At 30.5% G+C, this 72,089-nt stretch overlaps 8 protein-coding genes and 1 long non-coding RNA gene across 10 annotated transcripts in view; 5 read left to right on the top strand and 4 right to left on the bottom strand.

The window, feature by feature from the left end:
* The window catches only part of CRR6 (chlororespiratory reduction 6), a 1,595-nt gene extending 516 nt beyond the window's left edge, over positions 1 to 1,079 (bottom strand). Inside the window, exons 1-3 of the mRNA XM_047325659.2 lie at positions 788 to 1,079; positions 253 to 384; positions 1 to 130 (exon numbers count right to left, since the gene is read on the bottom strand). The exon at positions 1 to 130 is cut by the window's left edge and continues 79 nt beyond it. Of these exons, the coding sequence (XP_047181615.2) occupies positions 1 to 130; positions 253 to 384; positions 788 to 989 (464 nt within the window). The 5' untranslated portion in view covers positions 990 to 1,079. The remainder of the gene's footprint in view (positions 131 to 252; positions 385 to 787) is intronic.
* Positions 1,080 to 11,606: 10,527 nt separating this feature from the next.
* LOC124827514 (protein RGF1 INDUCIBLE TRANSCRIPTION FACTOR 1-like) lies at positions 11,607 to 13,285 on the top strand. The gene is made up of 4 exons (XM_047300586.2): positions 11,607 to 11,880; positions 12,018 to 12,263; positions 12,411 to 12,551; positions 12,658 to 13,285. Exons 1-4 carry the CDS (start codon positions 11,872 to 11,874, stop codon positions 13,003 to 13,005), a joined length of 744 nt encoding a protein of 247 aa, XP_047156542.1. The 5' UTR covers positions 11,607 to 11,871; the 3' UTR covers positions 13,006 to 13,285.
* A 10,900-nt stretch (positions 13,286 to 24,185) lies between these two features.
* On the top strand, positions 24,186 to 27,581 carry LOC124827516 (uncharacterized). Its single transcript, XM_088115565.1, has 9 exons — positions 24,186 to 24,464; positions 24,545 to 24,747; positions 25,541 to 25,725; positions 25,890 to 26,177; positions 26,261 to 26,319; positions 26,411 to 26,447; positions 26,548 to 26,619; positions 26,798 to 27,092; positions 27,181 to 27,581. The coding sequence occupies exons 1-9, from the start codon at positions 24,296 to 24,298 to the stop codon at positions 27,517 to 27,519; spliced, it is 1,647 nt and encodes a 548-aa protein (XP_087971691.1). The 5' UTR covers positions 24,186 to 24,295; the 3' UTR covers positions 27,520 to 27,581.
* Positions 27,582 to 34,753: 7,172 nt separating this feature from the next.
* LOC124827513 (uncharacterized) lies at positions 34,754 to 35,468 on the top strand. Its single transcript, XM_047300585.2, has one exon. It carries the CDS (start codon positions 34,909 to 34,911, stop codon positions 35,251 to 35,253), a length of 345 nt encoding a protein of 114 aa, XP_047156541.1. The 5' UTR covers positions 34,754 to 34,908; the 3' UTR covers positions 35,254 to 35,468.
* Positions 35,469 to 35,797: 329 nt separating this feature from the next.
* LOC148206990 (uncharacterized) lies at positions 35,798 to 38,759 on the bottom strand. Its single transcript, XR_015783852.1, has 3 exons — positions 38,095 to 38,759; positions 37,911 to 37,996; positions 35,798 to 36,081 (listed from the first exon to the last, which is right to left on the bottom strand). It is a non-coding gene; the product is annotated as an uncharacterized LOC148206990 (long non-coding RNA).
* A 10-nt stretch (positions 38,760 to 38,769) lies between these two features.
* On the bottom strand, positions 38,770 to 44,160 carry LOC148206989 (uncharacterized). Its single transcript, XM_088109317.1, has 3 exons — positions 43,671 to 44,160; positions 43,487 to 43,572; positions 38,770 to 41,657 (listed from the first exon to the last, which is right to left on the bottom strand). The coding sequence occupies exon 3, from the start codon at positions 41,062 to 41,064 to the stop codon at positions 38,770 to 38,772; it is 2,295 nt and encodes a 764-aa protein (XP_087965443.1). The 5' UTR covers positions 41,065 to 41,657; positions 43,487 to 43,572; positions 43,671 to 44,160.
* A 6,757-nt stretch (positions 44,161 to 50,917) lies between these two features.
* Positions 50,918 to 52,733, top strand: LOC124827515 (uncharacterized). The gene has a single exon (XM_047300587.2). The coding sequence runs from the start codon at positions 51,024 to 51,026 to the stop codon at positions 51,636 to 51,638; it is 615 nt and encodes a 204-aa protein (XP_047156543.1). The 5' UTR covers positions 50,918 to 51,023; the 3' UTR covers positions 51,639 to 52,733.
* Positions 52,734 to 67,099: 14,366 nt separating this feature from the next.
* LOC124841843 (protein NUCLEAR FUSION DEFECTIVE 4-like) lies at positions 67,100 to 70,387 on the top strand. Its single transcript, XM_047318204.2, has 3 exons — positions 67,100 to 67,815; positions 68,219 to 69,123; positions 69,552 to 70,387. The coding sequence occupies exons 1-3, from the start codon at positions 67,492 to 67,494 to the stop codon at positions 70,036 to 70,038; spliced, it is 1,716 nt and encodes a 571-aa protein (XP_047174160.1). The 5' UTR covers positions 67,100 to 67,491; the 3' UTR covers positions 70,039 to 70,387.
* Positions 70,065 to 71,871, bottom strand: LOC124841845 (uncharacterized). Of its 2 annotated transcripts, none has more exons than XM_047318206.2 (2): positions 70,797 to 71,871; positions 70,065 to 70,241 (listed from the first exon to the last, which is right to left on the bottom strand). In XM_047318206.2, exon 1 carries the CDS (start codon positions 71,727 to 71,729, stop codon positions 70,818 to 70,820), a length of 912 nt encoding a protein of 303 aa, XP_047174162.2. In that variant the 5' UTR covers positions 71,730 to 71,871; the 3' UTR covers positions 70,065 to 70,241; positions 70,797 to 70,817. The 2 variants fall into 2 exon arrangements, with proteins under 2 accessions (XP_047174162.2, XP_087961351.1); XM_088105225.1 differs by having other exon boundaries at positions 70,065 to 70,195.
* Between the last annotated feature and the right edge of the window lie 218 nt (positions 71,872 to 72,089).

Genomic DNA, 72,089 nt, shown 5'->3' with positions numbered 1-72,089 from the left:
GTAGCATCAAGTCTCACAAACCATACCCTAATATCAGGATACTCTGACAATTCTCTAGGATCATGAGGATCTTCTCTTTTATAGTTGATGGTGAAGCCAATTGAGCGCTCAAGAAACTCTTTTGGTTCAACTGCAACATTAACATCACCATGTACAGCATCCAAGTTAACAATGAAGTTATGAAGCTGTATCATGAATGTATATCCAAAAAGTAGCTAAAGAACCTTGAAGGTTACATATCAGAATGCCTACCAGATAAAGGAGACTTCATGCCTGTTGCAGCTTGAAAAGGGGACAAGTCAAGACGAGTAATAATATCATTGTCAATAACAACTTCAAATCGGCCTTCAGTTGGGGGCAGAGAAGGTGCAACTTTTTGTTCATCTGTCAACCAAAGTCTGTTCAAATGTAGTATAATACATTCCATCAAACGCATGGAGCACAGTTCATTGCAACGAAATTACGTGGATTAAGAAAGAAAGTAACATTTTATGAATCTTTGATTTGAAACGGATTTAGGAGGCCCTTTAATTGAAATCAACAGTGTACATATCTTCAATTTTCATTCTGCACAATTTTACATTTTAGTTCAGCTTCTATCCACTGTGAGTTCAAAATAGTTTACAATTCTCAATCAATCAGGAACCAATATTAACATGAACTTCAAATATGTACTGTAAAAGTAAACAAATCTATATGAATTTATATTAATATATCTAAGATTGATAACCTATAATAAGCATTAAAAAGTGACAGAAAAAGTATAGAATGATTGTGATTGTGTTACCATCATCATCAAACAAGGAGAGGTCGAAGTTTCCTTGGGGATTGTAGGCAACGGAGACAGCAACATGTCCTCTCTGATAGAGAGGAGGAGGAATTGGAGAGGTAAGGGAAATTGGTTTGCAAGAAAAACATGAAATGGATGGTTTTGGCAAAGGAGAAAGTGGAAGCAATGGTTTGCATTTCACTGAGGAAATAGCCATCATGAGTTTGCAATGTGTGAGAGTTGCAGGCAGAGAACTGCATAAGCAGTTAATACCGTTTCTATCCACAAAATTCTCTGTCCTTACATTTTTCTCATACTTCTATCCACTTCTTTAAACCCACTTTTTGGGCCTTTCATCAAATATATAATTAATTTAAAAAATATAGATGATAGAAAATTATATAGAGATATATGTTAGAAATTCCAAAAAGTTATTTTAATTGCTTTCAATTTTATCACTAAATTTTTTTCGAAAGAAAATGTTTTGGGTCCTTTTCACTTATAAATATATTTATTTTTATTTAATCCTTAAATTTGTTAAAATTAAAAATTAATTTCTATATAAATAAGACTATTTATCTGTGTTAGTCCTTTGTACACATACACTGACATTTCACCTGATAATATATAGCTACTTTTAGTATTAAACGCAGTTGTAGTAGTGATTACAATATTATATTTAAAAATGTTTCTAAATGTTATAATATAATACATTTTTTTGGGCTTTTATTTATTACATTGGTATGGATATGTCAATAAAATGAGTATTTTTTTTCTTTAACTTTTTTAGAGAAATATCAAATAAACAAATTGTAAAACTAGCCCAAAAAGTCCGAAACTAGCATGTAACCGACCTGACCTCTAAAATAGACAAAAGTCGACATATAAATTTTGTACATTATACTTTAATTTATTATAATTTGGTACCCTTAAACCAGGTCATGATAGGTAAATAAATTTTAAAATGAATAAATTTTTTGGTACAAAATTGAAGTCATGGAATTATTTTCTATAAAATAATCCCTTAATTCTTTATTAATTGATGTAGAACATGCTATTGCTTTGGATCTTTAATAAATTTGATTTGAGTTTGGAAATTTCATCGCTATGGTATTTTTAGTATATTTTTAAAACGAGAAATGTTGTAACACATTGTTTTTTAAAAACACAACAGAAAACTAGTAAAAAGGTTACAACAGAAAGTCTTAATTTGACTCATACGATGTGAAGTTCAATTTCCGATTACACATAAAATTTATTAGTAAATATGTGAAGTTCAATTTCCAATTACACATAAAACAATATTTAGTAGTAAATTGTAGAATTAACGTTCGAAGAATTAGTCCGATATAATGATATATTTAATTAATTAATTCGAAACAATTATGAATATCCGAATTTTTTACTGTGTTATCTTATTTTAATGAGTTAAAATTTAAAATATATATTTATATTAATTTTATTTATCTATTTTATATGTATTATTATTTTATATATTTGATTTGTAGTTTATAATTTGAATTAAAAAATATTTAAAAAACAATATAAATTACATATTTATATAAACATAATCTGTATTATGATGCAGTAGTTCAATTTATTTTAAGAAATGGGATATTTTTAGTATATTGTATCTCTGTTATTAATATGCTATAATTAATAAATTTAATAGCCCAATTCATATAGGTTAAGTTTATGATCTAAGTTTAAATTTATATATTTTCATTAGGAATGAAAATAAACATGTTTATTTGGGTAGTGTCCAAATTCGATTTGTTTTGATAAAAAATTCTCGTTTGATTAGCTACAAGTATAAATATGAATAATATATGATGTTTTAAATTATATATATATATATATATATATAATATATATATATATATATATATTATTATAATCTTTAGTTTCATAATTTCTTGTTTTGATACACAAATTTTTTTGTTGTTTCTAATTTTTGACTTATTTATATCCACAAAATTCACTAACTCAAAGTCTATTTTCTCTCTCCTTTTAAGTTTTGTGCAGTTATATTCAAATAGTGTATTATGAGTTATTAGAAATCAAATAACTTTTTAGGTGTCATATTTAATTATTTTCTACTCATTTTTAATATTTTTATTTATTAATTTTTTTCACATAAAAATGTTACACTCTCTTTTTTAAGTGTTTAATAGCATAAATCCATCCTTTAACAGGTAATATAAAAAAAAAAACTTATCTTATCCTTAATTCTTGTTCATTCGAAAAACTTTTGTTTTTTCAAAATAATATTATTTTTCAAGATTTAATAATTGAATATCTTAAAAGTTTTAATATATTTTCTAAAACACACATTTTATTTTTTTTACTTCTTTTTAATATTGTTATTTATTATTTTTTTTATGAAGTAGAATATTATTTTGATTATTTTTTATATAATAATTTTTATTTTCTAATTCACAATTGTATAAAGAATTTTCATTTACTATAATATAATAATTTAATATTATTGTCAAGAATCTTGTTTATTATCATCCAACCTATATTGAAATTCAAAAGATTAAAGGTTCATTTTAAATTTTAAATAAAGTTCATGTTAAGTATCGGTTGACATCTTAAAGTTTATCAATCATTTGTTATCACATATGAAAATTTATTAAAAAATATACAAAGCATGAAGAACCATACAAACTCCTTATATAAATTACATTTCATGAAACATGGACAAAGTGTGACTGTTATGAGAAAAATTTTAATAAATACACGAGATAAAATGTTAAACCACTTGTATTGTTCTCTATAAATAAAAGTTAAAATTAGTTAACTTGTTTACATAATAATTTTTCTTATAAACACATGAAAAACTTTAGACTCTATATGTTTTTTAAAAATACAAGCACCAATCTCATCTCCTTTAAAGACTCCAATAAATTACTCATTATTGATCTAATAAATCTAAACAAATTAAAATAGAATCACTCTTCAACCAAAATCTTTAAAATTCCTCCTTCCAACATGTTTTAATAATAAACTCGACATAATTTTTAAGTATTATTTGTTTAATATTTATTCTTTATGTGATTTCATTCAAATAATATATTATAATCTTTATTAACATAAAAAAGATATTTCATTAGCATTTCCAGAAATTAAGTAAAAAGATGTTTGAAATGTTTTTAAATTTTAATATTTGTTTTCATATTATAATTTTTAACATTATTACTTAGACGAACAAGTGAAAACCTAATTTATATAAGAGATTTACATTAATTTTTAACCAAAAATTAGATTTATGTTTTTTTTTCCTTATATAATGTTTAATTTTGTCATTTTTACTCAATATAAAACTTACACTTGCTTAAATTATTTATAACAAATATAATGTTTTCTTTCTCATGATTTCTATTTTTTTTTAAAAGAATAATTAATTAACCTTGAAATATATTAATGAACATGGTATTAATATATCCTTGATCAGATGTGACTAAACAAACATTAAATATGACTATAAAGATGAGATGAATTTTTTCTTTGAAAATGAATATGAACTAATGTCAGAGATGTCCACCCAGTCCTATTCTCATCCCTAATTTTACCTTATAACCCATTATCTTATTTTAACAAGTATTATTGATATTGTCTTATATAATTATGAGTTCATTTATCATGACATTTTTTTTGTTGCAGTATATTCTTTACACATTTTTGGTTTCTACATGGTTGTATTTAAATATTATACAATTTAAAAATAAATAAAATTAACGTAGTTTGATTCAATTGATATACTCCCTGGATCATTTGATTATGTAATGATTTATTTATAATCTTGTTTTAGTTTCATGTAATAATGTTTCAACTAAAACTTGATCCTTTCTTTGCACACAAAGCTAAGAGTATGATGAGATAATTTATGTCTCTTTTCACTAATATACAATGTTTAGATTATGTTGATAAAAAAATTACCAAATTTGTCTTTATATAATCTCCCTGCAAGATTTTGTAACAATTAATGTAAAAAAACATTAGCTTTTGGAATATATTTTTAAAGATTGCCAAGTCTTTATATGTTGGAGATGATTAGAATAAAACGAATTTATAGTAATTATAAATTTTATTTTATAAGTTGAAGTTTTAAGATTGAGTTGATTAAAGTTAATTTCTTAAGATTGTATTAGAGTAATTTAAAGTTTATTATAGTGAGATTTATTGTTTATTGAGACTATTATATCTAGAGCTGTCAAAACGGGTAACCCGGCCCGACTTGACTCGACTCACCACGAGTTGGTGGGTTAAACGGGTTGACTCATTGACTCACTTAATTAACTTTTTTTTTCACCCTCTTTTTAGATTCTTATAACATGTTACTTTGATCGATCAAATTGAAAAAATAATAATTGAACCAGTTGAAATAAAAGAAATTAAAATAAAAGAAATATAGAAAAAATAATAATTGGACCAATTAATATAAAAGAAAATAAAACAAAAGAAATATATTGTTATATATATATGTGTATATATATATATATATATATATATATATATATATATATATATATATATATATATATATATATATATATATATATATTCTAAGCTATTAAGCATTTTGCCAATTTAGTTTAATGAGACATACATAACCGTTTGACCAAGAAACTACATATAGCCGTTAACAAAAATATATAGTACAAGATAAAACTGTCATGCTTGTATATAGGTTTAAAAACAATATAAAAGAAATGATATATTCCTGAATTATCCATCTATTAAATTGGAGTTCTGAATGGATAAATCCATTATGCTCTCTTGAAGCATCTTTTTCTTTATCTTCATTTATAATATTATCCAATATATAATCTTAGGGTTTTATTTCGAGAGGAGAACTTTTGAAAAGACAACAGCGTGAAAGACTCTGTTGCTAAGTAAAGATTGTGCATTTTCAATAATTAATTTAATTAATTTGATTTTAAAAAAATAGGATTTGAATAATTAATTTAATTTAATTAAAAGAAATAGGTAGGTTGGTGAGCCAACCCGACCCACCACGGATTCAACCCGTGTGAGCCGGGTTCTTAGTAAACCGAGTCAAAATTGACTCGTATAAAAAATTTTGTATTTTTTTTCAACCCAACCCGACTCACGTGGTGAGCCATATATATAGGTTGAAGATTTTATATTAACTAGAAATAAAATAAATTTATACTATAAATAGATGAAAATCTTAATTTAAAAATCGGTTGAGTTATTTATAAGTCTCTCAGACTTTATACTAATAAGGATCACTTGTTTAGATTGGAAAATAAAACTAAAATTTAAGAAACTTAAAAGATAAATTCCACGGAATAGTGTAGAAGCATGCTGGGTAATGTCATTGTTGATTTATCTATAGCTAAATTTCAGCTGGAAATATGTGGAAAGTGGCAGAACTTGTATTTCCAATTGAACCAGTGAGATAATTTTTATATAGCAGCCTCACAAAATTAAAACAAAGACTTCTGGATTATAGAATCAAAAAGTTATTTTTTATTTCTGAAAATAACTTTCAAAAGCAAAATTTTATTTTATTTTTATGAGGGTGCAGGAAGAAACTACCAAGAAGTTAATGAGGATCGATTCAATTGATATATTCTATGGATCATTTAAAGACGTGCTGATTTATTTATAATCTTGTAGTTTTATGTGGCAATGTTTTGACTAAAACTTGATCCTGTATTTGCACACAAAGCTAAAAGTATGTTGAGATTTATGCCTCTTTTCACTAAGGTTAAGCGTTTAGTTGGTCACAGTTTGTTGATAAGAAGATTACCAAAATTTGGCTTCACATAATCTCGATGCAAGATTGTAACAATTAATATAAAAAGACACTAGCTTTTCGAATACTTATAGTCGAAGTTTATAAGTATTCCAAATGTTAGTGTTGTAGCTCTCACCATCATCATTTGAGTTGAATGTTCTTCCACATGTCTATGTAGCTGTGTTGCACCGCTTGATCTGTGTCAAGTCTAACAATGACACTCCCTATCTGTGTCATGTCTGTGTTAGTCATCAGAGAGACTAATTGATTATTTCCCAAGACTATGGTTACAGTGTTTGTTGGTTTGCATGGACCTATGAGAGGAAGAGATTATATACATATATATATATATATATATATATATATATATAGACCTTTGTAAAACTGCTGAATGGGCCACATGTAAAGGTTGTGTTGTGTGTGTAAAGTGCATCATAGATGTATGTCTAAGCATACATCACAGTGCTGACAATTCTTGTGAAGAACATGATCCACATTGTGTAAATGCCAAATTAGATATTTGGATAGTGTGGGTCATGTTAGTAATATATATGTTGATAGCTCAGTAGCAATGTGAGGATCCTTTATGAGGCTTTAGTAGTTTCGTGAAATCGTAAAGGTGATCTCGCAACTCAACCGACATGATTCTAACGTTGTTTCTTTTAGTGGTGCTGTCCCACATGACATGCTTTCATCAACAAACCAATCTCAACCATCGCATCTTATGTTACTACATTGACCTTTATAAAAGTAAGGAGCAATGCCATTGACACAATTATTGCAATCACAAATTCACACCATTTTATACCTGACCTGACTTTCCCGTTTTTAGTTTTCTGTGGTCCTACTCTAATATTTTTCAATAAAGTCACGTGCACAACATGTATGTGTACTCTTGCACACTCCACCAAAATAAAAATGTGCACATCAGTAGTGTGCATAGATTTATGCAGTGACTCATACCATTATGTTGCATTGCAGTTCCTTTCATCAGTTGCAGCAGGACTTCGTAAGTTAGTGCTGCTAATCATGAAGATAGCGAGATTTATGACTTATCATTTAACTATATAAAGGAAAGGGATGTGTTGATTCAAACAAACACAATTCAAACAGGTGAGTTGTGTTTGTGAACATACTAAAAATGTAAGTGTTTCGGGTATAAGGTTGAAGTCCATTGTCCAAAGCACTTCAAGTTGCCTCAAAAATCGGAATGACTCCTTAGTGGTCCTTCGTTTTCGAAGTTATGTTGTTTGTTTTCCCTCTTTCTTGTCAAAGCCGTGTGGGAGGATAACTTTTAAAAACACTCTGACGCTAAAGTTAATAATGTAACTGCCGATTAGTTGGACAAGTGATACATATAATATACATGACGAAAAGTCATATTTAGGACTTTTATTTATATAATTGTAATGAATTTTTACCTTTTCATTGATGTAATGAAGACTCAATCATATTATAATGTGCATTAGGGTTTAATAAGTTATTATCATTTATAATCTAACCATCTGGTCGATCATCCGGTGATTTGTCAATTTGGTGGTTCTCTTGGTGACAGTAAAATACAACAAGATAAAACATGAACTGTTTATTCATGATTCACTATATAAATTTCATTTTATAAGTCATTTTTGTTAGATTGAATTGAAGTTAAGAATTCATGGCATATACTATCAAAATGGAAGATGGTTATTGAAGAGTAAGGTGAATATGGTGGATAGATCCTCTTGTGGTCATTGAAAACGGCTCTGCACGTGACATAGGGTTTAAAAAAAGAAGGGATGGGAAATAAAATAGATGTGGAAGGAAGTGTCACATTAAAGAAGGAGGGGAAAGTGAGAGTGAGGTAGAATTCCAGTGGCTTCTGCAGATAGATCCCCTCGTGCGGCTCACCCGCTGACCCACACTTTCTCATTCTAATCTAACCTCATCATCTCTGCCAAAGTCTGGATCTTTTGACCTTTGACTGCCACACCATACACACAAACTTTATAACTTGTATTCTATCATGGAAAAGGATCCTCTACACTCTTCAGTTTTGGTCCTTGGATCCCTTGCACGTGACCTCCTTTGCTCATATGATACCATTCTGCTTTTCATGGCACGTGGGGTGGGGGTCACAATTCTTTTCTTCTCTTATAATAACGTCTCTCTCTACTCTACATTTGTTGAAGCTGTAATGTACTAAAATTTCACTCCCTTTGCTAGCTTCTTCAATTTATGTTCATTGTTATGCAATTTATGCATCATGAAAATAGTTATGTTAAACGTGGCTATGAGTTGCCAAATTGCCTTAGAATAATGGCTAAAAGAGCTTAGGAGCTATATAGAGCTGAAATTTCAAGATAAGTTAAACAAGGAATCAACTTGTTTTACTAGTCTTGTTGGTGAAATTGTTTTTCCAAAAGTGACACCACGGACTGTCAGGTATCACGCCAAGGCTAAGGATCACGTGAAACGGGAATTAGGAAAACCACATAGCAAGGGTAAAGGGTAAAGAAGGGAAAGAGAAAAACAATACTAATCTCTTATTCGTTCAAACCCCAAGAATAACTCTTGGTTATGGCCTAAAGGCACAACAAGCAATGTCCTCAAAATTAGCACTAAATTAAGCCCATAAAATAATTTGTCGTTAATTTTGCTGGTTAGTGCTTAATGAGTTGTGCCTGTCTGTCAAACGTTTGTCACAAATTCTGATAATTATTATAGTACACAGAGATTGGTTTAGTGGAGTGGTTGATTGGTTAATGTTGCCCATATTTGATTCCCCAAAAAACATGGGATTTCATCGTACATGTCTTGTTTCAGATTTTAGCTGGCTCAGTTTAGGCGATGCTGCCATCTCTGTGAGCCCATATGCACAGCACATAGCACTAGGAACCAATTTTTGCACTCAGTGGCTGAATAATTTGGTTTCGAAAGCATATATATATATATCTTCATTGTCATTGTTTTAGTTAGTCAGAAAATGGAGGATGGGAAAGTTTGCACCACAACTATATCATATTCTTTTGGCTTTGCTTTTGTCTTATTACAACACAGAACTAGCCATGATTTTTATAGTTCCTACACTCTCTATGTCACCTCCAGTAGATTAGAATTTTGGTCTGCAACAAAAGAGAAAACTGCCAGGCTGAGACAAAGTGCTAATTCCCACTACCCCACTTCCACTATTCCATAGAATTTCATGGTGTCAAAAATGAAACAATCAAATTGGTCCCATAGATTAACAAAACCTTCTAATTCTTCGTCATTAGCAGCAGTAACATTCCCAGCTGGATTCGAGTGTTCATAAAACATGACTTTTTAACTACCTGTCATAATCATGGCTAGTTACCTACCTACAAGCCTCCTCAGAATTCTTGCCAAATTAACTCTCCAATTTATGCTCAGAATTCAACTCACTGTTCTCAATACTTTAGCCTCTTCAAGCTGCTAGACTGTTTATGCATGTGTGTTTATATTCCTTCTATCAAGAAATTGAAGCACTTGATAGGATGAACTATTGTTTTCAGAAGCTTAATGACAAACAATAAATTAAGACACAGGGGAGTGATCACAAATGTTATATTGTATAAATGATTTTCAATGTAAATTGAAAAGATTTTTGTCCAAATTCAAAAGTTGATATATATGCAAAGCAAGGTTATTTTTCTGTCCATAGAATGAGACATAAATTGTTGGTTCAAGTGATTCGATCATGGTTGAACAACTTAATTGTTACATCATTAGGTATCATAATTCTGATCAACATTCCCAAAGGACCTCGACATAAAATCATACTTTATTACTTGAATATCAAATTATTTAATAGCATGAATACTATGTATAAATAAAACTTCACAGTAAACAATTTGTTTTTTATAGTAGTGTGTCTATGTGTAGATAGAATCAAATTTGTTGTTCTGTTTGTATCAGATAAATGTGAGGTCAATCTCTATTATAAATTTCCACCTCTGAAACAAGTATGCTCTTGATTTCTGGTACTATGTTTCATGCTATGTCTTGCTAAGTAGGTTGATGATTGGTGTCTCTATGCTCTCATTGCTTAGCTTTGAAGTCACATAGTAATATGCATTATTAATTATGCAAAATGAGGAGAACAGAGATGTGCAGAAGTCCAACATATATGGCACAGAGGAAATTAAAGAAACCTTAAAAATAGTTTTTGGAGAAAAGGTGGCTCCAAGTTCTGTTCTGCTTTCTCAACCAAACGCTCTGACCCTTTTCTTTCCTTTTTTATTCTGCTTTCATTTTTAAACTTCTGCTGAGCAACTGACCGACTTCACAAATAATGATAAAAAATCAGTAAGACTAATTCCTTTTGTATTATTACCAAAATTAATTTTACTCTGATCTTATTCAAGCATTTCAAAACTTATTTGTTACTTACTTGTCAGCATTCATATACATATTCATGTAAAGGAATCACATATCAAGTAAAAGATTTTTAAATTTCAAGCAATTAAGAAATTAAAATACTCATATGACATTTATTCTAATAAAACCGAGCTTAAAAAAAGGTCTCGGATTTGTGTCTGTCATGTAAAGAGAGAAGTTTTATTAAAAAAATGAATGAGATGTTCTGATAAATATTAACCACTTTCCATGAATATTTTTGCAGCAGTAAGGCTACAACATGGTGAAAAAAGTTAAGAAATTGAGATTTCCACCGAAAGAAGGTTGAAGAAAGTAGCCAAAAGTGTTATAAAATGAAATCAGACTGTAGAAGTTGAATTGGCAATGACATTTGCACAAAAATAATGAAATATGACAGTCGATTTCAAAGTCCAACATCAAGTGGCTATCAGCAACTGGTTGTTTCCAAGATATAGTGAATCCGAGAGAGGTGGAGATTAATATGATATGAAAGAAATAGTAATAATAATAACAAAAATTGCAGCTAGTTCAAGGAGAGAGTGGCTTTGTTTAGCAATAGAGCTCTTAAGCCAAGAAGATGAGCAGAGAATAGTTTAGTTTAGGTGCCTAAGAAGAGAATGGGAGACACAGAAACAGCGCCCACGTTCCCCTCATAGCTTAACTTGTTTCTTTATGGCTTTCGGTTTCTCTCTCTTTTATTTCTCTGTCTCTCATATCACAACCCTTCCTCTATTATACACATTGTTTTCTACCTATTATTATTATTATTATTCATGGAATAAATATATATGTTCTCTCCTCACTCCTCTTGTGAACCTCAATAAATACTCTTATCTCCCCCTCCTTTTCTCTCTCTCTCTCTCCGTCCTTCTCCCATTAGTTTACTTACTCACTATACCTTGATCACACAGCTCAAGGAGAATTTCAAGAGGTTCTCTTGCAAGTCTTAATTTCCATGATCATGGTCAGTCGAATTCCCTTGATTTTGCTCTTTTTTCTGGTTACGCTCTTGATGATGATGATGATGATGATTATGCATGACCCTTTTGCTTGTAGTGATGATTTATCAGCTTTGTTATGGTGATGATTGATTTATTGTAGGGATACCAAAAGCCTGCATGGTTGGAAGCTCTTTACACACAAAAGTTCTTTGTGGGGTGCTCTTACCATGAGAACGCTAAAAAGAATGAGAAGAACGTCTGCTGCTTAGATTGTTGCACCAGTATTTGCCCTCACTGCTTACCATCTCATCGCTTCCACAGACTGCTTCAGGTTCGCCGCTACGTTTACCATGATGTTGTTAGGCTTGAAGATCTTCAGAAACTCATAGATTGCTCCAACGTTCAGGTACAAACACACACACATACATACATAAAGCTAAATAAAGTAATAGTAATAATACATTGGAGTCCAATTCAGCTTTTGTACCACAAGTGAAATTCAATTTGATATGGTCGATTTGCCGATTCAAAAAGGTTTGAATTGTGTTGTTAGGCTTATACCATCAATAGTGCCAAGGTGGTGTTCATCAAGAAGAGACCTCAAAACCGGCAATTCAAAGGATCAGGAAACTACTGCACCTCCTGTGATAGAAGTCTTCAAGAGCCTTTCATTCATTGCTCTCTTGGATGCAAGGTACATACATATACTTACAATTCACTGTTATAGGTTGTACAGAAACTGATAGTAACTAAAACAAACAGGATCAATGAGATTTTCACTAATGTTTGTGTGTGTGTAGGTTGATTTTGTGCTGAAACACTACAAGGATCTGTCTCCATACTTGAGGACATGCAACTCCCTACAACTAAGTCCTGATTTTCTGATCCCACAAGAGACGGTGGATGAAGAGGTGACTCGTTCAACGGTTGTGGATTGTGATGAGCCAATGAGTTCGTGTTCAGGGTCATCAGGGTCAGAGAACAATATGAGCATGTCTTGCACAGAGATTGTAAGGAAGAGGAGGAGTGGATGGAGCACTGTGTGTGCAAAATTCATGGCCAACAGCAATAACAAAGTTTCTGATGAAGACATGGCCACCAGCATGAGTAGAAGAAAAGGGATCCCTCATAGATCCCCACTGTGTTAGCTGCACTGATGAACCCAGAAAAAAAGAAGAACAAAATAATGAATTTATGAGTTTAGTACTTGTTAAATTTTTAATTTTTTTAATCACTGTGATGTGATATTTTGACTGAGGTGAAATGTTCAAAGTTCTCTGTCTCTGTCTCTCGAAATTGAAGATTTTGTTTAATTAATGACTTGGTCGGGGGTTTTGTCTTAATGGCATCACGTGGTTCCCAATTCCAAGTTATGTCTGTACATTGATAAAAGATATTATTATTATGATCATAATAATTGTGGTTAAATCATAGTCTAAGAATCGTGCTTTTGACTAGACAAAATGAATCTAGAAAAGGAACAAAATTGTAAAGGTGTGTCCGTTCATTCACTGGGATGTGCTACATTCTATGTCAATTTCTAAACCAACGGTCACTCTACAGTTAAAACATCAAATAATTCTGCTTCCTCAACCTCTACCTAATTTTAACTTTTACTCTCTATTTTCATCCAATTGCATTATCATTAAATTTTATATTAAAGTTTTTATAATATATGAATTATGTTTTATTAGGTTTTCATACAAGGTAAACAATTTCGGGAAATAAATTAATTTTAATTTAGTAATAAAGATGAAGAAGGGTAAAATGAAAGAGACAGTTAAGAAGGCGATATGTATGTTTATTTTAATTGAAACCATTTAGTCAAGGAAGTGAATGGTGCAACAGAAAACTCTTTTCAATTTTTAATTAGGTTTGAATTTTAATGGAAATTTCATCGATCATAAGAGTGAATAAGTGCTACAACTATAAAAGAAAAATTAATTCTTCGCAGTATCATAACACAAATTGTAGATTTTACTTTCTACAATAAGATGGAAAATTAATTTTTCTGTCAATACTTCATCACACTTAAATTTACAAAATTAACAACTTTGTGAATCACTTATCACCCTAACCATAAGAGTTTTAATGATGTAAAAAAATTGCTTTATTTTAATTGATTGAAAACGTAACAAAAAACACATATTTTTAATTAAATTTGATTTTTTTTAATTAAAATCCTATTTACCAATTTTTATTCATTCAAGAAAGTAAATGTTGGGTGGTGTTGCGTTTTACAATACCAACAAGGTAAATTTTTAATTATATTAAATTTTAATTAGGTTAAATACAAAAAAATATATATATGAATTTTATTTGTATTTAAATTTAATTGGATGTTACTGTGACTGATAATACACGTAATAATGAACTCTTAATTGCATTAACTTTTAATTAGGTTTAGGTTTTGATTGAACTAAATACATTCACCTAACAAGGTGAACAGGTTGTTTAGTTGGAGAAAAAAAAGTGACGATTTACATTATTTTATTTAAGGATCACACTCATCTTACTATATTACGCTTATGTATAGGATTTAGCTCGTAAGATCTTATAACTTTACGATTTATGTGGTGACAAATAATTAATGACGTCATAGTTAAGATATCAAAATTATAACTTAACATATTTACCAATAAAACCTATTATCCAATTATATATTTATAATACCTATTATCCAATAAAACTTTAGTGTAAATAATAAAAATCACTCATTATTATTTATTAACTTCAATATCATTATTTAATATTAATTTAATAATTTCTTATTTTTTAACACAGAAATAATTAAATGATACGACTATAACATTTATGTCACTAAGTTAATAAAGAATTAAATAGCAAATATTTAATTCAAAAATAAAAAAATTAATTATTCAATAGAGTACAAACATTTAACAAAAACTCAAAATACAGATAAATTTATAATAAATTTATTTATACTATTTGAAGAATTAAAAAAGTTATTCTTTAAAGATCTTCGGTAGTAATGATGTCCATACTAAAATTTTATCATATTTTACAATATCTAAATAGAATTATCATGTTTTCGAATTGGCAATCTAAGCACTTTACCTTTATTTCTTTTTTAGCTGGAATCAACCATTTTCATTCCTAAAAGGATACTAATAATTGTGTGTAGAATGATATTGGTAGCCTAATAAGTTTTAATTAAGCTTTAATCATAATATTATAATTTGATGGAAGAATCGCTATTATTTATTCTCATACTTTCAAATCATATGTTATAATAGATTGATGTAATTAAGGAAATGAGCACAAATAATTAATGTTAATGTATTAAATCGAAGCTTGAAAATTTCTGTTGGAGTTTGATATTTAGTGGAAATAATTTTTTAATAACTTTTAGTTATCTCTTTATCAAGCCATATTATAGTTGAAGTCAACACCCTAAAAACACTGGTGGATTATGTCCACATAAAAGAAATAAGAGTGATCCAAGTGATGTAAGAATCATCAAAATATTTACCTTAATAACAATTTTTTCTTATTATTATTATTAGTTTTAATAATTTTTTTAATGGATAAAACATGATTAATGAACTTATATAAAAGAAAAATGGTAAGTTAAATAAAGAATTATAGTAGCTTAGATGATAACTGATATTCAACCTTTGGTGGATGCAAATTATAAAATTCAGTCAAGAGACTTTCGATACTTGACAAATCAAGCATGTACAGACAAACAACTTTAGGTGAAAAAGTATTAATAAAAATAAATAAAAATTAAATATAAAAAATTTTTTAAAAAAAGGAAAAATGGGACTATAAATACATATAAAGAAAAAGGAATCTCCACACATCATTTGAAAAAGAAAAGGGCTGAAATAAAATTCTAGTGTTTATTTTAGTTTTACTGCAAGAAATCAAGCATGTGCAAACAAACAATTATAAGTGGAAAAATAAAAAAAAATAAAATAAAAAAATAAAAAAATAAAAATAGGCCTATAAATACATGCAAAGAAGAAGGACTCTCCACGTATCATTTGAAAAATAAAAGGACTGAAATAAAATTATAGTGTTTATTTTAGTTTTATTGTAAGAAGAGAAAAGCTACAAGGAATCATTTTCAACTGAGGGAAAAATGATAAAAAAGAGGTAGGGGAGCTACTTTTTTATTTGTATATAACAAACATATATTTTAGGTTCATGATTATAATTATATGAGATACGAACATGTTGAATTTTAGTGAGGCTAGTTATCTATTCACTTATGAGAGTTTTGATTTTTTTTGACTATGTTTTTATGATTTTCTATTTACCAAGTTACTTTGGTAAAATCTCAATCTCCACTTTGTTTATAGATAGATTAAATTGAAATTTTGATATATGATTCTTAAAATATATTAATTCACTTTGACCATGAGATTTTTAATTTATGATATGTACTTAGAAAAATTAATTTAACAATTCGGAGTAAACTAATCACCACTTTATTTTTGTCTCAAAGTTATCTTAGTAAAATCTCAACATCCATTTCGCTTATCGTTAGATTAAAGTGAAATTTTGATACACGATTTCTAAGACATATTACTTCATTTTTACCTCTATAATAATTAATTTGAAGTGTAGAGAAATAAATTTTGCATTTTGGATGGAGCTGAAAACTACTTTATTTTTGTCTTTAAACTACTTCGGTAAAATTTTAATTCCCACTTAGTTTACTGTTAGATTGACCTCATATTTGGATATATGATTTATAAGACATATGAATTCATCTTGACCACTTAGATTAATATTTGGAAGACTTTGCTTAGAAAAAATTAATTTTGTATTTTGAATGGATATGAAAACCACTTGATTTATGTCCTTAAGTTGTCTCGGTAAAACCTTAATTCTTACCTAGCTAACTGTTAGATTAAACTGAAATTTGGATAAATAGTTTATAAGACATATTGATTCACTTTAACCCCAAAGAATTTTAATTGGATGTCTCAATTTAGATGAATTAGATTTCTATTTTTTAGAGAACTCAATACCACCTTAATTCTATTTTTGGGTCATTTAAGTAAAATTTTTAAAATTCACAATTTATTAACTGTATGATTCAATTGAAAATTTTACTCTAGATTTTACATGTAATGTTATTTACTTTTATTGGTCAAATCTTTAATTAATGATATATATATAATAATGTTTTCACGTTAATTATATAATTATTCTTTTAAATCTGTTAGATATTGGAGAAATTTTATTTTTTAAAATGAAATTTAATACTTTTTATTAAATTGAAAAAAATTATTAAGAAGACAAGGATACGTAAATGGTTAATGCTCATAACACCTAAGATCATTTTGTGAGATAATTATATACACATTTGTTACATCGTATCAATTTAATAATAAAGATTTGTTATATTTTCTTTTTAAATATTGAAACCTTTGAGAATTTAAAACGTATTTAAAAAATTCAAATGTTCACGCAGTTTATTTGTAAGTCATGTAAAACGTTTGAACTTAATTATCATATAAATATCATAAATAACCTATTAACTCGATTTTGCAAAAGCATTAATAATTGTGTCCAAAAACAAAACCCACTTTTAATTAATAACAAAAAATGTATATTGGATAAACATGAGGAGAAACTCAATTACCATTTTTTTTCTTTTGTTAAAATTCATTTAATAAATCATTTAAAAAATGTATAATAAAGTATATTGCAATTAAATTAATTAATAAATCATTTAATTTTTTAAATGAGAAATTAAGTTACCTTTTATTGAATAATAATATAATAGTATTAAGTAACATTATAAAATAATGGGTTAAATATGTTTTTAGTCCCTAAACTATGGGCCATTTCTGGTTTTCGTCCCTCTTCCAAAGTAAGGTACACTTTAGTCCTCATCCTTTTCGAAACTTTGGTTTCAGTCCTCCAAAACTAACACCGTGAAAAATATGCTGATGTGTCTAACGTCTCTTTCCACGTGTTCAACGTCTCTTTCGACGTGTTCAACGTCTCTTTCCATGTGTTTAAACAACTAAAATGCAAAGTTAATCCAACGTTGTTGAAGTGTTGGTTTATTAGTTCCATTGCAAAGTGTTGTGTGAAGGATTCGACCAAAGACAAAGTGGAAAGAAGGTTGAAGCTTGGATATCACCTTCTTGGGCGTTGGTGGAGTTGGGCACGTAAGTTCACATTTGTCTTTGTTTTGGTTTAAAATGATGGATGGATTTGGGGATGTAGGGTTTTGTTGAAGGGTACTGGTTTCGAACTTGAGTTTCTTTGTTAATCACTTTTGAAGGGAAATGAAAGGTGATAGAGGAGGTTGCACACCAAGGAGCATAGGTTCTGGAATGTCCCAAAGTTGTGGATCATCTCACTTAGCTTCAAAAAACTGTGGTTGTGGGGAAAGATTGTTGTTGTTGAAGGCAACTACAGTGAAGAACAAAGGGAGACAATTTTATAGATGTAGAAATTGGACAGTAAGTGAGAATAAAAGCTTTATTTATTGTGTTGAATATTGCATTGCTGATTTATAATTTTCATTTGCAGAGTAATTCAAGCTGTAACTTCTTTGAATGGGTTGATGAAGGAGATTTCGAAATGGAAGGAAGCTTACAAAGGAAGAGTGAAGAAGTTGAAGTGTGTATTGAAAATGTTGTGTTGGAGCTAAGGAAGAAGAAGGACAAGTTGAAGAAGAAATTAGAGGAAGAGAGAAAAAATTTCAAAATGATGTTGGTGTTTTTTGTATTGTCATGGGCATTAACTGCCATGTTTTGTATTCTGTTTGTGTTGAAGGTTAATTGTAATTAGATAGGTTGTGATGTGGATGTACAAGGAAGTTTTAAATTCAATAAACTGTGGAAGTTCAGTTCAATTCTGCCTTGATGGTTGTGTTATGTGCATTTGTGTTATATACTTTGGAAATATTAACAGGTGTGTTTAAAATCACCAAATTTTTCTGTTTAATATCAGAAAAAGTGTTTAAAATTTAGGGGTTTAAATGTCAATTTTGCAGAAACGAGTTTGGAATGTTAATGTGATGATTTGAGCAACTTTGTTTGACCAAATTTGACATGTACTAACTGCCAGCAGAGGCTAAAAGCTTCGAGATGAAAATATCAGTGTATGAGTTGGTCTTTAGCACCAAAAGTGGTGGATTAGAATGGGAAATTTGTAGAGGGACTAAAAGCAGAAACTAGCAGGAAATTGTTGGTTGTTCCAGCAGCCAACAGAGGGACTCAAAGCATAAACTTGTACCAAAGTGTATAAAATACCAGAAACTGCAAATATTTAAACCAGTTTAGCAGGAACATAATGAAGCACACTTTAGCAGACAGCAGATTAAAGAATTACAACATAAGTAAAAGCAAAGCAATGTGGTCCATATTGATTAATAAAGAAGATGTTCAAATAGTGGTCCCAGCATAGTTTAAAGGGTTACAGACAGTACAAGACAAAAAAGTGGTCCACTACAGCCACTACTTTAATTACAACTTCCTTGACAGCCTACAGCCACTACAATTTGTCTGAAATTACATCTTTCAATTACAACTTCCTTGAGACCCTACAATTTGTGCAGCCAATCTTGTGGATGTTCTTCTTGCCCCTTCACGCATAGTTGCAGATCCTCGACCTTGTGATGCTGATGCAGCCCCAACCCCTGCAACTGTGGCTGATCTCCTTCCAGCTTGTGGTGCAGATGCAGATGCCCCCCTTCCAGCAATTGATGCAGCCCTTCCAGCTTGTGATGCAGCCCTTCCAGCTTGTGATGCAGCCCTTCCAGATGCAGATCCAGCCCTTGTTGATGCAGATCCAGGTGTTGATGTAGAAGCCCCCCTTTTGTCCTACGAAAGGAGTAAGATAGTTAAATAACAAAAAGTTGTAAATAAATGAACTTGTAAATAACATTACCAAGAAGATTTACCTTCCTTTTCTGGCTCTTTTTACATGTCCTTACATTGTGTCCATATGCATTGCAAGTGCTACATCTTATAGCAGTATTGGTCTTTGACAATTTTCCATGGCTCACATATTCATCAACTTCTCTTCTTCTTAATTTTTTTGGCCTCCCAGGAGGTCTTTTGTAAATGGGAGGTAGTAGTTGTGGAGAGTCAGATGTAGGCCAAAGTTGTTGTCCATTGATAGGACTTATAATTGGTGCATAACAAGTTCTATAGGCATCTTTCTTATAGTAAGGATGAACATAATGTTCTGGGTTTTCTGATTTGTAATGAATGGCAGCAATTGCATGTCTACATGGTATTCCTACCAAATCCCACAAGTAACAAGTACATGTGTGATTACTTAAATCAACAACAAATTTGTCCATGGTAAATCTGGAAACCAAAACCTGTGCAATCCATTCTACATTTGCACTTTTGCCACCAAAACCCCTTCCACACTTGTGCTGAACTAGAGTTTTGAGTCTAAAGGTTTCCCTGCTTCCTACCTTGCTAGCCATAATAACAAAACCACACCCCTTCTTACAAACTGCCCTTACCCTCTTCGAATCATTCTTCACAAACCTTACTTCTTTTCCATTCAAAACGCTATGCTCTTGTAAAGCACTCTTCAAATCCTTCAAACACTTAAACTCCATACCCAATCTAAATTTGAATCCCTTATTCATATCTTCTGCTTTATACGTTGGAAAGTGGCTTCTATTGTCCCTCACATCCTCATCACTATCTACATTTGAGGACAACTCTTCTGTATCATAATCTTCATTTATGTCATGTTGTCCAACATCTTCGTTAATGACAAATGGCCCCTCACTCTCTCCAAATCTGCTCCTAACACTTTTATTTTTGTTTTTCATTCTCTTCCACCTATCCAAAACTGGATTAATATTTCTTCTCTCTTCTTCAACATACACATTGTCCATCCCAAACCAATCATCACCATTTGCCATTCTCTCCTCTTCACTTTCATCAACATTTTCCATCCCTTCGTCTTCACTCCTCAACAACATTCTCTCCTCTTCACTGTCATCAACATTCCCCTCTTCCTCTTGCTCTTCCACTTGCTCTTCCACCATTTCTCCCTCAACATTCCCCTCTTCCTCTTCGTCATCTACTACCAGGTCTTCTACTTCAACATTTCCCTCCACCCCACCAATATCTTCTTCATCCATAACAACCTCTTCCTCCATCTGCTGTACTCTTACTTCCTCTGCCTCCTCACCAAATGTAACAAAACTAATTTCCTCTGCCTGACTGGGTTGGCCATGTTGAACATAGATTTCAACTTCCTCCTTATTTGCCTCTGCATAGTTAGCCAACAAAATGGCTTCTCTGTCATCTGTCAGTGGTCTGAGGTTGTTCATTTCCTTTTGTTTGGAACCCTTCCACCAAAGTTTGAACTCTCCAGAGTACTTGAATTCTCTAACAAATCCCACTGCTTCAAAGTATGACCACATGTCGGGATCGATTCCCCTAATAACATGTATCTCTCCTCCCACGTATTGTAGACCCTTGTTCTTCATGAACTTCCCCATATGATACAAACACACATCAAAAACCATTTTTCCTACAAGGTCAAATGAAAACTTCCCACATTAGACTCACAATGCACAGCGGAATGCCCATTACACACACAATTGCTTTTTTTGTTCAACGAATCACAGAAAAAACAAGTTCAACTTAAACTAAAAAATTACCTTGCTGAACGAACCACCTCAACGAACGACAAAGAAATCCCTTTCTTTCACCAAGCAAACTCAATGAACCACGAAGATGCACGCGCAGATGAACCACGAACCAAACCCAAACAAAGAACAGCAACACCAACACCAATTGCAACTGATTTTGAGTACCAATTTCGTTCCAAATTAAAGAGGAATCACTTAACACGTCAGCAAAAAACCAATTACACGTGCAAAGAGACGTTAGACACATCAGCATATTTTTCACGGTGTTAGTTTTGGAGGACTGAAACCAAAGTTTCGAAAAGGATGAGGACTAAAGTGTACCTTACTTTGGAAGAGGGACGAAAACCAGAAATGGCCCATAGTTTAGGGACTAAAAACATATTTAACCCTAAAATAATCTAATAACTTACATGGTGTGAATTCATGATTAATGTTATTTTTTATCAATAAATTTTTATTCGAAAGATCGATAAGTTGAAAAGATATTTTATATTACTTTATAAATTGTAAAAGTATAATAATTTATAATTTAATTTATAAACGAAACATAATCTTTTATAATAATTTGAAAATAAAAAATATATTTAACTCATAAAACATTAATTAAAAAAATAAGTTTTATAAGACTATTTCACTGTAGTAAAAGTGATAAAAAAAATTAAAAGTTCATATTATAAAAACGTTGAATTACAAGAATAAAAAACAATACCTTTCAAAGAGTATATATTTTTTTCAACAACAAAATAAAACATTAATTAGAACAAAAAAATAGTCTAATGAAACTCCTACATTACACAAAAAGTAGTAAAAACTACATTAAAACTGATCAGTGTAGATTTTATTATTTCATATCACTTTTAAAATTATTGGTTAACAACTTTTACTAATGTAAGGATTCTTACAAGGCTCATACACACTCTATTGGTTTTATTTGGTTTAATGAAAAAAACTTATGTTTTCAAGATAGACCTTTTTATTTTATTTTATTGAGTACATATTACTATTATATTAGATGTATATCTATATTTTTCTAATCATTAATTATAATATTAAATATGTTTTTTTATCAAACTATTTTTAAGGATGTTTTTCACCTTAAAATAAATTTATGATTTTTTTTTCTTTATGAAAGTAAGGCAAAATATTAGAACTTTACATTGTAGTGTAATGTAACTTAAACATCTATTTTGTTAAAAATAACGTTTACATAACTTTCCTTGAATACAGATCTGATACAACATATAAATATAGTTTAAAAACATAATACAATTTTTAAAAATAGTTTAGAAATAAAAAAATCTAATTAACCGTTAATTATATACTATGCACAAATTTAAAATCATGACCTCCTCTTAAATTTTTGAAGATTTTTTTTGCAAAGTTCAAAATCATATTTATTGTTTTTATTAATCTTATTTTTGTGTATATTTAAAGTTTTAACAATTTATACATTAGAGAAGGTGAGAGTTATATAAATACAAAAATTAAGAATGAGACTCAAAATATTTTAATTTGTTCAACTATTAACTCAAAAAATATATCTTATTTTAATCTATCTCAGCGTTAAATCATAAAAAACATGAGATTAGGTTGAATCATTATGATTTGGAGCCTTAACCCATCTTCTTAGAAGCCAACCTGTCTTTTTTTTTAATTTGTTTATATTTTTATTTTTAACTTTTGAAATATATATATATATATTAAAAGTATTTATTATTTAAATACTGTTTAAGTTTTTAACTTATTAATTAATAGTTGTAGTTGAATGAAGAGAATAATTGTTTTTTTACGTTAAATTATTTAATTATAATTGATAGTTATAACTTAATTGATAAACATAAATGCTTTAATTATGACATCAATGCATATTTATATCTTTTTAATATTGTATAAAAAATAATTTTTTTAATTGTTTTTTATTTAAAAAGTGAGTTAACATGTGAACCTAGTGGACCTCTTACTCAACGGATTCCTATACTAATTGAAATATACTGAAAATGTCAACTCTTCATCACATTACTGTTGTTGAGTTTGCTATACATCAAACTTGAAAATTGCAATTATTTTATTTAAACTAATAAAATTATATAAATTATTTATATTTTATTTTATAATTATAATAATAACAATAACAATTATATTATTTTTTACTATGATAAAAAAATGATCACGTTTTTTCACTAGTTATTATAAATAAAATTAATCAAATCTTAATTTCTTATGAAATTTAAACATGTTTATTGAAATTTTTAATAAAATATTATAATTTAGTATTAAAAAGTTTATACATTTTAAAATATAAGATTATAAACTAACTTGTAGTTACAACTAAATAGACAACTGAATGAAATAACCATAGTCTCACTCACACAAAAATTAAAGTACAAAACTCAATTAAAAAACCACAAAATTAATAAAAATTAAACAAACATACCCAAATTTATTAACAACTTAAGACTTAATTAATTATTGTAAATATATATCTTTTATATAATTTTACTACAATAACCTCTTATATTTTTAATAAATATACAACATTTATTTTCACACATTCATTAATTATTGTGAGAGCAAATTAAAACACTAAATTTGCTTGCATTTTTTTTTAAACTTTTTTAAGTCAAACATAATATTAATTACTATTTGGTAATTTGTATTCTATTCTTTTACATTTTTGTTTCCTTGCTTATTTAGCTTAAAGGAAATTCTTTCCTATTTCCAAAAAAAAAAATGGTGAAAAGAAATGATAAATAGATTGTATAAATAAAAGAGAAAAAAATGTAGTGGGGTTTTGGTTTTGATAACAGCTTCAAGGAATGCCTTTGAGTAGAAGAAGCCACACACATGCACGCCATCGCCATAGCCATAACATTAATCTCTTTACAGTCATGCTCGGCTTCACATCAAACTCTAATCACTCTTTCTTCTTTCTCTTCTTCTGCCTCTTTCTCTTTCTCTTTTCGGCTTCTGCAGCAACACCTTCAGGTTCTTTTTCTTCTTTCTTTAAAATCTTATTCTGCTATTATTTTCATTATATGTCAATTCAAGATTCTTACTCTTTTCAGATTGCCTTGAAGATGTTAACCAGCGGTATGAGGAGGTGTTGGTGGTGCCGCCATGGACGGCCAGGAGATCAACGGCCGAAGGTGCAAGTCCGAGGAATGGGACTCTGGTGCTTGCTAAGGAGAGAACTCGCCGGCAAGATTGGTTTAACGGTTTTACCCTTTACAAAGGTGGCTGGAATATCAGCAACGCGTATTATATAAAGGTTATCTCTTCTTCTTGCACTGCAATTACTACATTCCACCATTGATAACTCTAACCATGCTCTCCAATTAGTTTCATCTTGACTGGTGTTTGCGTCACGCGCTTTCGCCACGTGTTGTTCATGCTTCACTACTCAATGACGCGTTCAAGCTCCTATTGGTCATTTCAAGTTTTTCAATTTATAGAAAGAGTGTATAACACTTAATTAGTGCTATGTTGTGATTATTTTGGATTACCTTGAGATAATTTCCACTTAATCAAAAGGTTTGAAAATTTTGAGTTGCGGATTATGGATTTTTTCTTGGAACTTGTAGAATTAAAATGTAACCCTATTTTTTTGTACAATTTTCTTATTCAAATTGGAATTTCCAATGAGAACTTGATTTTAAAGTTGAGCTTTATTTCACTTAGTTATATAAGTGATCCTTCATTTTGATTGAGAAGTACATCTAAGATTTGTCTTTTCTTGTTTTTCTTGAAATACAAATACTAAGTTTCAAAATATATGCCATTTTAATCATTAAAAAGTTTCAAATTGATTGAAGCTTCAAATTTTTTGATGCAGTGTTAGGTTTAATTTGTCCTTAAATAAGTACATACATGATATTTTGTATTTACAGCATATAAAAAATGTATTCAATGAGGCTGGGATAATTTTACTAAAATTGATTCACATATTTGTTATTGTTGCGTAAAAAAAATGTTTCACATTTTTTATTCTCTCGTTTTCTTAATTGACAGAAATTGATGCATAATTTAATTTGCTAACGTGGAATTGTTCTTGGGAGGTGCAGTCAGTTATGTCTACTGCGTTTCCTTTTTTCGTTGTGGCTGCAGCCTGGTTCGTGATTTTTGGAGTTGTTTTACTTATCGGCTGTGCTTGTTGCTGCTGTTGCAACGGAGGAGAGCCAAGCGACTATTCCAAAATTGTCCATTATTTTTCGTTGTTCTTGCTTATACTCAGCACCATTATCACAATGTACATAGCTCCCTTTTCTTTCGATCACTCTTTTGTTTTTTCTAATTTTTTAGTTCTCTATGGATTTCAATTAATACTGAAAATTGCTGTTATATATCTCTCTTAGAACAAATATATAAGTCTTGATGTGTCTCTGATTAAGCACATTAATTGTTTACGCTTAGAGGTGGATGTGCTCAGTTGTACTCTGGTCAGGGGAATATTGATGGAAGCACTTCCGAGACACTTGATTACGTTTTAAATCAGGCACAATTCGTGGCTGAAAACCTCAACACCATATCAAATTATTTCGATTCGGCTAAGCGCGTTGTGAGGGAGCCTCCTCTGCCACTAGACATAGATCTTGGACCGGACCTTGATGACATCAAATTAAAAATAGACCGTGCTGCTGATACTCTCTCCAACAAAGTTAGCGCTAACTCAAAGACCATACGCAAAGCCATAGATGTAGTGTAAGTACATAAACTAAGATTTCATTTGGTTTTTTGAAATATTTCTTTTGCTAATCATCGATATTTGTTGTGATCATCTGCAGAAGACTGGCTCTCGTTATCGTTGCTGTTGTTTTGTTCTTTGTTGCATTTCTCCGGCTCTGTATGTTTGAATTTGCCTTATTCTTTTCTGGACCATATGCTAAGTGTTTATCAGATTATATAGGATCTCATTTGGGTTCGTGTGTATGCAGTCTTTTGTTTACTTGCGTGGAAGTGTCCAGTGTACTCGTAAGTTGAATCAATTTATTTTTCTTCTGGATGCTTAAATCACCGGTGGATTTGTCTTTGAAGTTTCTGTTCAATAAACAATGTTTTCTTGTGGCTGCAGCTTGGTAGTTATTGGATGGATTCTTGTCACTTGTACCTTGGTACTTTGTGCTGCATTTATTTTTGTTCATAAGTAAGTTTCTCCTCAACGAACTTGTGAGACTGATAAATCAAATTTTATGACTTTTAATATAGTTCAACCAACAAAAATACATTAGTTAAAGGATTATACTCCTTTAATATTTCTCATGCATGTATTTGATAGAAAAAAGAAACCGCCAAGAATGCATATATGTTTTTTTTTCTAACAGTGTGACTGGAGATACATGTGTTGCGATGGATGAATGGGTTGTGAACCCCACCGCCCACACTGCACTGGATGACATTTTTCCATGCGTGGAGGAAAAAGCTGTTCTGGAAACATATTTAAAAAGCAAGATCCTCACATATAAAATCGTTGAAGCATTTGACAAAGTCATTTCCAACTTCACCAACTCAAATACTCAATCAGGCCCCCTCGTCCCTCTTCTCTGCAATCCATTTAATTCAGACCTAACAAGTCGCAACTGCTCTTCAGGGGAAGTCACATTCCAAAACGCCATCCAGGTGTGGACCATTCCAAAACATTCATTCATATATTTTACAGCATCTTGGAATTGAAGGCATATATTTTACAGCATGTTGGAATTTTCAGGTTTGGAAAAACTTTACGTGCCAGGTTTCGTCGAGTGAAAAATGTACGAGTGCAGGTCGTTTGACACACAGCATTTACACGAAACTGGGAGATGCAGTGAATGTGACGTACGGTTTATTTGAGTATGGGCCATTTATTGCTGACTTAGTTGACTGCAATTTTGTTCGGAGAACGTTCAAGGACATTAGCACCCATTATTGTCCACCTCTGCGAAGATATTGTGAACAGGTTTATTTGGGATCAGTTCTGGTTTCTGCAGCAGTAATGCTCTCTTTGATATCTTCGCTCTTCTTTGTCAGAGAGCAGTGGATGTTTCTTCACAACAATGGTGTTCTTTAGTCAGACACAGCAGTTGCTATTTCAGAAAAAAAAAAAAATTCGTGTGGAACAGAAATTTTGCAGACTCGTGTACAAAAAAAATTATATATGATAGATTAAAACAAATAAATTAATTTTAATTAACTTATTTTATTTAATTGAGACCTTTTCTTAAAGATGATTTTTATTTTTTTTGTGATTTAAGTTATAATGAACGAAAGTTTAACAAACAATAATTGAAATCAATACGGCATGTCAAAACAAATTTATAAAAACAAAATATATTTAACTTTTTCAAGTAGTTCCCCAGTAGTTAAAGATAAAAAAAAATTATATAAGAAAAAAATTATAAATCAACTCGTAGTGAACTCATTTTCACCCATTAAAATGTTAATTTTTTTCTCTTGTGGACAGCTTTAAAAATATTTTATATAATTTCTCCAAAGTTTTATTTTAGATAGTAGTTGAAAAATATTAAATGTCATCATTACATTTCGATTATGCATGATAAAAATAAGCATCGTAAAAACATAAAGGTTACAGTTTTATAAATATGGGAAACTATATAATGATGACTGCTATAGAAACATAGTTGTATATATGTTAAAAACTACAATAAATGGTTGCAAAGATATGCTGTTATGTCGCATACAGATTCCTTTTCCATTTTCTTCTTTTTTATATCGTAAGAATCTCTCTTTTTCTCTTTTTGTTAAGTTATCTTTATATATCAATAGATGAAACTAATGTGTATTAGTTTTACATTAATTATTTTCAACCTACAAAATGTGAATTTGAATATTTTTTTTATGCTAATTAGTTATTTAAGAATTAGTGCATAAAGAAAGATACTTACATACTTAATTTGCATCAAGTATTCTACGTCAACAAAGATACATACCACATCAATCAATTATTATTTAGCATAATAATTGGTCTGCGGATAAACTAATATAAACAAAATATTAAAAAAAAGTTATATAAATGTTTAAACAACAATTTTATTTTAACACTTCTTACTTTATTATATAATGTTATCAATGATATTAAAATTAGAATAAACTAAATAAACACAAAATTAAAATTCATGATATAAATGATTTATAAATATGAAAGCTAAATTTTTCTATGAATAAAGAAACATAAAAATAAATTATTGTTTACGCTATAAAAAAAGTTATAGTAATTAATCAATGTTAAATACATGCCAATATATATATATATATATATATATATATATATATATATATATATATATATATATATATATATATATATATATATATATATATATATATATATATAAAAATTTAAGGATGGAGTCAATGAATAACAAAACGAAATAAAATAAAATATTTATGTTTAACTTAAAGATTAAAACATGATAATTTTTGCGGTTAACGTGTTCGATTTCTCAATAGTTATGTGAACTACTAGTTATTCGAGATAAACTTAAGGAGTTTTTTCTATCTAAAGATAAATTTAGAAGAAAGTCACTAAACTAATTTAAGTGGATTTGAAGGCAAAATTCATGTTGCTTCTTTCAAGGATTTGGAGTTGAAAGTGACTGAATTTAGAGATGAAGTTTGTGAATGATTTGACTAATACGATAAATAAATTTTACTTACATGCGGAATTAAAATTCATCTATCTCTCAGAGTTCTTATAAAATGCGTGAAATACATCCCTCCAAACTGACCGTGTGAACTTTTAGGTGATGTATATGATGACCATGTTGACTACATTAAAGTGCTAGAAAACATGGCATCAATTGTCACGTGGTGAAGACGAAGTGGACTAAGTCACAATCGAATCGTGACGCTTAAATTATTATGCTCTTAAGTAGAAAGAGTTGCACCCTAACTAATAGCTATAACTTTTAGCCTAGTGATAACTATTCGATCAAATAATTGGTATCAGAGCCAAGGTCATGAGTTCAATTCCAGTGGGCAATTGTTCAATAATTGTTGAAAGTGGCATCAATTGTCCCATGGCGAAGGCCAGTCAAATATAGATATCGAATTTAAATTTGTGGATTTTCGATTGCAAGCCACATGCAAAATCTCCATTTTTAGTTGCAACTTCATTTTGTAAAATTTCTAACTTATTAAATCGTAGAAAATTAAACTCCTCCCTTTTACTTTTTCTCATGATTCTTATTAAGGATTCTTCATTTCCACTCTTGGAGTTTCTTCGTTTTTGCGATTTCAATCTTAAACCAAAGGCTATGGAATTTGAAATTCAGATTGTAAGTTAGTGGAATTGAAGTAGGATAATTGTTTTGGTATTGATAATGCATTGATGTGGTCAATGAGAAAATTTTTGGTGATTTTTGTGATATTGAATGTACATGTTAAATTTGAGTAACCCGTATCCATCCATAGTTAACCATATTCGAAATTACCAAAATTTGATTAACTCAAATTGTTAAACGGTCGAGTATGGATTTGAAATATTAAATTCGAATTGTGTTGGATTGATCATGTTGGGCCTGAATCCGAGCCAACCCTACCATTGCTTAGCCCTAGCTCCAACACCTCGAATAATCTCCTACATCGACAAAGATATTATGGTAAAAAACCAACTTAACCCCACAATTCCCCCACTTTGGCTACTGCAAACCCACTCTCTCACAAATCCATGGAAACAAAGACATTGGACACTCGCAAATCCACACTTGTAAGTCCCTTCGCGCAATAAATCAGGCCGAGTGAACACATTGTAAGTGAGTTAGTGGGGTAAAGTATCTATATTGCCCCCACACTTTTTCTAGCGGATTGGCTCACATAGCCTACTTCGCATTGTTGTCTCCTAATGTTACTATGTGCGATCACATTCACATTACTCCACATGTAATTCCTCTTTGTTACTTGTCTATGTAAACTAAAATTCTCCATCCCAAACATTTAAATGTCTTTAATTGTTTTCTTAAACTAAAATTCAAAATCATTATTTCCTTCAATTATTGTTCATTCCTCGTATCACCATCTAGTTCCTTGATTTTTCATTGATAAATCTTTGAAATTTTCCTTTTATAGGAAATTATTGTAAATTCATGAATGTAGTGTAAGACATACTTGAATAAACCCAAGCCAAATATTTTAAACATAATATAGAGTTAAGTATAAAAAACTTCATTAATTGAAATTCATTTTAGCCATGATGAATTGTCATCAATCACGTTGTTAACTGTAAAATTAAAATTAAAGAATAGATTTTTTGAACTTTTGGTATAGCACGATTAATTTACATTTAGTTAGGACGGATGAATAATTGATTGTTACTTATGCCAATGGGTGGGGCAAGTGTAGGTTTGTTTATTCCATCCTAATTTCCGAAATAAAAGTTTATGTTCATTCACATACCCATAGGATAATAAAGGTGGACTTGTGTTCATGCTCACAGTCACTCTGTTACACTTTCAAATAGTAATTAAATAACTTTTTATAAAATAAACAAGCAAAACAAAAACAAAAGAAACATGATACTATCAAGGATTTTACGTAAAAAAAAATATTAAAAAAAGTAGAAATAACTCAATATATATAAAAATTATTCGACTTAATGAAATGATGAAATTGATGTTTGTATTTTATGACATAACACTTCAACAAAATTCATACAAAGAAAAAAAAATATTTAATTAAGATTATGATAAGAAAAAATATAGATTTGAATGAATTTTGTGGATATTAAACAACTTACACAACATTTAAAGAAAGAATAAAAAAATTATAATAAATCAAAGAAATATATTTTCAAATAAAACAAAACTAAAGAAAAAAAAACAATAAAGATAATTTTTTTATTAATTAAATTATAAATATTATAATAATTTAAAATAAAGATATATGAACGAAAGAAATATATACATATAGCACGGAAGGAGGAGTTTGTTATTTACCATTAATATTAGTTATGAATATTTTTATATTATCTCTTGTTTTTTTCTTTTTAGAATTAGTGTTGTGAAAATGAGTTCTAATATGTGAACAAACATGACCTTTCACATGATTGAAAAAAATATAATTTTTTTATGTAAGATAATTTTTAATCCGATTTATTTAGAACCGGGTACATCCGGATTTAATTCGTTAGTTAACCAACTCACCTAATTTAATTTAATTATTTATTATAGAGAAAAATATTATAGATTTATCTATTTAAGACTCTAATATTAAAAACTTATTTGTCGTCTTTTGTACTTGTTTTTGGATTAGATTTGATTATATGATATTTTTTTTTATTTTGAATTGTGTTTGGAGTTTAACATGGTAAAATTTATTTAGATTTGAATTAAAAAAATTATAATTTTTTTATTTTAAAAAAAACTTATAATTAAGTGAATAAGAGAGTCAATCTTGTTTAACTCACCAACCCGTGATAAGTCAGGTCAAATTGAAATTTTTCAACTTGCTAACAAGTGAGTTGTATTGGATTGGTTCACTGAGTGACTAATCTCTGATGAACTGAGTCGAGTCAAGTCAAATTACTCGTTTTCACAATTCTATTTATAATTTATTTAATTTTGTATACAACTAACTATTGTTTTCCATATCTATACCACTTTTATTTTATGTCATTCAGCAATGGATTACTCTTAAACCAAAAAAAATCGCCTTTTTTATCATAACATGATTTAAAATGTTTTGATTTTTAAAGATTTTTATACGCTATAAGTTTGTTTTGGTACATAAAAGGAAATTAAAAAAAAAACTATAACAAGTTTATATCTTAAAACACAGTATAAAGTAAGAGTATTTCCCTTTTTCTTTATTCCAATATTGTTGATGGTAAGAATATATTTTAGATGGGCTTATGCTTTTTCTTTAATACGTTTGAAACTCTAAGCACACAAGTTCAATCACTCAAAAGTGTAGCCAAATAATTCACCATCAAAATCAGATTTCAAGATTTTTATTTTGAAACACAAACATCTTTTCTGGAAATTTGTGTATATTACTATCTTATGCTCATTTTATCTAGAAAGCGTGAAAAGGTTTGACTTTATCAATTGGTAGCACCCACAGGATTTCATGCATTTCTGCTTTCCCCACTTGGGAAGATTTTTTATTTTTTTTAAATACTATGGAATAAACATTTCTAGATTCAGAAATATATTTTTTTCGCAACTAATTCAAAATTATTTAATTAAGTATATTTTAGTACAAAAATGGAATTCATCTTTATATTATAATAATGTATGCAATACATTTTTCAAAACTAACATTCTGTTAACTTTTAAATAATGTGTCTAATGTCTATGTTAACATTATTAAAAAGTGAAAACACGTGGTTGACAACCACATGTAATTAAAAAAAAGAAATATATTTTTTTTTCTTGAAGATATATTTTATGTATTATTAAAATTTAAAATGAAATATATAAAATTTTAGAAAAAACGAATTCTAATTTTACCTGTAAATAGAAAGATTAAAATAAATTTTATTATTATCTTATTAAATAATAACCAAAATACACATATTTCTTAAATAATAATATTATCTCAATGTTTACATAAGTTATAGTAGTGGAAATATTAAAGTAGTTGATTTTGTTAACTTTATCAATAGTACAGTTCAAAGTCAATTAATTATAGGTTTATATGAGTTATAAAATTTTATAAATGTTAAACTAATATTTGATGTATTAAATTATTTATGAAATTTTTTTTATGTGTAAGCTTATTTTCTTATTTCTTTTGTTGTTTTTAGTGTGTTATTATTTTTTTTGTAATGATCACTTCATTGGTGTGAGGAGATGAGAGATAAATGTTAAAGCATTTTTGGTGAAAAAAAAGTAATGTTATAGAATGTTTTGTAAGTTGTTTACTAGTTATCTTTAACTATTTTAAATATATTTATTAATGGTAGTTATTTTTTTCTAGATAATTATATTAATACTATATTTATAAATATTTATAGTTGAGACAAATACATTTTGTTTTATCAATTTTATATGGCCTTGTTTTATCAATAATAAGCTGTTAAAATTGAAATATTACGTTTATGATCCAAAAATATTTTCAAAATATTCATTTTAAAATATCTAAAACACATATTTTAGATTGGATATTTCGAAAAATATTTCCAATAAAAATACTTTTCAAAACACCCAATCCCAAAAAAAATACGAGGTAAGTAGGGGTAGTTGGGAAGTTATAAGTTTATGGAGGTACAGAAAGAAAGAAGGGGGTTGCAGGAAGGAAATCCGACTTCTTTTTGAAGTAGTATGGGCTTGGTCCAACGATGATTTTATCTTGAATCTTGATTGGCCTACAAGTTAAAAAAGATGTAATAAAAGACGATTTGTCTTGTTTGCTTTGAACCTCTATAATGACTTTCCTTTACTTAAAGAACAATATTTATCCTTATAACACTTTGATTAAATATTCTTTTCATCTCATTTTTTGTCCAATTTCCTTTCAGGGTCTTATTTTTTTAAATAAAGTAATATAATATCTTCCATCAAATTAATAGAAAGGACCCTTGATCACGTAAATGGTGTCATCTACAAAAGTATATTTTTGTATTCAGTTTTAAATTTTTAATATTTAAAAAAAAAATCACACCAAACATCGATGAAAACATTAGGGCAATATTTTGATTCCATTCTAAAAAAACATTAAAAACACTTACAGTATTAGTCTTGTCCCGGTTACAAAAAAGAAGGTAAAAACAGTATAAAGTTGAGGAAATTATTTGGACCGGTTCTTCATCTTCTCCTGCAAGAAAGAAGACCGGTCCACTTAATTTGACCAAAAAGTCCTTTTAATTGACTCAGCATACTTAATGATTGGACCATCCACCATTGCTTCCAGACTCCTGCTGTACTAATCAACGACTTCTTCAACCCACCACAAACACTAATTTCTCCTTCCAAAAATATCTCTCTTATAAACTACATTTTATTATGAGGTAATACAATACAATACAATATACTATTTATTTATTTAAAACAGCAACTTTCACGATAAGCCATTAAAAATAATATCTCGTTAAATTTTAATTCTTTAAACATAATAAAAATAATTATGTACCAAAAATATGAGAAATGAAATCTGTTGGCCGAACTTTGAAACTTGTTAATAATATTTTGTTATGTAACAAAACATTACATAATGATTTGAGATGAAGACATATCCATAGTTGTAATTACATTTGATAAGGTTGTAATTTACAACCACCTTAACCTTGTAATATGATTTAAACATTGATGAGGAAGAATGGTTGCATGAGAAGAGAAGGTCGAGAGAAAGACCGAATTGTCCTTCCAAGGCGAGTGGTTGCCCTATAAAACTGGTGAAGGAGAAGAATCTCCACCCAAACACAAGGCCATAAATCACTCTCCCTCTTTCTCTGCCCTTAAAACCATTCCTAACTTTCTTTCTTTTTTCTTCCCTTTCTTCAATGGCATCAAAGACTGTCTTCACATCATCATCATCATCGTCAAGGTCCCAACATTCCCACCCCAACCAGATCACGCGCACCTGCTCCTGCTCACCCTCCACGCACCCTGGCTCCTTCCGCTGCACCAAGCACAAGAAGCCACCCCGAGCCATGGCTCGATCCTTGCCTCGGACCCCTAACCATTGGGACCTTTCCATGGCTGCAAAAGCCAACTCCTTGAAGGCTGTTCTGTTGCAAATGCTCAGGCCCTCCAGCCACGACCTTCACAAGAGGAAGAGTTTCCAACCAAGGCCAACTAGGTTTTCCCTCATGAACGCCGACACCGCTGCGGTTGCGGTTAGCTGATCACATTGCTCCCGTTTTGGTTTCCTCTGACGCATATGTAACATTTTTAATGAAGGTTTTGGTCGTCCTGTCGTCTGTGATTCTGTAATTTATGTAACTGTATATACCACATTCTTTATTCTCTGTTCTCTTTGTAACGGAAGCAATACTCTACTAGATTTTGTGTTATCAACTTGCACATAATAATATCATTCTTTCTATTTTCTTCTGCTTCTCATCGTAGATTTAAAATATTAGTAAATTTAAAGTATTATTTAATTTAAAATTTTATTTATCACGATTTTTTACTAAGTGGATGAGAAAAATAAATATTTAAATTATTTTAAGTTTTGATTTTAATTGTGAAAGAATTGGATGTGGTAAAAATCCTTTCCCTCAGAAATCTCACTGTAACATCCCAAAATAATGATAATTACCATTAACCAGGACTGATCACATTTACAGAGATAAACAGTGCAGTCTTAAGAATATTACAGTAGCTCAGAATTTTAAAACTTAACATACAGCACGTACAGTAAAATCTGCAGTGTTCAGAATTCAAAAAAAAAAATAAACAGAAACCAGTTCTGATTATCCATTCTGTAGAATTTAAATACAGAATATCAAAATACAGTCCAGCACTTGACAGAATTCCAAATTTTCAGATAAATACAAAACAGATCTGCAGAACTATATATATATACAACTGCCAAAAATACTGCACAACACACTAGACTAAAACTGCTACGGAATCGCGCCTCTACTGTTCAGCTTTTACTTCAACTTCAACCAGGTTTGCATCTTCCAAATTTTCTTCTTCCAGTAATACTTCAAGAGATGCATCACCCTCTGCTCACATCCACAACGGATGATCATTGCATTTTGACAAGACGGATTATACATGGACAGTAAACAGCACCAGGAAAATTGCAAGGGTAAGCTTATATTGTTTAATTAATACAACATACATACAGTTCACAATTTAATTCACAGATACATCAAACAACTTAATCATAAAATTTAACATATAAATCTATATAAAACAGACTGTACTGAACTGTATGAACCATGTAGTTACAGGCGTCCTTGCACCCAAGTGGTGTGGTAGCCGGGATATACCTAATCAGCTTCCACATGCGGTTAATCCTTCGCCCCTGCTAAGTGAGGGATACGAATGACCTCCACTTGAGGTTAATCATTCGCCCCTGCTAAGTGAGGGATACGAATGACCTCCTGCCATTCCCACGCATGACTACCCCCTTCTACGTGAAGATGAGCATCACGGAATATCAGGATGGACCAAGCCATCAGTAACTTGTCCATGTTCATACTTTACAAATTTAGCATTTAATACAACTGAGAAGCTCCTCCATGGAACGCTCATTCAAGTTCAAAATCATATAATCATATCATGTCGTGTTCAACCATCATATCCTTTCATAATTATAATATCTCCATTCTGTATTTCACTCTCTTAATATTAACGTCATGCATTCTTTAATCAAATAAAATGAACTTATCACAGAACCTTTGATTTCACGTTTCTGAACAAAAGAAACGAGTCATTTATTCACTTAATATGCTTCAACTCTTGATAATTTGAAAATACTGATCTTTAGAAGAGATGAATAATACATTGAAAGATTTTAAGTGTAAAGAATCTAGATAGAACCCAAGGAATAAAACCAGTGATAAGTGTTTAGATACACCAGCAATATAATTGATTTCAGAAGAACAGCACTGGCAGTCCAAGTACGAACGTAATTTAACAATTTGGACGAACGCCAGTTATGTTCGCTCAAAATTCAATAATAGGGACGAGCGTTCAGTTTAGAAACCGAACCCCGCTTTGGAACGAACGCTAAGTCAATGACCGAGCACAATCAGAACGAACGTTGGTATAAACCGAACGTTGGGTAGGACGAACGTTTAGGTATATGACCGAACACCAGTTATGAACGAACGTTCAATATAGAAACGAACGCTCTGTAGACGAACGTTCAACAGAAGGTCGAACTTCATTTAGGACGAACGTTATTAAGGACGGACGCTCTACTTAAGGCCGAACGTCACTCATTTATAAAGTTTTAAATATTTAAATATTACTGAGCTAGACGAACGCTCAGATCATCAACTAGGGACGCTCATTCTCGGGCAGAATTCTTTCCAAATGAAAGAATTCTAGTCTAAGTAAGCTTAACTGAAAACCGAACGGTTTAAGACCGTACAGGGACGAACATCCTTTATCAGTACAGAGACCAGATTTCTCAACTCTTAACAGAATTTTCCAGATTTCGATTTTTATGAACTTGACAACTTTCCTTTCAGATTTAATACATCAAATCATACAGATTTCAACATTTGGATCATTCCAAATATACAATCACCATACTCCATTTATACAGAATCAAATCAATATACATTTAAATCAAAAATCAGCAACAACATATATAATACAATTAAGCAGTGTTCATTCATGACAGATTCAATCGATCTAATCATTCCAACTCTATAACATTCACACATCTTTCATGCGTATCCAAAACAACATGCAAATGAACCAGAATTTATATCTCATATCAGTAAACGTTCATAAGGCTCAAATATCAGATTTCATATACATGCAACTCAGATTATAAAATCAAGCAGTATGAATTAAACATATAAGCTTCCCTTACCCGGATTGAAGTTCCAACTTGTCCTAGATGAAAATGGCTTTATCCAACTATGCTTCTATTATATTCTTGATTCTTCCAAAACAAATCTAATCAAAAATTGCAGAACTCTGAGACTACATACTTGCATGCACTAAAACTCTATTCTTCCAGAAACCTAAGAACGAAATACAGTAAGAAGGCTTACCAGATTGGATTCAGTTTCTGTTTGGTCCAAAATGGAGATCACAGCAGTACTAACATTCCTATGGTGCTGCAATTGTGATCAGAGAGGAAACGTGAGTTTTCTGATAGAGAGAAGTTAAGGATTCTTAGAGAGAAATTTGGAGAAAATGAAGAGTTTGGTTTTCTGAGGAAGAAGATGAATGAGTGTGCAGGTGAAAGGGTTCTCAGAAAACTTTGGTTTTGTTAAAGTAACGTTTGCTTGAACAAACATGTCCAAGACTGACACCTGCATACTAAATTCTGATTTGTAAGTTTCTAACGTGACAAGTGGCAGGTGTGCATGTAAGGAGTGGTGCGTTTTTAATGTTGCAGAGAATGATGGTGGTTCAGTTTTCTGTGCATTGCAGAGATGAAAATCAGAGTTGAAAGTGGGTTTTTAATTACCCGCAACAGTGACGTGGTGTGTGTGTTAGTGGTGTGATGTCAGGATTAAATTTGCTAATTATCCAGGGTCTCACATTCTCCCTAACTACAAAAATTTTCGTCCTCGAAAATTCAGAATTTACCTATGAATAAGTGTGGATATAAGTCCCTCATTGCACTCTCCACCTCCCACGTTGAATCTCCATTCTTGGCATCCCACACTACCTTCACCAATCGAACATCCTTCCTCTTGTGTAATTTAGTGCGAACATCATCAATGCGGATTGGTTTTGGAGTAGATGAGAATATCATCTATGAACACAACTACAAATTTATCCAAATAGGGTCTAAATATCCGGTTCATGTAATCCATGAAGATGGCTGGAGCGTTCGTTACTCCAAATGGCATTACCACGTACTCATAATGCCCATAACGTGATCTGAATGCTGTCTTCTGGATGTCTTCCTCCTTAACCCTTATCTGGTGATATCCTGAACGCAAATCAATCTTAGAAAATACTGTTGCTCCATGCAGCTGATCCAACAAATCATCTATTCTTGGCAACGGGTATTTGTTCTTGATGGTCAGCTTGTTTAATTGCCTGTAATCTATACATAACCGAGAGCTGCCATCTTTCTTTTTCACCAAGAGTACCGGAGCTCCCCATGGTGATACGCTCGGTCTAATGAATTTCTTCTCCATAAGCTCTTCAATTTGCTTCTTGAGTTCAACCAACTCTGCAGGTGCCATTCGGTAAGGTTGAACAGATATAGGAGCTGCCGTTGTCACCAAATCAATGGTGAATTCGACTTCTCTAACAGGAGGCAATCCTGGTATCTCTTCTGGAAAAACGTCCAGAAATTCACTCACCACTGCTCGTTCCGTACTGCTCTCATTGGACGTCCGTGCTTCCGTCAACCCTCCTAACTCCTTGTCTTCATGTGTCATAATGAGAAAACAGCTTGCACCTTCCATTATATCCTCCCTTAACTGACCGAATGTAACTCCCACACATTCTTCATCATCTTCAGGAAACACTAATTCCTTCTTGCCACAATCTATAATAATATGGTTGGTAGCCAACCAATCCATTCCTAGAATTATTTCCAAGTCCTTCAAAGGTAAACAGATTAAGTTCACCTTATAACTATGCCCCTCAACCACAATAGGACATCTAATGCACACGGTAGATGTTCTAAGCTCTCCAGCCGCTGGTGTTGATACCACCAAGTCAAACTGCAGATCTCTCTCTACTATTCCCAGCTTTTCAACACACGCCTTCGAGATGAAGGAGTGCGTTGCCCCAGAGTCAAACAGCACACAACAAGGCACTCCAAACAGCAAGCATTCACCAGTTATAAGATTACCTGCGTTCTCTGCTTCCGCTCCAGTGATAGCGTACACTCTCCCCACTGCTTGTGCACGTCCACCCCGTGGCTGATTTCTGCCAGTGTTTGGTGGTCTCATCACTGCTCTTCCACTCATGTTACACTCGTTCTCCACGTGCCCATTTCGTCCACATCTGTTACAGTGCTTTCCTCCTACCAGTTGAGGGCAGGATGAACGGTAATGCGGCCCTCCACAGTGAAAGCAAGTTACACTGCCTTGTCCAGCTTGTCCTACAGGAACCAGTGCTTGAGAACCACTTGTATTGGCTGATTGATTTGGACGAGCGTAAGGTAGTCTCCTCTGAACAGAACTTCCCCTGGACACAATTGGTCCCCTACTAACTTGCGGTTGTTTCTTCTGTCGTTCAACCTCTGCCATATTTTTCTCCAATACCTTAGCTCGCTCAACCATACTGGGAAAAGACCGGATACATAAGCTGGATATCAACACCTTCAAATCACTCCTCAATCCGTTCTCAAACTTCCTACACTGCCATTCTTCATTGGCTGCCATCGTATAGAACCGAACAAGGTGCTTGAACTTGTTGGTATACTCTGAAACTGTCATCCCACCTTGAACTAGTTGTAAAAACTCCACTTCCTTCGCAAACCGTACGCTGTCAGGAAAGTACTCCTCGTAAAATTTACCACGAAATACTTCCCAAGTGACAGGACGTTGAGCTTCTATCAGAATAGCTCTTGTGCTCGCCCACCAGTGGCTTGCTTCCCCAGTCAGTAAATATTCTGTGTAAGCCAACCTATTCTCGTCCGGACACCTCTTTGCATTGAAAATTCTCTCCATGTCTCCTAGCCACTGATCCGCCTCATCAGGGAGGCCCTTTCCATTGAATTTAGCTGGATGATGCTGGAGGAAACTCTCCAAACTCCATTCAGCGTTTGGTTGAGCAGCGTGTGGAGTGGCGTTTGAAGAGGATGCTCCAGGCGTACCTCTAGTGGCAGCAAGGATGTCCATCAATTGTCTCTGTGTGTTTTCAGCAGTAACACGTGAGGCTTCTAAACCCTGCATGGCTGCCTGATTCTGCTGCATCAGGGTGGTGTTCTGTTCCATAAGGGTGGTATTTTGTCGTTGGAGTCTCTCAATAACGTCCTCCAACAATCTAGAGCGGTTGGAAGTATCAGGTTCATTCGGTTGAGGAGGGGGAGGCAATCTAGGTGCCATTAGTTCTCTGGATACAGAGAAAACGAGCGTTAGTTATGTCCAAGAGTTAAATAATAATAACTCATTAAACATATAATAAGCACACAGCAAAACACAGTGCACTCATAACCCTACAGTGTCCTTAAGAGAACAAAACTGCTCTGATACCACTAATGTAACATCCCAAAATAATGATAATTACCATTAACCAGGACTGATCACATTTACAGAGATAAACAGTGCAGTCTTAAGAATATTACAGTAGCTCAGAATTTTAAAACTTAACATACAGCACGTACAGTAAAATCTGCAGTGTTCAGAATTCAAAAAAAAAAATAAACAGAAACCAGTTCTGATTATCCATTCTGTAGAATTTAAATACAGAATATCAAAATACAGTCCAGCACTTGACAGAATTCCAAATTTTCAGATAAATACAAAACAGATCTGCAGAACTATATATATATACAACTGCCAAAAATACTGCACAACACACTAGACTAAAACTGCTACGGAATCGCGCCTCTACTGTTCAGCTTTTACTTCAACTTCAACCAGGTTTGCATCTTCCAAATTTTCTTCTTCCAGTAATACTTCAAGAGATGCATCACCCTCTGCTCACATCCACAACGGATGATCATTGCATTTTGACAAGACGGATTATACATGGACAGTAAACAGCACCAGGAAAATTGCAAGGGTAAGCTTATATTGTTTAATTAATACAACATACATACAGTTCACAATTTAATTCACAGATACATCAAACAACTTAATCATAAAATTTAACATATAAATCTATATAAAACAGACTGTACTGAACTGTATGAACCATGTAGTTACAGGCGTCCTTGCACCCAAGTGGTGTGGTAGCCGGGATATACCTAATCAGCTTCCACATGCGGTTAATCCTTCGCCCCTGCTAAGTGAGGGATACGAATGACCTCCACTTGAGGTTAATCATTCGCCCCTGCTAAGTGAGGGATACGAATGACCTCCTGCCATTCCCACGCATGACTACCCCCTTCTACGTGAAGATGAGCATCACGGAATATCAGGATGGACCAAGCCATCAGTAACTTGTCCATGTTCATACTTTACAAATTTAGCATTTAATACAACTGAGAAGCTCCTCCATGGAACGCTCATTCAAGTTCAAAATCATATAATCATATCATGTCGTGTTCAACCATCATATCCTTTCATAATTATAATATCTCCATTCTGTATTTCACTCTCTTAATATTAACGTCATGCATTCTTTAATCAAATAAAATGAACTTATCACAGAACCTTTGATTTCACGTTTCTGAACAAAAGAAACGAGTCATTTATTCACTTAATATGCTTCAACTCTTGATAATTTGAAAATACTGATCTTTAGAAGAGATGAATAATACATTGAAAGATTTTAAGTGTAAAGAATCTAGATAGAACCCAAGGAATAAAACCAGTGATAAGTGTTTAGATACACCAGCAATATAATTGATTTCAGAAGAACAGCACTGGCAGTCCAAGTACGAACGTAATTTAACAATTTGGACGAACGCCAGTTATGTTCGCTCAAAATTCAATAATAGGGACGAGCGTTCAGTTTAGAAACCGAACCCCGCTTTGGAACGAACGCTAAGTCAATGACCGAGCACAATCAGAACGAACGTTGGTATAAACCGAACGTTGGGTAGGACGAACGTTTAGGTATATGACCGAACACCAGTTATGAACGAACGTTCAATATAGAAACGAACGCTCTGTAGACGAACGTTCAACAGAAGGTCGAACTTCATTTAGGACGAACGTTATTAAGGACGGACGCTCTACTTAAGGCCGAACGTCACTCATTTATAAAGTTTTAAATATTTAAATATTACTGAGCTAGACGAACGCTCAGATCATCAACTAGGGACGCTCATTCTCGGGCAGAATTCTTTCCAAATGAAAGAATTCTAGTCTAAGTAAGCTTAACTGAAAACCGAACGGTTTAAGACCGTACAGGGACGAACATCCTTTATCAGTACAGAGACCAGATTTCTCAACTCTTAACAGAATTTTCCAGATTTCGATTTTTATGAACTTGACAACTTTCCTTTCAGATTTAATACATCAAATCATACAGATTTCAACATTTGGATCATTCCAAATATACAATCACCATACTCCATTTATACAGAATCAAATCAATATACATTTAAATCAAAAATCAGCAACAACATATATAATACAATTAAGCAGTGTTCATTCATGACAGATTCAATCGATCTAATCATTCCAACTCTATAACATTCACACATCTTTCATGCGTATCCAAAACAACATGCAAATGAACCAGAATTTATATCTCATATCAGTAAACGTTCATAAGGCTCAAATATCAGATTTCATATACATGCAACTCAGATTATAAAATCAAGCAGTATGAATTAAACATATAAGCTTCCCTTACCCGGATTGAAGTTCCAACTTGTCCTAGATGAAAATGGCTTTATCCAACTATGCTTCTATTATATTCTTGATTCTTCCAAAACAAATCTAATCAAAAATTGCAGAACTCTGAGACTACATACTTGCATGCACTAAAACTCTATTCTTCCAGAAACCTAAGAACGAAATACAGTAAGAAGGCTTACCAGATTGGATTCAGTTTCTGTTTGGTCCAAAATGGAGATCACAGCAGTACTAACATTCCTATGGTGCTGCAATTGTGATCAGAGAGGAAACGTGAGTTTTCTGATAGAGAGAAGTTAAGGATTCTTAGAGAGAAATTTGGAGAAAATGAAGAGTTTGGTTTTCTGAGGAAGAAGATGAATGAGTGTGCAGGTGAAAGGGTTCTCAGAAAACTTTGGTTTTGTTAAAGTAACGTTTGCTTGAACAAACATGTCCAAGACTGACACCTGCATACTAAATTCTGATTTGTAAGTTTCTAACGTGACAAGTGGCAGGTGTGCATGTAAGGAGTGGTGCGTTTTTAATGTTGCAGAGAATGATGGTGGTTCAGTTTTCTGTGCATTGCAGAGATGAAAATCAGAGTTGAAAGTGGGTTTTTAATTACCCGCAACAGTGACGTGGTGTGTGTGTTAGTGGTGTGATGTCAGGATTAAATTTGCTAATTATCCAGGGTCTCACACTCACTCTCATTCAATAAACGAAGAATCCTAGTTAAGAAAACAAAAACGAAAGCAGAGCATAAAGAAACAGAACACAACCCAACATTGACTACGGATTTTATTTTAATATTGAATATGTTTATGTTGGTAATGTGATGGTGGATAAGATCATGATTAGTATATTAAATTGGACTGATGAGCTAACATTATTGGTGAGAAACTTGAAACCTAATTCACTTTCTTCCACACAGAATAGACGTCACTTCTAGGGACGGTCGTTAAATCCAAATATATTCACATCTAAATCAAACAGAAGCAGATGCAGGCCATTGTTTTTTACAAAAATTAGATAAGATCAAGGACTTTGGTATATAACTATTATATATATAATATCTATGCCAACTTGCACTGAGTGCTAATTTATTTCCATTTGAAATAAATTTCCATATATAACTGAGATTGTGAATGAGTAGGGTAAAAGGAGGTTTTGATTTTAACACTGGATTGAGAACATCGAAGTTAAGTAATGTAAATTAGTTCATTTATTAATACAGGTTAAAATATTAGTACACGTACAAACACATTCAACATCTTTAGTGTATAAAAGAGTCATTGTAAAATGAAAAGGACATTTTTTTAACCTTTTTTTAACTGGAATGAGAGACTTTCAAATGTTTCAACAAGTTTCACAATTAGACAATTAAAGTATATTAACTTGATTAGACTCGTGGTTGAGAAATAAGTTCAATTAATGGGTACAAGAGTGTAGGAAAGCGGTGAACGAAGGTATTGAAATAATTTTAAACTAAAAATAGTTATTTATTTTAATAATTATCTTTCTTTCACATCTTGACCGTGATCAACACGTAAATTTATAAACGAAAAATTGATACCACCAAAGCGATAAAAAAATGTCATTTAATTAAATAATTTAATTTTACACGTACTTCTAAATTTAATAATATTATTATTAATTTGCTTAATTATTTTTCATTAGTTATAATGCACTAACTATTTGTTTTTTTTTATGAAAAAACAAGTAGAATTAAATTTTATATTCCAATTTCCAAAGAAATTAAAAAAAAAGAGAAATGGGGAAGATGAGAAAAAAGAGTCAAATTAAAACAATTGAGATTTCTAAAACTAAAAATATATATGAAAGTTTATTATAGCAGAAAGAATAATGATTTTTTAACTAATCTAATAAAGTTTTTATTTAACACTGTCTTTATTCATTTCTTTTTTTTAAACAATATAAAAGTGATGATATAAAAGTTTATAATTTTATAATTATTTTATCATGTTAAATTAATGTAAAAATGTATCATAAAATTATTATTGATAAATGAGAGAAAAATTTGGAAATGAGTACGATAAGCCAAAGCAAGTTGACCTAGAGAGCTGGGAAAAGATAACTGCTAGCCGCAACATATCTCTTTACGCCAATAATTGGACCCAAGAAGTTCCCAATTTCTTGCTTCTGCCACTCCACGCCACCATTGTTGAAAACAAAACCACACGATTCTATCTCGTTTATCATTTCAACCTTCTTTCCAACATTTCAAAATTCTTCTCATCAATTAGCTACCACACAATATCTTAATATAATAATTATACGATTTACATAAACAAGGCAATGAAAAAAAATTATTAAAGCGAAATCATCTCCGAAACATCGATGCTACATTTTTCTAATTTACTACGCGTAACTATTAATGAGCAGTGATGGTGCATGTTCATACTAATGCTGCGAATCTTACACAAAACTCAAATCTCTGCCTTCTGATTCGTTGAATTAATCCGTGCTTGCTGGTAATTGTTGTAGACATTTCTACGCGTTAATCAATGTTGTATTGAACAAATAAGCATTCTTTCGTTTCATGCTTCCTTCAGACAAACAAGATGGGTTTCGCGACTTTGTCTTCCCCGTACCATATACTTTTGGAGTGAAAAGACATGATAGAATCGAATGTCTCATCAAATAACCTTTTACATAATTAAGGAAAATTCTTCAAAATGTAACACTAGTGAAGTAAATGTTTGACATGGTACCAACACTGATTTGCGAAAGCACACGGTTTGAACTGTGTTCTGGTAAAATACTATAACAACACGAATGATGAAGATTTGCAGTGTCACGGATGCCGTAGATCGATAATACTGTGTGTTTTCAGATAAGCGTTGACCCTCTCTAACTGTTACAGATCGTGTTGTTTAAGATAATGGTTTTTGTTTTTCATAATTCACTACGTTTCTCAATGTCTATATCAAAGCAGAACACTAACCTTATTTTCCAATTCGAACACGGAAGATAATTAAAGCGTCTCATTTATCACACGATTAAATGATCTTGGACATGTCCAACGAATCGTGTTTGAATTTTAAAAATTTCTGGATAAGAAAGTGCTTAAATAATATTATTATTAATAGTTTAATTTCCTTTTAAATTAAACCATTAACTATATTATGTCTTGTACGAGTGTATGACGTCTTTGAACATATCAAGTAACATGTGTTTTATTTTAGGTTTAATTCTTTCCGACATCCCTATTTATGTACGAATGTCTCAGATGGGTACTCGTTTTTTAAAGTGTATCAAAATGGTCCTTAATTTTGAAAATTGATATCAATTGAGTCCTTTCCGTTAAGTTGGCTCGACGGCGTTAAAAAAATTGATGAGTGGATGCTGAGATGACGAACGAACGCTCGTCCACCAACGAACGAACGCTCGTCCACCAACGAACGAACGCTCGTCCACCAGCGAACGAATGCTTGTCCACCAGAGAACGAACGCTCGTCGACCTCTTACTGCTGGACGACCGTTCGTTCCACACTGGACGACCGTTCGTTCGGTGGTCGACGAGCGTTCGTTCGCTGATGGACGAGCGTACGTTCGCTGGTGGACGAGCGTTCGTTCGTCATCTCAGCATCCACTCATCAATTTTTTTAACGCCGTCCAGCCAACTTAACGGGAAGGATTCAATTGATATCAATTTTCAAAATTAAGGACCATTTTGATACACTTTAGAAAACGATGACCCATCTGAGACATTCGTACATAAATAGGGATGTCGAAAAAGATTAAACCTTTATTTTATAATGTTTTGTTTCACGGCATTTTCATACTCAAAACTAAAAACTGACCTAATTTTATATCTTGGTTGTTTGGCTAATAAAGGCGTAATGTGACAGTTGAAAGCCAACCACATTAATAGGAGGCCTCGGTATTCAGGAGTTGTCGTTTTTATATAGTATTTTTGTTTGGTTTTTATTTGAGAATGTTCCAAAATGAAGAATAGGGCACAAGATATGAGTGGAAGGAAGTGTGATGAAGCTGGCTAGAGTTGATATATGAATATATATAATTTCTCCCTCTTTAGCCAACTCCAACATGGCTTTCAGCAATTTGCATAGTGATCAACAACATTCATAAATAAGAGTACCCATGACCCATGTGTCAACTATATCAAAACCCTATTTTAGTGGATGAGGTTTGATTTTGCCTAGAGAGGGTCCTCTGGTTTGGTTTATGTGCTAAGGATTGTTCAAACATATGGCTATTTCGATCGGTCGAATTAATTCTTGGAAGTTCGATTCGATCCAAAATTCAGAACTCCACACAAGATGTCCATTTAAAATGGAGGAAATTTCACTAAAGAAAATCAAGACAGTGATGTAGATTTTTAGGAATAAGGATATCTACAAACGTAACATCCTTAATTAGCAAGTTTTCCTCTCCTTGTTCGGCTTGGACGATGTTATAAATCAATGTTTTTATTTTTCTTATTGGAATTCAAAATGAATAAACGCAGCATAAATAATCATTGACTCAAAGTATGATAGACAAAATTCATGCAATGGCTCCTAAGATTCATGAAAGCCGATAACTGGTGAAGAATGTTCCGAAACCAAGTGCAATTTTATTCCTAAGATTATCATCTTAACATTATTCAATTTTGAAATGGAAAAATAGAAAAATAACATTAATTTTTTTAGGATAAATAAATCACGTTAAATATGTATACCATAGATTTTTTTTTTCGGACCCTAAACCAATAAAAACTGTTCAGTGGCTAGTTTACAAATATAAATATAGATAAAAATCAAATCACACAAGTAGAAAAAGTTTGATTTCATTTAATTTTTTTAACGACGTTATTCTTTTGGAAAAGCCACACAAATTTACAGCACTTAATAAACAATTCTTTTTATATAAAATATTTTACATTTTGTATTGATTCAATAGTATTTTTTTCCTATATTTATAGTAATTATGTAATTTTTTATTTATATTTAACTAAACGTGATTTCTATATTTTTCTAAAAGACTCGATGTTGTATTTTTGTTACATCATAATAATGATATTTTTCTTATTTTGTTCTTGAGATTGAAAAATAAAAATATAAAATAAGTAAATGATTGTATTAACATATATCGGCTCGTCATCTTTTAAATGACTGTAACCCTAATCTGATATAGCAAAAAGGATCATATTAAGAAAAAAATAAGCAGAGAAAAATCATTCAATTATTGTTATAGATATATAGAGAAAAAAAAACTATTAAATATTTTTTTAAAAATGTTTTAGTTCAAAATTTAAGTGTGTTAGAACAGGTTTCTCATATTAAAGTTATCTTGTGTTCATAAATAAATTTTCTTTAGATTTTTTTTAGGAGAAAATCTTAAATATAAAAAAACAACTTATTCACCTATTTTCCTTTTGGGTTCTGTTGAACCCTTAATTTTTGGTAAGAGATTATTAATAATTCCGTTACAAAATGACTTAATCACTCTAATAAGAATCATGATGGGATTCTTTCTTATCTACTTAATTATAACAGTAGCAGCCCCAACCTATTAAGTAAAAAGTCTTTCAAAAATTGTTGTTTGACATTTTGATATTTAGCTATAGATATATATATGATAAAAATTACTTATAAACCAATTAAAACTTATATATGAAAAATAAAGTACAGATAACAAAAAATGTTTACTTTTATTTTAAACTTTAAAAGTACCAATCAAATATAAACAAAAAAAATGTTTTAAAAATACAACAATAATAGAAAGAAAAAAAAGGAATAATTTGCTTATTAATCTCCTCACACTTTTTTCCTATTTATCTGTCTCGATTTTAGAAAAAAACAATGTACATTTCCATTTTTGGTTTTAGAATTTCGATAACATGTTGGTATTTTTTTTCTATTATATTTTAGTCCTTACAATTAATAACTTCTAAATAATTTACACAAAGAGATAATAATTTATTGTAATAAAAAGTTATAATAGTAATCTATTACGAATGATAATCTTTAAAACATATAAAAACAAGGAACAAAAATAATACACAACATCAAATCCAAAAATCGTACTTTATGATGCTAAATAATATTCATTTTGATCAAAATGGGGGTCAAAGAGACATCCATATTTGGGAACAAATCAAAGTTTTCTACTTGGTATAGTATACAAAATTGCAATTCGAGTAATAGTATTATCATATAGTGATAATAGACGTACATTAAGATTAACTTAAATAGATAGTTATTAATTTTTAAAAGTGTATCAGATTATAAATTATTTTTTAAAATTTCTATAAAGTCTTATCAAATATTTACATTAAAATGTCATTAAAACATACACTTTCTAATAATAAATGTTTCCATTATTATTTTTGTGTTGCTGTTTATTTTAATAAAAGTATAATTTTCCTTAATTAATTCTTTGTTAATATTCTTCAAATAATTAAAGAATATTTTTTATTAATAATTACTCTTAACTAAATATAACTAACTATTTTATTTTATTTTTCTAAAATTTAAATTCATATTATCAACGAAAAGATTAAAATTTAAAATATAATAACCAAACTTACATTTGAAATTTAAAATTACAAAATACCGTAATAACAGAATTTGCATGTAAAATTCAAAATAAAAAATTTGTAAAATGAAGGTTATTTTATGAACTTTTTCAATATTTCTTAACAACTTCCACATAACAATAAAATTTAAAATATTACATAAAATAATAAATAAATAATTAAATACTGACATCATTAATAAACTGATAATAAATTAAATAATAAAATATTGAAAATAATAATTATATAAAGTTTAAAATTACAATACACTTATATGTTAAGTTAATATCTCTTATTTTAAATCATATTTATTTTTAATTTATAATTTATTTTGAATGATAATAAAAATAAAATTTGGTTGTTTAAAAAATGATAGAGGCGTTGGCGTTGACAGATAAAAATACTAGTAAAGGAAAAAAGAAGGGTTGTGTTGTGTTGGAATAAAAAAAGAATGAGAAGGGTAGTTTAGTGACTTACAAGTGAGAGCAGTACGTGGGAGAAGGATAGAGAATTAGGAGACGTGTCAGTGGAATTAAAACGGTTCAATATTTTTTTGTCGTCTTTTATTATTATGCCCACTGCTGCCCATAGCTTTCTCAAACTTCAAGCGGTTCCATTGCAATTCCGAGGGCTCCTCTACACTTTTGGTTAACTAACCCAACCCCAACCACTTTTGGTTAACCGCTCTTCTACACTATTCTTCTCTTTTGCTGTTCCATCCTTCTCCTGTCTTTTCAATTCAAAATCTCCCCACTTACCACCACACGCGCAACTAAACAAAAGAACAATCAGGGACTACAACACAATTACACAAAGTTCACATCCCAAACTGAAAATTTCGTCGATCTTTGCCTACGCCAAACAAACCCATTGCTCTTCTTCAAAATTCTATATATACATGCCTCGAGTAAAGCTAGGTTTGCCAAACCGAAGAGCCGAACCCGGCCTTTAGGGAGAAAAAAAAAAAAAACTCCCACACTTCTTCACTTTCCTTTCCTCTGAAAGAGAAAAAATGGCGGCAGCTTCTAGAAAATCAAGAAACGCAGTAATTGGATCCCTCTCATCCACTCCTAGATTCTACAACTCTCACTTTCGCTCTCACACTGCTTCTTCCTCCTCCTCTTCGTCACCCTCAGGTTTTGCATCTTCCACTTCCAGCTTCTCTTCTCCTTCGACCACCTTTTTTAACCGCTCTTCCTCCCCCACTCGTGTCAACCTCTGCGGTTCCTCCGCTCCCTCCGTGCGCTTCTCTCTCGACCACCGCTCCGTCTCTCCGAACCGCTCCATCGCGGTTGCGCCGCGAGCCGCCGCGTCCAGACAGGGGAGTATTAACCCGCACCAGCCGAAGCGGACGTGCATGTGCTCGCCTACGACGCACCCTGGCTCCTTCCGCTGCAGCCTGCACAAGAAGAGCCACGCGCCGGCGCCGTACTCCCCGAATCGCCTCAACGCGCGCAGATCGGCGATGACGAACTCGCTCGTGAGAATTCGCGGAGTGGAGGGAGATCTCGTCAAACGAGCTCTCGCAGCGTTGATTCGACCTTCCTCGCACCAGCAGAGACGGCGTGGAGACTTTCATCCGAGGCCGAGCAGGCTCTCCGTCATGACCAAAGCAGAGGACCTTTGAATCGAACGTCGCTTTGGTTTTGTCTACCTTCATTATTCCGGGCCACGACGGCAGCGGCGACGGATCCTGTCGCGCTGGCTTGGGATCTGACGGATTTCAAAATCTAACGAAAATTGATTATGTGTTTGGTCTGTGTGCGTGTGTATCTGTGTACATAATACAGAACTTATATTAATCAGTTGCAGCCATTGATGGCCATTCGTGGAGCTTCTGGACCTAATTTTGAGGAAAATGGTTTTGATTCAAAATTTAAAACAAACAACCAATCCTAAATTGAAACTGAATACTGGATCCAGTCTAAACTTTGGTTCACAGCAATCCTGTTTTGTCTTTTAATTTATTTTTTCCGGTTCAGTATAGATTCTGTTTTTTTTTTTTTTTGTAAAAGTTTTTAACACTTCCCGTGACGTGACGTTTGTCATAAACTTTTCCGTGGTATTCGCTTGTCACTTCTTCGTCTCAGCCTTGTGTTTTTTATCAACTGGGTCTATTTTGAAACTGCTTGTTTTCTCTCCTCTTTTCAGTGCGTTTTCTTGGTTGGAGTGAATACGTATTTTTATACGTATTAATGTTTTTCCGTTATGAGTTTATTTATATTTATGTTGTTTTAATGGTTGGTGATTTGATATTAAATAATTGTTTGTTTTTGCAGGGAATATATTTTGGGTGGCTAGTGGGGGAGGCAAGAAGGAAGAAGATAACGCATAACGGGTCTGAGTTGGGTCCAAGAACAGGATAAAGTTATGTGGAGAGTTTGGTATGATTGTAAAACACATAATCTTTATCCTGAATACAATGAATGATTGACTCCCTGTATCCCATTGCATGCCAGTGGCTGGATGAAATGATGAAGGGCAATGGCGTGAATATATTTGTGGAATGTGACGTCCGGCACAAGAATTGGAGTAGAAAATGACTTGACCCTCAAAAAAAGAAAAACATTATGGGATGGATATTTCTATTGGTAAAGTAAAACATTACTATTGCATACTTTCAAAAAAGCAAAAAGCAAAACTACACTAGGCTTGAATTTTGTTTAAGATCAATTTTGAAACTTTATAAATAAAAGTTAATGTTTTTTATTTTCTTTTAAAATTAGTTCACTTTAAAGAAACTCTCCTTACAATTTTCCTAAGGCACAAATTTAAAGGGTAAAAAATTTTATGCACAAAATACTTTTTTATTTTCGTAAATATAGAATGGTTTTCATTCTTTAATCTCTTGGATTGTTTGCTTAGTGAAGATATTGTTGGTTGAAGGGGTTGATCTTTATGAATATAATGAGATTTGATTCGATTTTAAAAGTGTCAAAGAAAATTTTCTTTAGCTTAAAATATCGGTTTTGGGTTGCGTGTTGCTTAAGATGTTGAGCATTGGAACCATCAGATGACAACATTATCATTATTCCTTTTATATATATATATATGATGTCTAACTAATATGTTGGTAAGAAAATTAAAGCATGGGGTAGAAAGGAAAGAAAAAGAAAAGATACATAATTGAATACGCTCTTCTCACATCAAAGGGAAGAAGCTTAGAATAATCCACTACAAATTTTGGAAAGAAAATGAGAAGAGATATATAAAGGAGAATTATATTAAAATGCTAAACCGAAAAATTAATTATTATCATAGGATGATAATAATTATTTTTATATTTCTCATAGGATGATCTAACTATCTGTATAGACAACAAACATATTAAGTATATCTTTATGATCACAACTAAATAAATATTCACTTTGAATTATCACTTTGAATTATTTTAAGTCACATGAAATCTGTATGACTTAAAATGGTGATTATAGACAAGCTTTTTAAATAAATGGTGATTTTTTATATAATAAACTTCAATCATTAGAAATTTATTTATAATTTAAATCCTTTACTATTATTAAAATAAAAATTAGCACTATTAAGTAATTTTCTAAATTCTCACAAAAATTATAGTGTGAGATTAATATAAATGATGATATTAAATGTTCAAAATTATTAATCATAATTTATCTATTACATACTGATTTTCATAGTAATAAAATATATTAGAAACAACAATGATTGAAAAAAGTTAATTACAAAATTTCATAAATATATTCTAATTAGGTGCATACTAAAAACCTTTATTATTCTTCAGTCATGTTTAAATTAAATACATTTGCAGTAAAATATTTATTTATATCTAATTTATTTTATTTTTTTTTGTTTAGTACGGAGAATTTACAATAAGAAATCTATTAATAAATTATTTTATATCGAGATTTTAAATTAAACAAAAGCATTATTGTTGTTATAAAATAACAAATTTTAAATGCATCTTGATATAATTTTTAAATTATTTTATTTTTGCATATCAACAGTGTAAAACATATCATGTCATTCTACTTTTTATTTTATGCCTTTGTTGTAAACAATCAAACGAAATATCGAAAATATTTATCCTATATTAATCTCCAATATTCTTTTGTTTATTGTTATATATTTTGTATCATTATTAAATCTACGAGGCCGAAATAACCAATTATAGATTCTAAATTTCATAAAAAAAATGAAGTGTTATATATATATATATATATATATTTAGCAAACAGTTAAATTATGAATGTTGCAAATAGGAGATAATATAAGTAGATAAATTTATATTAAGAATTGTAGTTTAAAAATTACTTTTAGTCATCGTTACAATTTATTAAGTAGGCGAATACGAGACAAATGTTCATACTCCCTTTTATTTTAATTTTCATTACCATAAATACCATTTTATAGAAATAAAAAAATACAAACACTATTATTTAAACTTTGTCATCTTTTTTCTTTAAACTCATCTCTTCTTTTCTTCATTTTTCTTGGTCAAAGGTATACATACAATTTTACCTTCACTGCTTGAACAATCTTGTATTAAATTTGATCTTTTACCTAATTTTTCTTTATCAATTTATTATTTGGCAATTGAAATAATACTTTGGATAACTAATCTAAAGAATAATTTTCATGATATTGACAGGAAATACTTTTCAAAGCAGGGATAAGTGTTTCCCAAAATCTTTTTAATAAAATTTTACTTATATTTGTTTTTCTGTAAAAATAATCAAAGACACAAGTGAGAATTGACGTGAAATCATTGTATAAGTGAACTAATGTGAACACTAATTAAAGAAAGTGAAAAAGTTGGATATCAATCTCCAAACCAAGATCATCAATATATTTTAAACAATGTTATCATAAACAGAAGAAAAGTTGCAATTATTAATATCTCTCAAATTTTGAAATTTAATATTAGATATAAGATTCCAAACCCACTGTCTATATAATATAGGAAAGAGTTGATATTCATGTAAAAATAACATTTTTTTTTTCTAAAAGAATATGACTCATTTCAGAATAAAATAGAAAAATATCATACAGAAAGGAAAATAACAAGAAGATGAATGAAATTTATTTATATAAAAAAATGAAGATATCATATGATAGAATTGCTACTTATTCACTTTTTAAATAAGAAATTTAGAATAAAAAAGATTCGGTGATATTGGTAAATTCAAAATATTAAAGAATGATTTATTTATAACAGTGACGTAGATTGGCACAGAAGTCAGCAACGGCATTGTGAAGGTATCCATTCATTGATTCATGAAACTAAAAGAAAGTGCCGCTGATTCATCCAATATCTTTCATCAACAAATGGGTCCCTTATATCCACTTTTTCTTCATTTGTTATTTTCTCTCAATTAAATTATTTTATTTTTCTTATTTCTGGTCTTTTTTTTCTTCTCTTTTGTTTCTTTGCTTTGTGAATTTCTAACTAAGTTATTGTCTTAATATTTTATATTTTTAAAAGTTTAATTTTATCTTAGTGATGGAGGAATTACGATATTTTTATCTTATTAAAGTTTTAAATTTATTTACTTTAAAGATTTTTTATTTTTTTATATAGTTTTGTTATCGATTTTGGTATAGTTTAATTGGTAAAAGTGATTGTATACATATATTATTGAAAAAATATTTACTTTAAAAAGAAGTATGACATATTTTTCAACAAGTTTTCTTGGTTCTGTATAAAACATATCATACATATATTTTTTTTCAATTTTAAAAATCTAAAAGTAAAAAGTAATGTAATGTATGTATAATATATTAATAATATATAATGTAGTATAAAAAACAGAATAAATAATCATAATCTCCTACTAATGCGAAATAAAATATTTTCTCTTTAAACTATTTTATTTTATTACTATGGTAACAAGTATCAATTTTTACTAATATTAAAATTGTGTGATATTCTTATATCTTTAAAATGTTTTACCTATTCTCAATATTAAATCTCTATTTTATATATAATTATGTAGTGATTTTACTAAGACAAATTTTATTGAAAGATTTTACTAATAATTTTTTTTATGCTTTTGATATGCTTTTTCAAAGAGATTCAAAAATGGTTCCATAACTCTTATTCTTTTTGTGCATGTGTCTTAACAAAATTTTAGAATATACTTGTCTACTCTTTAACATAGTGAATTTTTGAAATCTAGTAAAAATACATTGTTATTATTATTATTATTAGGCTTAAATACTAGTTTAGTAATTAAAAAGATAATTGAATAATAAGATTATATAATTTATATATTAAATATTGATTCTTAATATTTATTAGACATCTTTTCAATATTAAAAGTGGTAAATATCTCACTTTATCCTATGTATAATAATATTTATTGTTAAAAAAGTGAAATTATTAAATAAATTTGCAAACAAAACTACAATAAAATAGTTTATTATGGGTGACAAATATATTTAGAAATTATAACATTTATTATTTAAACTATTTTATTATTAAATAATATTATCAATATTAATATTGTCATATATAATATTATCAATATTGATAATAAAAATTAAAATTATTAAAAATTTTGACTTATTAAGTAATATTTAATAAAAAATAAAATTGTTAAACCAATCATTAAGTACATGAGAAAGAAACTGTTTTTCAATTTATGAAACTATCTATAATTATTAATATTTAAAATATCAATAAACAGTTATATTAGAAAAAACAAAATAGGAATAATAAATGTCTACAGAATATCTCTTTATATATTGTTATATATTTAAAAATTATGACATTTATTATTTAAAATACTTTATTATTAAATAATAGCATTAATATTGATATTATCATAAATAATATTATCAATATTAATAATAAAAAATAAAAATACTAAAACCGTTGATTTATTAAATAATATTTAATAAAATATAAAATTGTTAAATTAATTATTAAGTTTATGTGACAGAGGAGAAACTATTTTTCAATTTATAAAACGGCGTATAATTATTAATATTTAAAATATTAATAAATAATTATATTAAAAAATAAAAATAAAACGAATAAATATGTGGACAAAACAGGTATCCTCTTTACACGTAAAAGATTATATTAAGATTTTCATTAAGGATTGAAACTAACCTTTATAAAATTAATATTAATTCTCCATTGATATAAGAAACTAAGTTAGATAATTTATATGAACTAATCAATATTGAAAAATATCGTAGTGAAAATATTTAAAAAAACTTTGATTATAAAGAGGCTGAAAAGAAAACAAAGAGGGACCCCATTACTGATTCATTGAACTGGGCACGCATGGCACAATAAAAGTTGCAGTGGGAAGAAGATCATCTGAACTGGATAAGCTGATAAGGTTCAACCTCTCCAATACGACCTGTCGCTTTTCTTTCCTTATTTGGATACTTATCTTTTCTGCCATTTCTCTTTCAACTTTTAAATCTTACTAACCAATTACCATTTAAAACACCATTTTACCAACATCGATTCACAACTTGTAATTTTTTATATTATTTCAACTATCAGAAACAAATATTATACACTGTCAGTACTGTCAAATTTATTTAGTCTTAGTTTTCACAATACACAGTAAATAAGCCTTGTGAGGAAGACAGTGCAAACGTTGAGTAATTGAGAGAACACGACACTTGCTTCATCATCCTCTGCTTTGACACGAACCTAATTAACAAACTATTTGTCGTATTATGCTTAGAATGGAACCCTAAAACTGAGTTCCCTATGTGGTACTGTTTTTAAACAGTGGGTCCCTTTTAATGTATATGTTTTGGGATTTTATGGGTCACTATGTGACAAGGCCATGTGAACATATGAGTAAGTCGGTTTGGATAGCTTTGGATATGATGTCCAGAAGACGGTGTTTTTGTCTTCTCATATTAGGCCTCTCTCATTGCACACACAATATCATAAAGATGTTTTTCTTTTTTAAACCCCTTCGAGAATCTATGTGGGGTTTTTACGATTAAGACCCCGTCTTATCAGTTTCGCTAAGTGTTAGTCGTTAAATTAATTTAACGGGTTAAATTTTTTATAACATGAAACATTGACGTTAATAATCTTTTAAATGTGACATTCACAGTCATATACGTGAAATATATAATTAAAGAAAATAAAAAAAATATGAGAATTGAAACCCAAATTACAGTTCATATTTTAGCAAAATTTCAAAGTTTGATGGCACGTTTGAGCTGTTTACATCGTCTCGCTAAAACAACTACTTCAATGATGCTGTGTGAATTCTTTGTGAAAGTAAGTCCCACTCATCATTGTTTATGAGCTGAAATATTATCATCCTATCTTTTGTACTGCGATTTGGGAAAAACTGTTAGAACCTACCACCAGGCAGAGGATACGATGCAAATGAGGATTATGGTGCAAAAATAAGTTCACCAGAAAACCGATAAGCTGGATATGAAGATGACTGTGAAATTTGAGCAATGCTTTCACCAGCCTTAACAAGACCACTCCGGGACTTGGAATTGTCCGATGCGGCTTCGTGTGGTTGGGGAATTCACTTGGGGCGAAACATAGTGGTAGTCTTGGAGACTTTGAAGGACACCTCGTGGTGGGGGATCACAATTTTGATGGGAATAGCAAAAACAGAGCAAAAACCTAGAAGTAACATTGGAGCTGTTGATAGGGGTTGGAGGTCGCGGAGGTGTCGACGAGAGGCTGGCAGCGACTTCGGCTATGACCCAGCGATGAGAACGATGGAGGAGGTGGCATTGGCGCCTGAGAGGCAAGCAGCGAAGGCGAAGGGGACGATGAGTATATCGTTGAAGTGGGTATCTCGATGAGAAAAAAAACCCTGTGTGGTGTACTGTTTTGAACGTTTCAAATTATAATCAAATTTTAGGCACAAGTCATTTTGTTTTTGCAATCAGTATTCGGAATATGCAAGTGGGACTCCTTGTATAGCGTATTGTTGAGACTCCTCCTTTAGAGTATGGCTTAGTGTGCAGGGTTCTTTAGGTTGTGAAATTTGGAATTTTTGGGTGATGACAAGGAAGAGGATTTTTGGAATTGATTTTAGGATTTCTTCTCACAGATTTGATGTATAGGAAAGAAGATTTTTCGGTGATAACAAGAAACATAATTTCTTAGTGATGTTTCATTGTAATGAAAGATGACATTTTTATTTAATTTTTTAATCAAGCATTTTTCACGTGAAACTTAAACTTAAAAAATTTCACGTAACACCCTGTTAATGCCACATATAAAAAAACTCTCCACTTCAATGTTCTAGGTCATCCAAAAATTTAATCCGTGCAAGGGCCTAATTGAGCAATTAAATTGGATTAAACCCCTCGAAAGTTATTAATATATTATTGTCCTTATGCAACCAGTTGAAACTTCTATATTTATTCATATTTTATTTTATTTTCCATGATGTTGCTTATTGGTCACTACTAACTTCGTGTAGTATCTTCAACATACATCAGACAACAAGGATATACTTTTTCTTCACTATTATCTCAATTTTCCTTCTAATATACAATGTTTCTTAAAGAATATTTACATCACAAATAAAATGTAAATAAGCTCTTTTACTTGCTAGTTATGCATTTTCGATGAGCAATATTACTGGTTATGTACTATATATAATTATAATACTCAAAATGTACATATAAAAACAAACTAATTTCATTTAAAACATTAAACACTCGGTACAGATTACATATACATATATTCATTAACATTATTCTCCTCAATTACTCATAATTTGTTATACTATTCAATTTTAATAAGAAGAATAATATTTATTTTCAATAATAAGTTGGTTCGACTTTTATTTCACTCAAGAAATAAGAATTTATTTGAGTTACACATCTATATTATAGTTTAAATGATGGTGAATAACGAGTGTAATAATTATTACATATTGCATGAGTAGTATTATTTGAGCGATGATTACTTTAACGATATTTAGCATAAGAACATCCATTTTCGGGAAACAATGAAATTTCACAATCCATACACATTTTAATTGCATTAACATAATTTTTTTTACGTTGTTTCAATTTTCGATTCATCGTTAACATGTATACCTTCTGACATTTCAAAAAATACTTAGATATATGCCCATAACATTTTTCCATGTACATACCTGTAACATGTTAATCATCACATATCTTCATACTTCTAAACTACCATTTAATAAATAGAAGCTTAATTACATTTTGTCTCTACATTTGTAACAATATAATTCAATCTTTTTCTTCTATTTTTTTCTAATCAATATGACTTTTATATTTTAAAAAAAAAAACTCAATGTGATCCCCTTTTAATATTAACGCCATCTTAAAGATCATGATGAGTTTGTATATGTTAATACAATCTTTTTTTTTACGCATTTATTAATTAGTTCCATAAACAACATATGATAAATGACGTAATTAATACTCACATTATATGTTTGTAATAAGTAAAAGACAAATAAAGACAAAAACATTAAATCTTTATTATAAATATAGGAAAAAAAAATACTATTAAGTCATAAATAAAAGTAATTCATTAACTTCACTTACTTAGATGTAGTGTGCATATAAACTTATAATTTCCTTGATACTTACCTCTATCTAATGAAGCTCGTGTTAAACTCTCCAAACCATCAATCTCTGTTAATAGCATTTTTCCTTAAAAAAACCAAACCACACATTGAGAAAAAAAAAAAAAAGATACTTTAATAGAGAATAAATCACTTAAATTTTTCCGAAATTGTTCCTAGTAAAACTTTTGCATAAGACATTATTCATAACATTTACTTAAATAACATTATTCATCGATATCTAAAAATCATCTTTGGAAAACTCTAATTATTGCAAAAAAGAATTCTTTTAAGGCCTTGTCAAATATAAAATCCGCGCTGATAAATCTAACAATATATCAATCTAAATTTTACATTTATTGTAGACATGATTTAAATAATGAGATTTATGGTGACTTAATAAAAAAATTAATAATTGGTTTTTGTAACTATTATTATAAAATACTTTGAAATCATTGTTAATTTATTTGTTATTGATTAAAATTAATTTTTGAATGTATTAACTGCATAAGAAAAGAATGTTATAAAAATGAAGAAATTTCGATAATTAATGATTTTGGATTCTTTATTAAATATTTCAATATAATTGACGCTGCTAACTTCTGTTTAGACAACTTTTGTGATCTTCTAAACATATTGTCCACAACACTGATATTTCTTTTTAAATATATATTATAAATAAGAAATTAATGGATATCCATTCACTTCAATGAAAATAAATTATTTAAATGTTTAGTAAAAAGATGCATTTAAAATTAAAAATTAAAAAAATTAAAAAGATGTCAATTACTATTCTGGTTATTATATTCAATAAACATTTATTATTGCAAGATTTTTTTTTATGTCAAATATTTTAAATTGATCATGTCAATTTTATATTTAATACAAATCAAGATAACATAAAAATTATTTATGATAGATAATCAAGATAGTGAGTTTTAATGACTATATATCACTTTCATATAGTTTTTGTAAACAAAATTCTGGTCATGATTGGAAATAGGCAGTTGCTCCCTCCACCACCACCGAATACTCCCTGTACCACCCCATATCAATTTTGTCCTTTTCTAAAACGGATGTCAACATCCCTTTCACTTTCAACGGATGTTGACATCCGTCCGTTTATATATTTTATATTTTAATTTATTTATTTTATTAAAAAAAAAAAAAAATCTTCAACGGATGTGGCGACATCCGTTAACGGATTGCCACATCCGTTTAAATAAAAATTTTAAAACTATTTTTATTATTATTTAAATAATAATATATAAAATAAATTAATAATAATTATTTTATTAAATAAAATAAAATTAATTCATAAATAATTAAGTAATAATTTTAAATTAATTAAATAATATTTATATATTAATTTAAAATATAATAAATTAAAAACTAAAATTTTAAAAAGAAAAAACTTCATTTACCACATCCTGTTTTAATAAATTTTTAAAAACTATTTTATTATTTAAATAATAATACATAAATTAAATTAATAATAATTATTTTATTAAATAAAATAAAATAAATTTATAATTAATTAAATAATAATTTAAAAAATTTAAATAATATTTATATATTAATTTAAAATATAATAAAATAAAAAACTAAAAACTTTGAAAAGAAAAAAACTCACGGATTACAACATCCGTATCCTTTTCTAATAAATTTTTCAAAAATATTTTAATTATTATTTAAAATAATAATACGTAAATTAAATTAATAATAATTATTTTATTAAATAAAATAAAATTAATTTATAAATAATTAAGTAATAATTTTAAAAAGAGTTAAATAATATTTATATATTAATTTAAAAACTTAAAAAAACTAAAAACTTAAAAGAAAAAATTAAACGGATGTGGGAATCCGTTAACGGATGTGGCACATCCATTGAAGAATTTTTTCTTCAACAGATGTCGACATCCGTTCAAGAAAAAAGAGGAGGTGTAGGATATTTTAAAATATAAAAGATAGTTTTGGAATTTAAAAAAAGTGTGGTGGTGCAGGAAGGAATGTGTGATGGTGTAGGGAGTAACCCTCTTGGAAATATAACTTTAATTCTGAGAAATATCTCATAAAACAATGTTCCTTCTGTTACTCAACTTCAAATTTGACATACATATCCAAACTTTTGGGCCAGAAGTATTAACCAGCCCAATATCTGTATTTGGACCGGCCTTTATTCATAAGTTTTACAGAATGTGGAAAAAGAAAAAGAAAAAAAGATTATAACTTTTCCATGTAATATATATATATAGTTGTGATGATGTTTTAGTGATGGATGAAACACATATACAACGAGTATTGTTCTGGCTGTGGAATCTGCAACAAACATATTCAAAACTGAAAATGAATAAGGCTACTTAAAATTAAACTAAAGAAATTATTTTTAAGGTAATTGTTCTGACAGTTAACCAACTTATCATATATAACAACATTTTTATTAGTTTTACATTATTAGTGCATATATGATTGGCTCGCTTAGCTCCAGTTTTTCTTGTCTATCTTAGCCCCAAATTTCATATATGCATTATTTGATCGATGTCAATTCATTTCAGTATTAAAATATACTTCTTATCATTTTATTGATTATTAAATTCAATGAATAAAGTTGTTTTTGTTGAAGCTTTGAACCATAACTACGGGAAGTATCCTAACGAAAGTTAATATATTTTAATATAGAATAAAAAGTATATTTAGGATTAATATAAATATATTTTAACTTGTACAACCTGAAATATATTTTGTTTTTATAATATGCTATTCAATATATAAAAATATTTATTCCAGATTATATATTTCCTTAAATTGCATATGTCTCGTATGATAGGTTTAATGCATCATACTCTAAATATTAAATTAATGGTTAATTCATAATATAAATATGAAAATTATTGATAGATATATGGTTAAGTATGCATGTTAATAATTATGTATCATATTGTAATGATGATGAATATTGTATATGTGTTTAGCATAATTTCATAGATTTAGTAGAAATTCTATGATAGTGTTTCATTAGGGTAAGAATGGGTATGAGAGTCAAAATGTTAGAGATTATTCTATCACTCTAATAATTATTTAAGTTTAGGTAATTTAAAATAGACTTATATGAGGGTTATTTTGTCGTTCTATTCAAACTCAAGGGGAGTAATGGAATATGTGGTAGTTATCATGTCACTCTAATAACCATTCAAACGTAGAATGGGGTATGTGATGATAAGTGTAGGATGTTCCAGTCTAGGGCTTTACTTTAGCCAAAGATGTTAACAAACTAACCTTGTGCATAAAGGGAAAATCCACATTGACAATGGTTTTGTAGAACAATAGAGACTATCACAAGTACAATATTCCGTGAGATTTCACATTAATGTTTTGTCTAGATAATTAAGTCTAATTTAAATCTTCACATGTGATAAAGTTGTTTTTTTGAGGAAGTGATGTATGATAATATCTTTATCTTTTATTTTATGAAAACTCTTTTAAACATTGGTTTATTTTTTCTTTTGTGTTGGTTTGTTTGTGTTGTTTTTTTTTTCTTTTTTCAATGATCACCTTTATTAGTGTGAGTAGATGAGAAAACAAGAGTTGATTTATATCTGAAAAGATATGTGTTATTGTAATTTTGTTGTTATTTGTTTTTCTTCTCATATTACTATAATTATGAATAACTGTAATAACAATTATTTCAAAATTATAAATTTTCTATTTCAAATATTTTATGCTTATTTTTTTAGTTTTATACTACTAAACTGTTACAATAATTACTAACAAATAATTCATATACCATAAATTTGGGAATAACATTAAATTTTTTTTAATAAAAAGTCTAATTCAAAATTTTAATCATATAACTACACATAATTAATAAGTTATTATGTCAATTTTATAATTTATTATAAACAAATTCAGTCTAAGTAGTGTATTACGATTATTATTTATTTTGCACGCAGTACGTTCTAAATGGTGTGCATTACTAATCAAAGTCGTCCGACCCTACGATACAGCTTTGATTAAAAATTGAGAATTAAAAATTGTCAATGCTATGGTCAATTGTATAATAGTCAAGGTGTTTATTAATAGGTAAATTTTTATAAATATTTAAAAAAGACTCACGCCCAAATTTGTGTAATTAAAATTGAAAACAAAACCATATAAGTTAAAGAAAAAAAAGAAAATAAAAGTTGATATTCTTGTTGTCCTACAGGCCAAATGCTACAGTCAAATTACTGGCATTGAAAATATCAAAACGGTGATTGAAACATTTGACTCATTCCATTCAATTGAAATGTTTAATTATTTTTCCTCATACTTATCAGAATTTTGTCTATTCAATTAAACCCCATTCACTCAGAATAAGCTTTTACCAATGTTTATTTTTTTTTTCTCAACTCAAATTTTCAAAATTGACGATTTTCTTTTGAGTATCAAAACAAATACACATTTCTAGCAACATGAATATGATTTTAGGTAAAATGATAATAATTATAGAAAACGAAAACAGATCTTAATATTTATGTAACTATGAGAATATGAAAGAATTGTTGAGTGTTTATTAGATATCCCAATTTAATAGTATTTTGATTTAAATATTTTTTATTTCTGATAATAACTTTCTATCTCGATTTTTATTTTTATTTATTTATTGGTTTATATTACATGGACAGTTAAATGACCAAAACAATGACTGATATAGTTACGTAAACGATACTTTACAACTTAATTAATATGAATTAAAATAGAAATACCACTTTCATGTGAAACCGTTTTCTTCAGAATAAAAACCAAAATTAGCAAACACAATCATCGAAAAACTTATTTTAAAAAATTGGCATGATAGGTTTGGTGATCCCTTAATAATCAAATCATTACTTAAAAAACATTTGTTTTATAAATGAGAGGAACTAAAATATTACGTTTTAAAAGTAACTAAAGAAACATTATTTAGTACCGAACACAAAATCCATAAATTTATTAGAAGTAAAAAATATTTAAGTATAGTATTTTTGTTGGTATTTATTGCTTTTTGTTTGTTTATTTAAATTTTTGGTATAATTTACAAAATTTAATAAATACTTTAGAGATTATGAAAATATTAAATAATTTTTGTATATATAATCTATATTCTTTACTTTTATTCTACAACAAACAATTAAAATATAATAAAGCATTTCATTACATCGCCTTTGTGATTGTAATATTAATGCAATGTGATTTACATGAAAAAAAATAACACATATTAATTTCTAGTAATTTATAATGGTGATAGAGGCAGATTTTTATTTCCATTCTTATATTTAATGGATATAAAAAAGAATTTCATCCTCCTCTTCATCATGATACGTTAAGAAACATTATAATCATATAAATTTTAAATCAAAATATTAAATAATAATTAGATAAAAAAGATAATTATATAAAATATTTTATCGTTACACAAAATTAAAATTTCACACCAACCAAATTTTTATTAATTTTCCAAACATTAAACAAAATGAATAAAATTAAAATTATATTTTTAAAAAGTTATAAAAAGATAAATATTTAAGTTTAAAAATATTATATTTTTTTCTAAATATTAATCCATATAAATAAAATTGATGACAATAATATTAAATTATTATATTATCAAATATTTTTATATAATAATAATGATAAAATTATAATTATGGAATAAATTAAAAAGTAAAAATAATTCCACAAAAAATTATCAAATCAATAAAATAAATAACAAAATAAAATATTTAAAATAATAAAAATATCAAACAAGTGTATTGATACACTTTTAAATAAAGTGGCATAAAAGAAAAAAGAATATGATAAAATAAGAAATATATTAAAGATAGATAATGATAATTATTTTAAAAAAATTAAAATAATAAATAATAAATAAAATAAGGTTTTATATTACTTAGTAATTTTGAAGAATTTAGTAATTAAAATTGATAATCAAGTATTCTCATATAAGAAAAAAAAGTACGTTAAAAATTATGAGTAAATTTAGTGAAAATTAAACAAACTAAATAATGAAACAAAAAAAAAATATTATGTATATTATCTAATAAATTATAGTTACTTTAGTAATTTAAATTAAAAGTATATAAATGAATATTAAAACGAATACAACAATAGATAAATATGTATATATACATATTTGTTCTCCTATTTAATTGAAAAAAATTAAAGATCATTCATCCTTTACTGGATTCTTTATAAGGTGAGCAAGAAATTTGGGTACAAGTTCATTTGCCCACAAGTTGAGTAGGAAATGTAAAACTTTGGACCAAAGGAAAGAAAAGTTGCATTCTTTTTGAAAAAAATTCCATGCTTAAGCCAATTCTGACCCATCTTTAAGAAACTGAAGGGTGCCGACGAAGAAATGTGTGTCTCAACCTCTGAAAACGCGATTGATCCACACCACCTCGAAGAACCACCCATCCTATACGAATACGAAGCATCCTAAAAGCACTTTACACATCACATGGGACATGTTGGTAGTGCCCAAAAAATAAACAAACCAAACTAAGAGCTTCCAAGGAAGCTGCATTTCACCAACAACACCATAACCAAGTTTAAAACACTTTTGTACCCAACCCAATTAATTAGTACAAACACGTCCTCTTCACGGAATTTAAGCAAATTTTCATTTCTAAAATTGACCAGAACCGTGAAACAACCACTATCAATCCTAGACGAACGTGTTGAGGGAATATTTAAATCACGATCTTCCTCAAAAGTATAAAATATTAATTTTTTACCTTTGTAGTGATCTTTTGGCCCGTTTTTACCACTAGAACAGTGACCAGCACAGATTTATCTCGTTCTGACTCTCACACTGATTTATTCTGACCATATGCTTTCTTTTTGGTTCTCCGTTTTGTGAAGGAAAGGTCTTTGGTGTTTTGTGTTGTTGTGTGCTGTTCTTGAGCTGAAGTGAGCGAAATGTTGAGAGTGAAGGGAGGGAAAAGGCCACCTTGGGTGGGACTTGGAGCTGCCGTGTGGGTTCAGATTTGTTCAGGAAATGGCTACACTTTCCCTCTCTACTCTCATTCCTTGAAATCCGTTTTGGGTTTCAACCAGAGCCAGATTACTCTGCTTGGTGTTGCCAATGATATTGGTGAGAACCTTGGCATTCTTCCTGGTCTCGCCTGCAACAAGTTCCCCCCTTGGCTCATTCTTCTCATTGGTGGTCTCTTATCATTCCTTGGTTTTGGTGTTCTCTGGCTCGCTATTTCTAAAACATTTGACTGCGTTCCTTTCATTGTGGTAACTTCATCATTTTCATATCTTTTTCGCTTTATATCAGCAAGTTTATGTTTTTTTTTTCCTGGGATCATAGAGTCAGTTCTGTTTTACTGCCTTATTGGTTGTTGGGTATTTGATATCTTTAGACAAACATGATCTGAGACAAAGATGAAAGGAAGTACTTAGGATAAGGACTTTGATATGAGAATAGCCACAGTATCGAACATTTTCTATAGCTTGTTTGAAATTGAGATTCCATGTTTGTTTTTTTTTTTTTTTATATTTCTCTACCTACAATTTTCCTTTCATTGTATTGTTGTTTGGTTCATCTAATAATTGTTAGATGGAAAATTGTTTGTTATATTGTGCATGATATTGAAAGGGCCTGGTTTATAATCATCTCTTTTTATCTTTGGTGCTGCAGCTATGGCTTGCACTTGCTGTAGCTACCAACAGCTGTGCATGGTTATCTACTGCTATTCTAGTCACCAACATGAGAAATTTCCCTGTCAGTAGAGGCACAGTTGCAGGAGTCCTGAAAGGTTATTCGGGGCTCAGTGCTGCAGTTTTTACGGAAATTTACAGCGTGGGTTTTCATAATTCTTCACCCAACTTCCTGTTGTTCCTTGCCATTGGTATTCCTGCTTTATGCTTCAGTACAATGTTTCTTGTTCGGCCTTGCACTCCGGCTTCCGGTGAAGATTCTTCTGAAAACAGTCATTTTTTATTCATCCAAGTTGCTAGTGTAGCCTTGGGTTTATACTTACTTGCAACAACAATACTCGACAACTTTGTCCCCATGAATTATACAGTATCATTTGTTATGTTGGCTGTGATGATTCTCCTTCTCTTGGCCCCCCTTGCAATCCCTATAAAGATGACACTGTGCCCCAGAAAAGCATCTGCATCAGAAACACCAGAGCAACATGTTGGATCTTCCGACTTTCTGGTTCAAGATGGCAAGGTGGACAACACAGAACCCTTGCTATCATCTTCATCAACCAGTGGCCTTGGAAGTTTTAATGATGTGGATGGTTCAGCTGAGGTGGCCATGCTTCTCGCTGAGGGTGAGGGGGCAGTGAGGAAGAAGAGAAGGCCCAAGAGAGGGGAAGATTTTAAGTTTACCGAGGCTCTCGTTAAGGCAGATTTCTGGCTACTGTTTTTTGTTTACTTTGTTGGGGTTGGAACAGGGGTTACCGTTCTGAATAATTTGGCTCAGATTGGCATTGCACAAGGTATGGAAGATACCACTGTTTTGCTGTCATTATTCAGCTTTTTCAATTTTGTGGGTCGGCTAGGTGGAGGAGTTGTTTCAGAACATTTTGTCAGGTAAGTAATTATTCTCGGTTAAGTTAAGATTTTACTCTCGCCCATATCAGTTAAGAGATCATTGTAATCATTTCAGATAATTAGTGCCGTGCTACTTTTGACTAGCACTTGTTATTTGCTGTTTTGCCCACCACGAGTAGGTAGCAATTGTGTTGAAGTGTATGTTTATTTTTAGATGTAAATTAGACTTTTCTAATTTGTGAAAGTAAAAGTAGGTAGTGATTGTGTTGAGTTGAAGTGGATGTTTAGTTTTAGAATTTTATAGTTTTATATCAGTCATTCGTGAACTGTTTTAATATACTTTTAAGACAATTACTATAAAACTAAATACACTTGTAATTTGTTTTATACACATGTACCTGTCTTTTTACCATCTAAATATGAATGACGACGCATGAATAAAGTATAATTGTTTTGACAATTTGCAGGACAAAAACGATTCCAAGGACAATTTGGATGACATGCACGCAGATAATTATGATATTCTTGTACCTTCTCTTTGCATATGCTATCAAGGGAACACTTTATCCTGCAATTGCAGTTCTTGGCATCTGCTATGGCGTGCAATTTTCCATAGTGATTCCCACTGTTTCAGAGCTTTTTGGGTTGAAACACTTTGGTTTGTTGAGCAACTTCATGGGTCTGGGGAATCCACTTGGTGCATCACTTTTCTCGGCTCTTCTAGCAGGACACGTATATGATAACGAGGCAGCAAAACAACATGGCGAAGGCCTCATTGCTTCAGGTGTTGCATGTATTGGTCCAAGTTGTTTTCAGCTAACCTTTTTCACTCTGGCTGGTGTGTGTGTTGCGGGTACTCTCTCCAGCATTATCTTGACTATAAGAATTAAGCCCGTTTACCAAATGCTTTATTCTGGGGGTTCGTTTAAGCTACCTCAAACTTCAGGCCACTAAAAACTACTCAAGTTCAATAACAAATATAGCACACCACACTTTATTTTACAGACAAACCTGTCTAGCTGCTTTTTCCTGGTCTGCCATTACATTTTCAACAATGCTGATAAACAATCTATCAGGCAAGAGATGTTGGCTTCAATGTTGGGATATGACCCTGACCACTGAGAATTGTTAAAGGTGAAGGAAGTGTGATACGTGATCTGTATGCACATGGTTGTAGGCTAATTAATCTATCAGATACTGTTTGGAACAATCGTTTATTTCAATGTATGTGATGATAATTATACAACGAATGAGCTCAATATCTGTTAATTGTTATTGAACGTAACATTTTAGTTTAGCTTTAGTTTGGTGCCGCCTGAAAGTGATATTTGGACTTTAGCTTTAATTCCTTTGAATGAGAATACTATCAGCAAATAAATTAATTACTTTCGGAGAAACATTACGTGATCTCAACATTTTGTTGGTGACGGTGAATGTTTTCCTATTTATATATTTACCCAAAGACAAAGCCCATAACATAAATAAACCTAAAATGTTGGTCATCTACATATGGGACTGTTACCTTATAATATGAAATTACGACCTTGGATAACAAAAAATGATAATGTATTAACAAGTGGTCGGAGAAGCAGGGACAAGGCGTTTAAGCGTTGCGGCAAAACATGAGATTTCATATGATAATAGGTAGTTGCTAAGTTTCTATCCTGAGATACCAATGAAAGAAAAAGAATGATAATGTAATCGGCACTCACCATGGAACGGAAAAGACAAAATCAAGTCGGTTTCAGATCTTGAAACAGTGAAGGCCAGAGTGTGTGATCATCGTCATAGTCAAAATCGGCTTTGGGCTTGTTATAAGGACTGTAAGACATTGGGCTTTCGATGTCGAGCCTTGTTGAATCTGAAGCCCTTGGAGGTCTTGGGCTTTTGGTCTCCGCAGGCATGAGTCTTGGATCGAGAGGCCCTGACAGTCTTGGACTCTTTGCTGTGGCTACAAATCTTGCATCCAGAGACCTAGGTATTAAAGGGCTTCTGTTAGAGTTGATCATCATCATTCTCTCATGCATTCTTCCATCAAGTGGTCCAGATAGCTTCAAGGCCCTGTTGTGGACCATTTTGTCATGCATGATTCTACTACCATCCAACGGTCCTGAAAGTGCAATGGTCCTGCTTCTGTACATGGGAGGCACAGGTAGAGCCTTCTCTTCCTTAGCTTCTTCGCTTCCTTCTTGTTGCTTCCTCAAAACCGATGACCCTCTCACTTTCCCTTCGTACCAATTAATCTCTGGTGGCGCCATTGAAACAGGCATCAAGGAGGGCACACCTTTCACTACGTGATCATCATCATCATCATCACGAGAAACAAACTTGTTCATGCACTTCCTAAGGCACTTCTTGATGACCCCAGAGAGCTTCTTCGGTCGACCTCCTCCTCCTCTTCCTTCCCTCTTCACAAGCTTCAGAATTTCTAGTCTGTGCTTGGCAATCGAGATGCCCATGCTCTGAAGAAACTCGTGGTTGAAGTAGCAAGCATCTTCCAATTGAAGCTCATTGCGTGCAAAGGTGAGGCCGTAGTCATAGATTAAGGAAGGCTCAAGAGAGGTTCTTGAAAGCCAGGAGAACCAGTCCATGGGTGATGGGGCAGTGGCAAAAGGGTAGGATATGGTAAGGTTTGAGGTGGGCATCACATAGATATAGAGATAGATAAGGAGGAGTGGAGTATGAGAATCAGTGTTTAAATGATAAATGTGGTCGGTATATGGCTATTTATTTTGTTTTTTCAGACCAATTGCTTCCACTACCTGTCTTTTTTTGTGATGATGAAATTTGGATGGTAGTTGAGACTGAGAGTGACAACAGCCACCCAATAAAGAGTTTTTTGTGAGGAGTTTTTTGACATATTATCGCAAGGAAGGTTCACGGGCATTATACAGTAGGGGTTATGAGAATATTACAAAAGGTCTTAATCCTCAAAGTTAGAAGCTATTGCAGCCATGTTACGTAGGTAACAGCAGTGAACATGAACTGTGTTAAAAATATCCAAT

The sequence above is a fragment of the Vigna umbellata genome, chromosome 1 (assembly GCF_029865625.1).
Source record: "Vigna umbellata cultivar VRB3 chromosome 1, Vumbellata_1.0, whole genome shotgun sequence".
Lineage (NCBI taxonomy): Eukaryota > Viridiplantae > Streptophyta > Magnoliopsida > Fabales > Fabaceae > Vigna > Vigna umbellata.
Note: the sequence above shows the minus strand (reverse complement) of the source record. Positions and strands in the feature narration are given on the sequence as shown.

Excerpts from the sequence above, each read along its gene's own strand:
- LOC124827516 (XM_088115565.1), top strand. The coding sequence starts at position 24,296 with ATGCCTTTGAGTAGAAGAAGCCACACACATGCACGCCATCGCCATAGC. Across the intron at positions 26,448-26,547 it reads TGGAAGTGTCCAGTGTACTC|CTTGGTAGTTATTGGATGGA; the intron begins GTAAGTTGAATC and ends TTGTGGCTGCAG. Across the intron at positions 26,620-26,797 it reads GCATTTATTTTTGTTCATAA|TGTGACTGGAGATACATGTG; the intron begins GTAAGTTTCTCC and ends TTTTTCTAACAG.
- LOC124827515 (XM_047300587.2), top strand. The coding sequence starts at position 51,024 with ATGGCGGCAGCTTCTAGAAAATCAAGAAACGCAGTAATTGGATCCCTC.
- LOC124827514 (XM_047300586.2), top strand. Across the intron at positions 12,264-12,410 it reads TAGATTGCTCCAACGTTCAG|GCTTATACCATCAATAGTGC; the intron begins GTACAAACACAC and ends TTGTGTTGTTAG. Across the intron at positions 12,552-12,657 it reads ATTGCTCTCTTGGATGCAAG|GTTGATTTTGTGCTGAAACA; the intron begins GTACATACATAT and ends GTGTGTGTGTAG.
- LOC124841845 (XM_047318206.2), bottom strand. The coding sequence starts at position 71,729 with ATGCCCACCTCAAACCTTACCATATCCTACCCTTTTGCCACTGCCCCA.
- LOC124827513 (XM_047300585.2), top strand. The coding sequence starts at position 34,909 with ATGGCATCAAAGACTGTCTTCACATCATCATCATCATCGTCAAGGTCC.
- LOC124841843 (XM_047318204.2), top strand. The coding sequence starts at position 67,492 with ATGTTGAGAGTGAAGGGAGGGAAAAGGCCACCTTGGGTGGGACTTGGA. Across the intron at positions 67,816-68,218 it reads ACTGCGTTCCTTTCATTGTG|CTATGGCTTGCACTTGCTGT; the intron begins GTAACTTCATCA and ends TTGGTGCTGCAG. Across the intron at positions 69,124-69,551 it reads GTTTCAGAACATTTTGTCAG|GACAAAAACGATTCCAAGGA; the intron begins GTAAGTAATTAT and ends GACAATTTGCAG.
- LOC148206989 (XM_088109317.1), bottom strand. The coding sequence starts at position 41,064 with ATGGCACCTAGATTGCCTCCCCCTCCTCAACCGAATGAACCTGATACT.